The 72089-nt window shown below is 47.5% G+C and overlaps 1 protein-coding gene across 1 annotated transcript; it reads right to left on the bottom strand.

The window, feature by feature from the left end:
• Positions 1-9219: 9219 nt before the first annotated feature.
• Positions 9220-51818, bottom strand: AZIN2 (antizyme inhibitor 2). Its single transcript, XM_063954125.1, has 11 exons — positions 51549-51818; positions 51309-51407; positions 50980-51142; positions 49938-50111; positions 49653-49825; positions 49407-49541; positions 34810-34975; positions 34538-34700; positions 27872-27993; positions 21279-21493; positions 9220-9535 (listed from the first exon to the last, which is right to left on the bottom strand). The coding sequence occupies exons 3-11, from the start codon at positions 51076-51078 to the stop codon at positions 9397-9399; spliced, it is 1386 nt and encodes a 461-aa protein (XP_063810195.1). The 5' UTR covers positions 51079-51142; positions 51309-51407; positions 51549-51818; the 3' UTR covers positions 9220-9396.
• Positions 51819-72089: the final 20271 nt, after the last annotated feature.

Raw genomic sequence — 72089 nt, forward strand, 5'->3', positions numbered from 1 at the left:
GCCACCTTTTTTGATAAGCGTGTGAGCGCCTTGTCCACCCTAGGGGATGTTTCCCAACGTAACCTGTCCGTTGGCGGGAAAGGGTACGCCATCAGTAACCTCTTAGAAATCACTAGTTTCTTATCGGGGGAACTCCACGCTTCCTCACACAATTCATTTAATTCATCAGATGGGGGAAAAGTCACTGGCTGCTTTTTCTCCCCAAACATAATACCCTTCTTGGTAGTAACCGGGTTAATATCAGAAATGTGCAATACATTTTTCATTGCAGTAATCATGCATCGGATGGCTTTTGTAGACTGTGCATTTGTCTCATCCTCATCTACACTGGAGTCAGACTCCGTGTCGACATCTGTGTCTACCATCTGAGCTAGCGGTCGTTTATGAGCCCCTGATGGCCTCTGAGACGCCTGGGCAGGCGCGGGCTGAGATCCCGGCTGTCCCAAGGCTGCTGCGTCATCGAACCTTTTATGTAAGGAGTTGACACTGTCTGTTAAGACCTTCCACATATCCATCCAATCCGGTGTCGGCCCCGTCGGGGGCGACACCACACTTATCTGCCCTTGCTCCGCCTCCACGTAACCCTCATCAAACATGTCGACACAGCTGTACCGACACACCGCACACACACAGGGAATGCTCAGACTGAGGACAGGACCCCACAAAGTCCTTTGGGGAGACAGAGAGAGAGTATGCCAGCACACACCACAGCGCTATATAACACAGGGAATTACACTATAATGAGTGATTTTTCCCAATAGCTGCTTATTATCTTATTTGCGCCTAAATTTATGTGCCCCCCCTCTCTTTTTTACCCTTCTTGTACAGGATACTGCAGGGGAGAGCCTGGGGAGCATCCTACCAGCGGAGCTGTGAAGAGAAAATGGCGCTGGTGTGCTGAGGAAGAAGGCTACGCCCCCTCAGCGGCGGGCTTCTCCCGCGTTTTGTATATCTTAATGGCGGGGTTTTTTGCACATATACAGTTTTCCAGACTGTATTATGTGCATAATGTGCCAAAAGGTAATATAATTGCTGCCCAGGGCGTCCCCCCCAGCGCCCTGCACCCTACAGTGACCGGAGTGTGTGGTGTGCTGTGGGAGCAATGGCGCACAGCTGCAGTGCTGTATGCTACCTTAATGAAGACAGGAGTCTTCTGCCGCCGATTTCATCGTTCTTCTGTCTTCTGGCTCTGCAAGGGGGACAGCGGCGCGGCTCCGGGAACGGACGATCGAGGTCAGGCCCTGTGTTCGAACCCTCTGGAGCTAATGGTGTCCAGTAGCCTAAGAAGCACAAGCTAGCTGCACGCAGGTAGGTTTGCTTCTCTCCCCTCAGTCCCACGTAGCAGTGAGTCTGTTGCCAGCAGAAGCTCTCTGAAAATAAAAAACCTAACAAATACTTTCTTTCTAGCAAGCTCAGGAGAGCCCCTAGGGTGCATCCAGCTCTGGCCGGGCACAGATTCTAACTGAGGTCTGGAGGAGGGGCATAGAGGGAGGAGCCAGTGCACACCAGATAGTACTAAATCTTTCTTATAGAGTGCCCAGTCTCCTGCGGAGCCCGTCTATTCCCCATGGTCCTTACGGAGTTCCCAGCATCCACTAGGACGTCAGAGAAAAGTCTTAGTGTTCCTGGTTTGTGCATTTGATGTTGAAAATGCACCCCCACAGAATACATTGAAATGCATTTCATCTTTATAACAGTCAACGGAATACCGTAGCGGATGACAGGAACAAATGTACACTGGATTCACCTGGCTGGTTGACAGAGAAAAAATAAAATAAAAAATTATTATTTTAAACAACAGCCTCGTTGCAACCCTCGCACACCCAACTGTAGTTCATTTCTGAGGTCGGGGTTGATAACCAGTCGTTCCCTTTAATTTCACAGGATCTTTGTATTAGAAATCCCTTGAAAATCCCCTGCATCAGAGTTCTAATCTACAAGCAACCAGCAGAGGGAGTAAATACTGTATAATAAAACCCCTCCCCCTGATCTGACCGACCAGGAGACCTGACCACACTGATGGGGCGTATAGCCCTTCTATTCAGCATTATGGCGCCTTTTACTCATTGAAAAATGGCTGCCACTGCAAATTTCAAAACACCTCGTCATAAACCCCCAGCGTTCACAGAAGTACACAATAGGTGGTCTCCAACACAGGGTTCCGGCCATTTTCCCCTACATTGTGGACACTTCTCGTCTGTATCTGTGTCGGCGGCCTGAACTCCGGTCCCACTGCATGCCGCCGTCAATGCTCCTCTCCTCCCGACGCTCCGGGTCTCCTGCTGTCCCGGGCACTGCATCGCCAGCACGGACAAACCGATCCCCAGCCGCGTATATCACCAACCCCCCGCCGAACATCCGCTTGATATGTGGAGGAGGCGCGTGGGACAGGGGTACTGTACCGCTGCATGTATAGTCTAAGTGCAGCATAGGGAGAGCTGGGGAGACACTTGATAGAGCCGTGGAGATAGAGGAGGATGGGAGCGGGGGATGCTGCACAGATGGTGCATAACAGGACATTTTAAACCCTGGACATTTGTAGTTTTGTGTGTTTTCTGCAAGTATTGACACATTCCAATAGCTTAAGGAGTGTCAGCACCAAATTAAGCAATTTGCATGTCAGACTCGTTATATGTTGTGTATTGCATACTATTTATGAACACGCATAACATTGTTTTATTACTGTGTTTTGAAAAAGTAATGCATTTACCGAAAATTTATCCAAGCTGCAACATTAATTAGTACAGGTTGAGTATCCCATATCCAAATATTCCGAAATACGGAATATTCCGAAATACAGACTTTTTTGAGTGAGATAGTGAAACCTTTGTTTTCCGATGGCTCAATGTACACAAACTTTGTTTAATACACAAAGTTATTAAACATATTGTATTAAATGACCTTCAGGCTGTGTGTATAAGGTGTACACGAAACATAAATGAATTGTGAGTGTACACACACTTTGTTTAATACACAAAGTTATTAAAAATCTTGTCTAAAATTACCTTCAGGCTGTGGGTATAAGGTGTATATGAAACATAAATGCATTCTGTGCTTAGACTTGGGTCCCATTGCCATGATAACTCATTATGTATGCGATTATTCCAAAATACGGAAAAATTGGATTTTAATACGTACCGGTAAATCCTTTTCTCTTAGTCCGTAGAGGATGCTGGGGACTCCGTAAGGACCATGGGGTATAGACGGGATCCACAGGAGCTTGGGCACACTAAAAGACTTTGACTGGGTGTGAACTGGCTCCTCCCTCTATGCCCCTCCCCCAGACCTCGGTTATAGAAACTGTGCCCAGGAGAGACGGACATTTCGAGGAATTTATTGTTTAAACACGGTTAGTGTCATACCAGCTCACACCACGAATATACCGCAAAACGTGCCATTCAATAGACTACCAGCCAACGGTATGAAAAAATACACAGCCACATGCTGAGAGAATATGTAACACAACCTGTGTGTCAACACAACCAATAAGAAGACACCGCATGCCATGTCATGAATAACGTCAGCAACAGCCTGTAACCATAACCACTTACTGCAGACACAGTACGCACTGGGACGAGCGCCCAGCATCCTCTACGGACTAAGAGATAAGGATTTACCGGTAGGTATTAAAATCCTATTTTCTCATACGTCCTAGAGGATGCTGGGGACTCCGTAAGGACCATGGGGTTTATACCAAAGCTCCAGACCGGGCGGGAGAGTGCGGACGACTCTGCAGCACCGATTGAGCAAACAAAAGGTCCCCATCAGCCAGGGTAACAAACTTGTAGAGCATAACAAAAGTGTTTGAACCCGACCAAGCAGTCGCTCGGCAAAGTTGAACCGCCGAACCTCCTCGGGCATCCGCCCAAGAAGAACCCATCTTCCTAGTAAAATGGGTCTCCACCGACTTCGGTAACGACAATCCAGCCGTAGAACGAGCACGCCGAATCGTATCACAGATCCAGCGTGTAACAGACTGCATAGACGCAGGCGCCCCAATCATGCTGGAAACACACCAGACAAACGGAGCCTCTGTTTACCCAATCTGAGCCAAATTGGCGACCTAAATATTCAAAGCCCTGACTACATCGAGAGACTTTGACTCAGCTAATGCCTAAGTAACCAACGGCATCAATATAGGCTGATTTCTGCGAAACCCAGAAAACACATTTGGCCGAACTATTATCCGAGTTCTCAATTCCTCTCTATCCACACGGAAGATCAAACAGGGCTCTTGTGAGACAAGGCCGCTACTTCGAACACCCGCCTTGCGGATGCCAAAGCCAATATCATGACCACTTGCCAAAGAGAAATTTTAACACAACCTATCACAAAGGTTCCAAACAGTGTGACACAAGAAATGCAACACCACGTCAAGGTCCCACGGTGCCAACGGGGGCACAAATGGAGGTTAGATGTGCAGTACTCCTTTCACAAAGGTCCGAACTTCCGGAAAGGTTACCAATTCTTTCTTGAAAGAAAATTTATAAGGCCAAAACCACACTTAAATGGAGCCAAACTTTAGGCCTGCACCCACACCTGCTTGCAAAGAATGGAGAAGAACGACCCAGCTGAAAATCTTCCGTAGTAGCCTTCTTAGATTCCCACAAAGACACATATTGTCTCCAAACACGGTGGTAAGGCTTTGCCGTTACTTCTTTTTGGCTATGATATGGCGTTAAACCGCCACGCCGTCAAACGCAACCGCGGTAAATCTTGATACACGCCCGGATCTTGCTGTAACAGTTCCTCACGTAGAGGAAGAGGCCATGGATCTTCTATGAGTAAATCTTGAAGAACTGGATACCGAGCCCTCCTTGTTTAGACCGGAACAATGAGGATCACCTGAACCTTTGTTCTTCTATGCCCCTTCCGAAGAGTAAAACGGAGGGGACACATAGCCCTGACCTGGACCAATATCCCCGAGGTCTCTTGTCGAAGCGAGACGCCAACCTGTCCAATTGAAGCACTCCTCAACGACATGTCACTTCAGGGAAAACTTCTCTATGACTGTATTTTTCCCGGATGGAGACCGCGTCTGCAGAGGAATCTATTTCTCCATCGTTCACATCCGAAACGAAGCACGCCAACATAGCGTTTACAACCCAGCGGAATTTTTTTTCCGGCTTCTGCCATTGCCGCTTTGCTCCTTGTTCCGCCCTAGCGGCTGACTTACACCACTGCTGTCAAGACTTCCGACAGAATTAACACGGGCATATCACTAAGCATATGCTCATTGAAAATAGCTCTTAATTCCAGAAAGCTTATTGCAGACAAGCTTCCCAGCTTGACCTTTTCCTCTGGAAATACTTCCCTAACAAGGACTGCTCCCCAGTCTCGGAGATCTGCATGCATGGACACCAGGATCTCATCCTGGATTCCGAACCTTCATCCCTCTAGGAGGTGAGAACTGAGCAGACACCACAGGAGCGATATCCTGGCAATTAGGAATATAATTCCGGCGCATGTGCAGGTGAGACCCGGACCACATTTCTAAGTGACCCCGTGAAACCCACTCTGGCATTTGACCTGCTCACCGAAAAAGGCCTCTTAGGCCGCACCCATCTTCTTCATCGACGAAACATATTGATGGATTGTCACTGCAAATTTGATCCGACTCCGGATCCTCAGACCTCTTTCCACAGGAACACAGAGAACTTCAGCCGTTTCGTATCTACCCGGATACCCACCTCCGACGTTAGGAGGAACAGTCTTCCCCCTGTGTTGAAGAACAGTCAGAGAGAAAGCAGCGATTTGCACCACTTGTGTCTTGACCTCGCCTAAATCAGGAAAGTGTCCCAGTACAGACTAACAATGGCTCTTACTATTGAAGGAATACCATCCTACTGGCATTACTCTGGTGAAATAGCAAAGACAATCCTGGATATCCACCCAGATAATCTGAATGCGGAGAACAATGCATTCAACCTCTAGTTACAGCGTGTTAATTTTCACCCAGTAAATACAGTTGATGCCGACAGGGCACCCACATACGACTGTGTCTCCCATACCGTGTTTACTTTTACAAGCATACAACTACCAACCCGCAGATACTGAATCTTCAGAATCAAGTACCAACAGGCGTCGGCGATGCCGACAGTGATCCCCACAGCTGCTTGTGACAGAGCCCTCACACATGTCGACATGTCGACTAAAACTATAGTGGGTAATCTGACAGGAAAAACACAGAGATTCATGCACCACAACAATGATTATGCGCCCATTATTGAACATAGTGCTATATTTCTCTCCATATAAAACACTGTGCCCCCCCTCGTTTGTACTGTAAACATAGCCTTGGCGGGGACATGGAAGTAAAAAAAATTCGCTGAATCTGTTGTGAGGGCTAAGCTCCGCCCCTTCACGGGGTGCTTAAGCCCCGTTAAAATATATATATATATGTTGAGCTGGGGGGGGGGTCTATATACAGCAGTTACCCCCTGTGTATATATATATATATATAAATCGCTGCCCAGGGCGCCCCCCCCCTGCGCCCTCGTAAGCCGTTGGTGTGTGGGAGCAATGGCGCGCAGCGCAACCGCTGCGTTACACTGGCGGGGGTATCGTACTCGGTGCCGGGCACCTAGTATGTTCCTCTTGCCAGCGATCTTGACCCTCAGCAACTTGCTGCCCAGGGCGCTCCCCCCCCAGTGCTCTGCACCCTGTGAGTGCCGTTGGTGTGTGGGAGCATGGAGCGCAGCGCTACCGCTGCGGTTACCTCCGTTATTGAAGTCTTCTGCCATCACTGAAGTCTTCTTTTCTTCCAATACTCACCCGGCTTCTGTGAGGGGGTGACGGCACGGCTCCGGGAACAAGCAGCTAGGCGAACCAAGTGATCGAACCCTCTGGAGCTAATGGTGTCCAGTAGCCTAAGAAGCAGAGCCCTTAACTAAGAAGAAGTAGTCTGACTTCTCTCCCCTCACTCCCACGATGCAGGGAGCCTGTAGCCAGCAGGTCTCCCTGTAAATAAAAAACCTAACAAAGTCTTTTAGAGAAACTCAGTAGAGCTTCCCTAGTGTGTATCCAGTCACTCCTGGGCACAGAATCTAACTGAGGTCTGGGGAAGGGGCATAGAGGGAGGAGCCAGTTCACACCCAGTCAAAGTCTTTTAGTGTGCCCAAGCTCCTGCGGATCCCATCTATACCCCATGGTCCACGGAATCCCCAGCATCCTCTAGGACGTATGAGAAAATCCGATATCCAAAATACTTCTGGTCCCAAGCATTTTGGATAAGGGATACTCAACCTGTAGTATTCCTGAGTGACAACGGGGTGGGAAACTGTCCACATTATATGCAACACTATTGTACACACAAAATCCATCCATAAAACCTAGGATTGAGCGCTGTACTCTGGAATATACATTTCACTATATTTAGGTTGGTCACCTATATAGTACAGCTACTTGTTCGAACAAGACAGACGCTCAGTGCGCAGATAACAAAATGAACCTTCCTATCTGATGTTAGCCTCTTGTTGAACACCACTGACACATAGCCGGACTGTGAACTTGGACCTGCTTTGGAACACCCTTGCCTCGGAGCATAGTGACTCGTGTAAAGGGAACACTAGATTAATATAATTATCCACCTCCACTTAGAATGTAGGGGAGCCATCTTTAGTTAGGGATGCATGGCCTTACACATAGATGGGGATTCCCTATTAACCTCCAAGTGCTGCATAGCTCAATGCCTTCAGCTCTACCCAAGGCCTGGAAAAGATGGTTATTCCCGACTGGATTGAACTCACTCTCCACATGAATCCATCTACTGGTCTATTCCACCTCATACTCGGCCCAAAAGACAGCTGGAGACCTAGGGCCTTCTATGTAGCTGCCCATTATTTCCAATTGTTCTTCTTCCTGGCCCGCCATTTCCAGTATACATGGCCGCTTTGCATTCTCGTCATATTTAGCATTCCCACCCTAATTTGTAGTATCTGGACTGTCAGAAATTCATAGGTATTATGTTCCCTGTTGCCCATGCTTTAACTGTGCTTTTGCTTTTCCAATAGAGCTGTTAAGATCACTTCTGCCATGTCAATCTGTCAGTCTTTTTAGATTCATTCAAGTTTATATGTTGAGGATTTATATGCACAACTGTGTGTTACAAGTTTCCCATTACTCCTTGGGTTGACAGAGTGAAGAACCCAGTTTGCCCTCATAGCATTCCTTACTACCAAAGTGTGAGTTGCCCAATGTTCTCAGTGATATCCTGGAGCAGTTTCTTCCACTCTACCCTGCTTTGTTACATTTTTCTGTTATTCATTTATCTTCTCCTTCCTCTTCTACTATGCATCTACTCCCTTACCTGGGCCGAAACTAGGATTTTCATCACTCGGGGCAGGGCAGTAATTTCTCTGTTATCTTGTCATACCATCAGCATTGTTCTCTCTGCTTATTACATTGTACTTATGTGATGGCGATTTCCCCTCCCCCCAGTATGGCTTTTACTTGATTAACAGATAGGGGTGGGGGGGAGAAACACAGATGCTAGGGCCAGGATGCAAAGAGGCCCAAGGTTCAGCAGCCTTGCGGGATGCCAGCTGAACGCTGGCTTTATAAAAAAAAAAAAGAGGGCCAATCATTTACAAGGCTAAACCATGCCTTGTACAAGATTGCCCCTTAAAAGGTCCACGTTCAGCCAGCATCCCGTATGGCCGCCAAACTCGGACTTCATTACATCCTGCCCTAGGACTTTTACCAGCCTAACCACCCTTGGACCTTTCCCTAATTATCTGACACTCTTTAATAGGATAGATGTCAGACTTGAAATGTTGCAGCTTCATCTTTAACATTTACCACTCTACGGATAGATACTTGACTTTCCATAGACCACCCATTCCCCCATACCTTCATCTGCATCATGCTTGCAGATTTACTTTCCCATTTGTTACCATGAGACACTGACCTAATTACTCTCCCCTTTTATAGTGGAATACTCTTTTAGTAGTAGTCAGTTGTTTTCTAATTGCATGAATCCTTATATGCATAATGCTGTCAAACATGGGACTGCCTCAGTTAAAAAAAAAAAAAGTTAATTTATGAACTAAATATCCATTAACCTATTAAACTAAGTGCACTGGGGAATTAATGTAGCAGGACGTCAACCAGTTGCACTGTTTCCTAAAAATATAAACTTACAATGACAAAACAAATAAATGTACACAAAATGAAAAATAAAATGAATGTATTATACATTAAAATATAATAAAATAGAAGTTCAGAAGACATTTGTTCTTTAATCAATAGATAAAGTGGGACTGAACTTTTATTTTAAGTTGCATTCTTAAAAACAAGACGGTAAAAGCCAGCATTGGACCCACATGCTGGACAACAAAAACCGACATAGATGTTGACAGCATTAAAGCATTTTCTTTGCAGTTGGAATGCAGTAGATCAGATGACACCAGTCTGTGCAAATGCAGGTTTGAAGCAGAGTGACTCAGAGATCTCCCAAGCACAGGATACAGGTGCACAAACAATTTCCTTCTCTTCAACTGGCTGTAGTCCAGTCTGCAGCAACTTGACAGCCTCCCTGAAATACATACGTCACACTTAAATCTCATGTGGGTTGGTGAAATCTCGTCCATTATTAGGCTGAACAGACTATTTCTGCAGCTATACTGATGTGATGCAGCTTATGACTACGGGGTCTATGTACTAAGCCTTGGAGAAAGTTAAAGTGAACGGAGATAAAGTACCAGCCAATCAGCTCCTAGCTACCCTATTACAGGCAGTGTACTTATACTATATGGTTTTGAACGATTTTCTTGTTTTGCATATTTGTTAATGTACTTTGTAATTGGGGGCTGCAGATCCCTTGTGGCACCATATAAATAAAGGATGATAATAAATAAGAATTTACTTACCGATAATTCTATTTCTCATAGTCCGTAGTGGATGCTGGGAACTCCGAAAGGACCATGGGGAATAGCGGCTCCGCAGGAGACTGGGCACAAAAGTAAAAGCTTTAGGACTAGCTGGTGTGCACTGGCTCCTCCCCCTATGACCCTCCTCCAAGCCTCAGTTAGGATACTGTGCCCGGACGAGCGTACACAATAAGGAAGGATATTGAATACCGGGTAAGACTCATACCAGCCACACCAATCACACCGTACAACCTGTGATCTGAACCCAGTTAACAGCATGATAACAGAGGAGCCTCTGAAAAGATGGCTCACAACAATAATAACCCGATTTTTGTAACTATGTACAAGTATTGCAGACAATCCGCACTTGGGATGGGCGCCCAGCATCCACTACGGACTTTGAGAAATAGAATTATCGGTAAGTAAATTCTTATTTTCTCTGACGTCCTAGTGGATGCTGGGAACTCCGAAAGGACCATGGGGATTATACCAAAGCTCCCAAACGGGCGGGAGAGTGCGGATGACTCTGCAGCACCAAATGAGAGAACTCCAGGTCCTCCTCAGCCAGGGTATCAATTTTGTAGAATTTTACAAACGTATTTGCTCCTGACCAAGTAGCTGCTCGGCAAAGTTGTAAAGCCAAGACCCCTCGGGTAGCCGCCTAAGATGAGCCCATCTTCCTTGTGGAGTGGGCATTTACAGATTTTTGGCTGTGGCAGGCCTGCCACAGAATGTGCAAGCTGAATTGTACTACAATTCCAACGAGCAATAGTCTGCTTAGAAGCAGGAGCACCCAGCTGGTTGGGTGCATACAGGATAAACAGCGAGTCAGATTTTCTGACTCCAGCCGTCCTGGAAACATATATTTTCAGGGCCCTGACAACGTCTAGCAACTTGGAGTCCTCCAAGTCCCTAGTAGCCGCAGGCACCACAATAGGTTGGTTCAGGTGAAACGCTGAAACCACCTTAGGGAGAAACTGAGGACGAGTCCTCAATTCTGCCCTGTCCGAATGGAAAATCAGATAAGGGCTTTTACAGGATAAAGCCGCCAATTCTGACACGCGCCTGGCCCAGGCCAGGGCCAACAGCATGACCACTTTCCATGTGAGATATTTTAACTCCACAGATTTAAGTGGTTCAAACCAATGTGACTTTTTGGAACCCAAAAACTACATTGAGATCCCAAGGTGCCACTGGAGGCACAAAAGGAGGCTGTATATGCAGTACCCCTTTTACAACGTCTGAACTTCAGGGACTGAAGCTAGTTCTTTTTGGAAGAAAATTGACAGGGCCGAAATTTGAACCTTAATGGACCCCAATTTCAGGCCCATAGACACTCCTGTTTGCAGGAAATGTAGGAATCGACCCAGTTGAATTTCCTCCGTCGGGCCTTACTGGCCTCGCACCACGCAACATATTTTTGCCAAATGCGGTGATAATGTTTTGCGGTTACATCCTTCCTGGCTTTGATCAGGATAGGGATGACCTCATCCGGAATGCCTTTTTTCCTTCAGGATCCGGCGTTCAACCGCCATGCCGTCAAATGCAGTCGCGGTAAGTCTTGGAACAGACAGGGTCCTTGCTGAAGCAGGTCCCTTCTTAGAGGTAGAGGCCACGGATCCTCCGTGAGCATCTTTTGAAGTTCCGGTTACCAAGTCCTTCTTGGCCAATCCGGAGCCACGAATATAGTGCTTACTCCTCTCCATCTTATCAATCTCAGTACCTTGGGTATGAGAGGCAGATGAGGGAACACATACACTGACTGGTACACCCACGGTGTTACCAGAGCGTCTACAGCTATTGCCTGAGGGTCCCTTGACCTGGCGCAATACCTGTCGAGTTTTTCCCAACGGTTTATAATCATGTGGAAGACTTCTGGGTGAAGTCCCCACTCTCCCGGGTGGAGGTCGTGTCTGCTGAGGAAGTCTGCTTCCCAGTTGTCCACTCCCGGAATTGCTGACAGTGCTATCACATGATTTTCCGCCCAGCGAAGAATCCTTGCAGCTTCTGCCATTGCCCTCCTGCTTCTTGTGCCACCCTGTCTGTTTACGTGGGTGACTGCCGTGATGTTGTCCGACTGGATCAACACCGGCTGACCTTGAAGCAGAGGTCTTGCTAAGCTTAGAGCATTGTAAATGGCCCTTAGCTTCAGGATATTTATGTGAAATGATGTCTCCAGGCTTGACCATAAGCCCTGGAAATTCCTTCCCTGTGTGACTGCTCCCCAGCCTCGCAGGCTGGCATCCGTGGTCACCAGGACCCAGTCCTGAATGCCGAATCTGCGGCCCTCTAGAAGATGAGCACTCTGCAACCACCACAGGAGGGACACCCTTGTTCTTGGTGACAGGGTTATCCGCTGATGCATCTGAAGATGCGACCCGGACCATTTGTCCAGCAGGTCCCACTGGAAAGTTCTTGCGTGGAATCTGCCGAATGGGATTGCTTCGTAGGAAGCCACCATTTTACCCAGAACCCTTGTGCATTGATGCACTGAGACTTGGCTCGGTTTTAGGAGGTTCCTGACTAGCTCGGATAACTCCCTGGCTTTCTCCTCCGGGAGAAACACCTTTTTCTGGACTGTGTCCAGGATCATCCCTAGGAACAGAAGACGAGTCGTCGGAACCAGCTGCGATTTTGGAATATTGAGAATCCAATCGTGCTGCCGCAACACTACCTGAGATAGTGCTACACCGACCTCCAACTGTTCCCTGGATCTTACCCTTATCAGGGAATCGTCCAAGTAAGGGATAACTAAAATTCCCTTCCTTCGAAGGAATATCATCATTTCGGCCATTACCTTGGTAAAGACCCGGGGTGCCGTGGACCATCCATACGGCAGCGTCTGAACTGATAGTGACAGTTCTGTACCATAAACCTGAGGTACCCTTGGTGAGAAGGGTAAATTTGGACATGAAGGTAAGCATCCTTGATGTCCCGAGACATCATGTAGTCCCCTTCTTCCAGGTTCGCAATCACTGCTCTGAGTGACTCAATCTTGAATTTGAACCTCTGTATGTAAGTGTTCAAAGATTTTAGATTTAGAATCGGTCTCACCGAGCCGTCCGGCTTCGGTACCACAACAGTGTGGAATAATACCCCGTTCCCTGTTGCAGGAGGGGTACCTTGATTATCACCTGCTGGGAATACAGCTTGTGAATGGCTTCCAAAACTGTCTCCCTGTCAGAAGGAGACATCGGTAAAGCCGACTTTAGGAAACGGCGAGGGGGAGACGTCTCGAATTCCAATTTGTACCCCTGAGATATCACCTGAAGGATCCAGGGGTCTACTTGCGAGTGAGCCCACTGCGCGCTGAAATTCATTGAGACGGGCCCCCCACCGTGCCTGATCCTGCTTGTAAAGCCCCAGCGTCATACTGAGGGCTTGGCAGAGGCGGGAGAGGGTTTCTGTTCCTGGGAACTGGCTGATTTCTGCAGCCTTTTTCCTCTCCCTCTGTCACGGGGCAGAAATGAGGAACCTTTTGCCCGCTTGTCCACGAAAAGACTGCGCCGGATAATACGGCGTCTTCTCATGTTGAGAGGCGACCTGGGGTACAAACGTGGATTTCCCAGCTGTTGCCGTGGCCACCAGGTCTGAAAGACCGACCCCAAATAACTCCTCCCCTTAATAAGGCAATACTTCCAAATGCCGTTTGAAATCCGCATCACCTGACCACTGTCGTGTCCATAACCCTCTACTGGTAGAAATGGACAACGCACTTAGACTTGATGCCAGTCGGCAAATATTCCGCTGTGCATCACGCATATATAGAAATGCATCTTTTAAATGCTCTATAGGCAAAAATATACTGTCCCTATCTAGGGTATCAATATTTTCAGTCAGGGAATCCGACCATGCCAACCCAGCACTGCACATCCAGGCTGAGGCGATTGCTGGTCGCAGTATAACACCAGTATGTGTGTAAATAAGAATTTACTTACCGATAATTCTATTTCTCGGAGTCCGTAGTGGATGCTGGGGTTCCTGAAAGGACCATGGGGAATATCGGCTCCGCAGGAGACAGGGCACAAAAAGTAAAGCTTTACGATCAGGTGGTGTGTACTGGCTCCTCCCCCTATGACCCTCCTCCAAGCCTCAGTTAGGTACTGTGCCCGGACGAGCGTACACAATAAGGAAGGATTTTGAATCCCGGGTAAGACTCATACCAGCCACACCAATCACACTGTACAACCTGTGATCTGAACCCAGTTAACAGTATGATAACAGCGGAGCCTCTGAAACGATGGCTCACAACAATAATAACCCGATTTTTGTAACTATGTACAAGTATTGCAGACAATCCGCACTTGGGATGGGCGCCCAGCATCCACTACGGACTCCGAGAAATAGAATTATCGGTAAGTAAATTCTTATTTTCTCTATCGTCCTAGTGGATGCTGGGGTTCCTGAAAGGACCATGGGGATAATACCAAAGCTCCCAAACGGGCGGGAGAGTGCGGATGACTCTGCAGCACCGAATGAGAGAACTCCAGGTCCTCCTTAGCCAGGGTATCAAATTTGTAGGATTTTACAAACGTGTTTGCCCCTGACTAAATAACCGCTCGGCAAAGTTGTAAAGCCGAGACCCCTCGGGCAGCCGCCCAAGATGAGCCCACCTTCCTTGTGGAATGGGCATTTACATATTTTGGCTGTGGCAGGCCTGCCACAGAATGTGCAAGCTGAATTGTATTACACATCCAACTAGCAATAGTCTGCTTAGAAGCAAGAGCACCCAGTTTGTTGGGTGCATACAGGATAACAGCAAGTCAGTTTTCCTGACTCCAGCCGTCCTGGAACATATTTTCAGGGCCCTGACAACATCTAGCAACTTGGAGTCCTCCAAGTCCCTAGTAGGTGCAAGGCACCACAATAAGCTGGTTCAGGTGAAACACTGACACCACCTTTGGGAGAGAACTGGGGACGAGTCCGCAGCTCTGCCCTGTCCGAATGGACAAACAGATATGGGCTTTTTTGAGAAAAAACCACCAATTTGACACTCGCCTGGTCCAGGCCAGGGCCAAGAGCATGGTCACTTTTCATGTGAGATGCTTCAAATCCACAGATTTGACTGGTTTTAAACCAATGTGATTTGAGGAATCCCAGAACTACGTTGAGATCCCACAGTGCCACTGGAGGCACAAAAGGGGGTTGTATATGCAATACTCCCTTGACAAACTTCTGGACTTCAGGAACTGAAGCCAATTCTTTCTGGAAGAAAATCGACAGGGCCGAAATTTGAACCTTAATGGACCCCAATTTGAGGCCCATAGACACCCCTGTTTGCAGGAAATGCAGGAAACGACCGAGTTGAAATTTCTTTGTGGGGCCTTCCTGGCCTCACACCACGCAACATATTTTCGCCACATGTGGTGATAATGTTGTGCGGTCACCTCCTTTCTGGCTTTGACCAGGGTAGGAATGACCTCTTCCGGAATGCCTTTTTCCCTTAGGATCCGGCGTTCCACCGCCATGCCGACAAACGCAGCTGCGGTAAGTCTTGGAACAGACATGGTACTTGCTGAAGCAAGTCCCTTCTTAGCGGCAGAGGCCATAAGACCTCTGTAAGCATCTCTTGAAGTTCCGGGTACCAAGTCCTTCTTGGCCAATCCGGAGCCATGAGTATAGTTCTTACTCCTCTACGTCTTATAATTCTCAGCACCTTAGGTATGAGAAGCAGAGGAGGGAACACATACACCGACTGGTACACCCACGGTGTTACCAGAACGTCCACAGCTATTGCCTGAGGGTCTCTTGACCTGGCGCAATACCTGTCCCGTTTTTTGTTCAGACGGGACGCCATCATGTCCACCTTTGGTATTTCCCAACGGTTTACAATCATGTGGAAAAAACTTCCCGATGAAGTTTCCACTCTCCCGGGTGGAGGTCGTGCCTGCTGAGGAAGTCTGCTTCCCAGTTTCCATTCCCGGGATGAAACACTGCTGACAGTGCTATCACATGATTTTCCGCCCAGCGAAAAGTCCTTGCAGTTTTTGCCATTGCCCTCCTGCTTCTTGTGTCGCCCTGTCTGTTTACGTGGGCGACTGCCGTGATGTTTTTCCCACTGGATCAATACCGGCTGACCTTGAAGCAGAGGTCTTGCTAAGCTTAGAGCATTATAAATTTACCCTTAGCTCCAGTATATTTATGTGGAGAAAAGTCTCCAGACTTGATCACACTCCCTGGAAATTTTTTCCTTGTGTGACTGCTCCCCAGCCTCTCGGGCTGGGCTCCGTGGTCACCAGCATCCAATCCTGAATGCCGAATCTGCGGCCCTCTAGAAGATGAGCACTCTATAACCACCACAGGAGAGACACCCTTGTCCTTGGATATAGGGTTATCCGCTGATGCATCTGAAGATGCGATCCGGACCATTTGTCCAGCAGATCCCACTGAAAAGTTCTTGCGTGAAATCTGCCGAATGGAATTGCTTCGTAGGAAGCCACCATTTTTTACCAGGACCCTTGTGCAATGATGCACTGTTTTTAGGAGGTTCCTGACTAGCTCGGATAACTCCCTGGCTTTCTCTTCCGGGAGAAACACCTTTTTCTGGACTGTGTCCAGAATCATTCCTAGGCACAGCAGACGTGTCGTCGGGATCAGCTGCGATTTTGGAATATTTAGAATCCACCCGTGCTGTTGTAGCAGTATCCGAGATAGTGCTACTCCGACCTCCAACTGTTCCCTGGACTATGCCCTTATCAGGAGATCGTCCAAGTAAGGGATAATTAAGACGCCTTTTCTTCGAAGAAGAATCATCATTTCGGCCATTACCTTGGTAAAGACCCGGGGTGCCGTGGACAATCCAAACGGCAGCGTCTGAAACTGATAGTGACAGTTCTGCACCACGAACCTGAGGTACCCTTAGTGAGAAGGGCAAATTTGGGACATAGAGGTAAGCATCCCTGATGTCCCGGGACACTATATAGTCCCCTTCTTCCTGGTTCGTTATCACTGCTCTGAGTGACTCCATCTTGATTTGAACCTTTGTAAGTGTTCAAAAAAATTTTTTTAGAATAAGTCTCACCTAGCCTTCTGGCTTCAGTACCACAATATAGTGTGGAATAATACCCCTTTTCTTGTAGTAGGAGGGGTAATTTAATTATCACCTGCTGGGAATACAGCTTGTGAATTTTTTCCCATACTGCCTCCTTGTCGGAGGGAGACCTTGGTAAAGCAGACTTCAGGAGCCTGCGAAGGGGAAACGTCTCGACATTCCAATCTGTACCCCTGGGATACTACTTGTAGGATCCAGGGGTCCTGTACAGTCTCAGCGCCATGCTGAGAACTTGTCAGAAGCGGTGGAACGCTTCTGTTCCTGGGAATGGGCTGCCTGCTGCAGTCTTCTTCCCTTTCCTCTATCCCTGGGCAGATATGATCTTATAGGGACGAAAGGACTGAGGCTGAAAAGACGGTGTCTTTTTCTGCAGAGATGTGACTTAGGGTAAAAACGGTGGATTTTCCAGCAGTTGCCGTGGCCACCAGGTCCGATGGACCGACCCCAAATAACTCCTCTTCCTTTATACGGCAATACACCTTTGTGCCGTTTGGAATCTGCATCACCTGACCACTGTCGTGTCCATAACATCTTCTGGCAGATATGGACATCGCATTTACTCTTGATGCCAGAGTGCAAATATCCCTCTGTGCATCTCGCATATATAGAAATGCATCCTTTAAATGCTCTATAGTCAATAAAATACTGTCCCTGTCAAGGGTATCAATATTTTTAGTCAGGGAATCCGACCAAGCCACCCCAGCTCTGCACATCCAGGCTGAGGCGATCGCTGGTCGCAGTATAACACCAGTATGTGTGTATATACTTTTTATGATATTTTCCAGCCTCCTGTCAGCTGGTCCTTGAGGACGGCCCTATCTATAGACGGTACCGCCACTTGTTTTGATAAGCGTGTGAGCGCCTTATCCACCCTAAGGGGTGTTTCCCAACGCGCCCTAACTTCTGGCGGGAAAGGGTATACCGCCCATAATTTTCTATCGGGGGGAACCCACGCATCATCACACACTTCATTTAATTTATCTGATTCAGGAAAAACTACGGTAGTTTTTTTTTTTACATCCCACATAATACCCTCTTTTGTGGTACTTGTAGTATCAGAAATATGTAACACCTCCTTCATTGCCTTTAACGTGTGGCCCTAATAAGGAATACGTTTGTTTATTCACCGTCGACACTGGATTCAGTGTCCCTGTCTGTGTCTGTGTCGACCGACTAAAGTAAACGGGCGTTTTAAAACCCCTGACGGTGTTTTTGAGACGTCTGGACCGGTACTAATTGTTTGTCGGCCGTCTCATGTCGTCAACCGACCTTGCAGCGTGTTGACATTATCACGTAATTCCCTAAATAAGCCATCCATTCCGGTGTCGACTCCCTAGAGAGTGACATCACCATTACAGGCAATTGCTCCGCCTCCTCACCAACATCGTCCTCATACATGTCGACACACACGTACCGACACACAGCACACACACAGGGAATGCTCTGATAGAGGACAGGACCCACTAGCCCTTTGGAGAGACAGAGGGAGAGTTTGCCAGCACACACCAAAAACGCTATAATTATATAGGGACAACCTTATATAAGTGTTTTCCCTTATAGCATCTTTTTTATATATTTCTAACGCCAAATTAGTGCCCCCCCTCTCTGTTTTAACCCTGTTTCTGTAGTGCAGTGCAGGGGAGAGCCTGGGAGCCTTCCCTCCAGCCTTTCTGTGAGGGAAAATGGCGCTATGTGCTGAGGAGATAGGCCCCGCCCCTTTTTCGGCGGCCTCGTCTCCCGCTCTTAACGGATTCTGGCAGGGGTTAAATATCTCCATATAGCCTCCGGAGGCTATATGTGAGGTATTTTTAGCCAAAATAGGTTTTCATTTGCCTCCCAGGGCGCCCCCCTCCCAGCGCCCTGCACCCTCAGTGACTGCCGTGTGAAGTGTGCTGAGAGGAAAATGGCGCACAGCTGCAGTGCTGTGCGCTACCTTTAGAAGACTGAGGAGTCTTCTGCCGCCGATTCTGGACCTCTTCTTACTTCAGCATCTGCAAGGGGGCCGGCGGCAAGGCTCCGGTGACCATCCAGGCTGTACCTGTGATCGTCCCTCTGGAGCTGATGTCCAGTAGCCAAGAAGCCAATCCATCCTGCACGCAGGTGAGTTCACTTCTTCTCCCCTAAGTCCCTCGTTGCAGTGATCCTGTTGCCAGCAGGACTCACTGTAAAATAAAAAACCTAAGCTAAACTTTTCTAAGCAGCTCTTTAGGAGAGCCACCTAGATTGCACCCTTCTCGGCCGGGCACAAAAATCTAACTGAGGCTTGGAGGAGGGTCATAGGGGGAGGAGCCAGTACACACCACCTGATCGTAAAGCTTTACTTTTTGTGCCCTGTCTCCTGCGGAGCCGCTATTCCCCATGGTCCTTTCAGGAACCCCAGCATCCACTAGGACGATAGAGAAAATACATTTTAGGATACCCTCCTGCTTTCTATCAGCAGGATCCTTAAGGGCGGCCATCTCAGGAGAGGGTAGAGCCCTTACAAGCGTGTGAGCGCTTTATCAACCCTAGGGGGTGTTTCCCAACGCACCCTAACCTCTGGCGGGAAAGGATATAATGCCAATAACATTTTAGAAATTATCAGTTGTTATCGGGGGAAACCCACGCATCATCACACACCTCATTTAATTTCTCAGATTCAGGAAAACTACAGGTAGTTTTTCCTCACCGAACATAATACCCCTTTTTGGTGGTACTCGTATTATCAGAAATGTGTAAAACATTTTTCATTGCCTCAATCATGTAACGTGTGGCCCTACTGGAAGTCACATTTGTCTCTTCACCGTCGACACTGGAGTCAGTATCCGTGTCGGCGTCTATATCTGCCATCTGAGGTAACGGGCGCTTTAGAGCCCCTGACGGCCTATGAGACGTCTGGACAGGCACAAGCTGAGTAGCCGGCTGTCTCATGTCAACCACTGTCTTTTATACAGAGCTGACACTGTCACGTAATTCCTTCCAACATTTCATCCACTCAGGTGTCGACCCCCTAGGGGGTGACATCACTATTACAGGCAATCTGCTCCGTCTCCACATCATTTTTCTCCTCATACATGTCGACACAAACGTACCGACACACAGCACACACACAGGGAATGCTCTGATAGAGGACAGGACCCCACTAGCCCTTTGGGGAGACAGAGGGAGAGTTTGCCAGCACACACCAGAGCGCGCTATATATATATATATAGGGATAACCTTATATAAGTGTTTTTCCCCTTATAGCTGCTGTAATTTCAATACTGCGCGTAATTAGTGCCCCCCTCTCTTTTTTAACCCTTTCTGTAGTGTAGTGACTGCAGGGGAGAGCCAGGGAGCTTCCCTCCAACGGAGCTGTGAGGGAAAATGGCGCCAGTGTGCTGAGGAGATAAGGCCGCCGATAAGGGGGCGGAGCCTATCTCCCGTTTTCCTATGTATTCTGGCAGGGGTTAAATGCATCCATATAGCCCAGGAGCTATATGTGATGTATTTTTTGCCATCTAAGGTATTTTTATTGCGTCTCAGGGCGCCCCTCCCCCAGCGCCCTGCACCCTCAGTGACCGGAGTGTGAAGTGTGCTGAGAGCAATGGCGCACAGCTGCGGTGCTGTGCGCTACCTTATTGAAGACAGGACGTCTTCTGCCGACGATTTTCCGGACCTCTTCTGCTCTTCTGGCTCTGTAAGGGGGACGGCAGCGCGGCTCTGGGACCCATCCATGGCTGGGCCTGTGATCGTCCCTCTGGAGCTAATGTCCAGTAGCCTAAGAAGCCCAATCCACTCTGCACACAGGTGAGTTCGCTTCTTCTCCCCTTAGTCCCTCGATGCAGTGAGCCTGTTGCCAGCAGGACTCACTGAAAATAAAAAACCTAATTTAAACTTTTACTCTAAGCAGCTCAGGAGAGCCACCTAGATTGCACCCTTCTCGTTCGGGCACAAAAATCTAACTGAGGCTTGGAGGAGGGTCATAGGGGGAGGAGCCAGTGCACACCAGCTAGTCCTAAAGCTTTTACTTTTGTGCCCAGTCTCCTGCGGAGCCGCTATTCCCCATGGTCCTTTCGGAGTTCCCAGCATCCACTAGGACGTCAGAGAAATAATAAAACTCTATATTTCACGTTACACTCCAAATAATTCTATGCTGAAAGCAAAATGCTTCTTTTGGTCTTTATATGTTTAACTATATACCAGGAGCACCTACTGAGGAACATATTATTTTATGATATAAGAAATGGGAAAGGACATATGCATGATATTAATAAAATCACATTAAGATTATAGGCGTCTGTGCGACTATTTCCCCTGAAAGCAAAATGCAGCAGAACAACAGACATGTCGCCATCACCAATAGCGCAGTAGAAGGAAATAAAAAAACATGTCCTTACCAGGTTGCCCGTGGCATTGCATAGTGGATACGGGATTGTTGAAAGCCATTGAATGTTGAAGATGCTGCCACTGTGTAGGCCCCCATGTTGTCAAACAGGAGCCAGTCGCCAACATTTAGCTCGGGCAGTTGAACATGCTCATTAATTAGATCTAATCCGTCACATGTTGGTCCCCATAAACTGCTGCTGTACAAAGGCTGGTCAGGAGAAGGCTTCTGAGTAAGAGATAGGGGAAATCAGTGATTAAGCGTACATAACAGGTTGCGGTCTTATCATTTAGAAAGTGTTGGTAGATACTTGCGGACAGTGTAACATTTGCCTGTTGTGTGTAATTTATGCATGTCAGAATAGGGATTTTTTTTTGTCTCAGCAATTTTAACAAGCATTCAATGCATTTAGGGGTCTATTCATGTACAAAACGAAACATGAATTGTTAATTATCACTACACATCATCAGTTTGATGCGATAGACGGCTTTGGTAAGTAGCAATTCATGTATACTTATCTTTCCGGCAATGCGATCCAGTATCCAGAGCTCCAGCGGTGCCTTCTTATCCTGTGGTCTCCTCTGCATGGGGTCAGCCGGCCGGTCCAGTCTGTGCATGTACCGCCAGCTGAGCTCCCAGAAGCCTGCAGGGGCTGCTAGAAGGTCAGAGCTAGTGCCATGTAGAGAGCAGGGAAGCATTGAGCTTCCTTGCCATTTCGGCAGTGATGTTCAGATTGCACTATCCTGAGATGGCGCATCTGAACTCCATGGAGAAGCAGAGCTTTCAGTTCCTTCATGAAATCGCATGGAGCAGTTGTGTCACTGGAGAAATCAGGAACTTCTCCACCGTAACCCATTCTGTGAATAGCCCACAGCAAAGGAAAACCCTGTCTTCCACAAAACAGGGCTTTCCTCTGCGTTATGAATATACCCCTTAATAAGCAGGTGTTAATTTGCCCACAAGCACACGCCCTTTAACTGTGTTGGGTTTGAAAAAGTAAGTTTTAATGACTAGTCTATAACTGAAAATAAGATTTTACTTACCGGTAAATCTATTTCTCGTAGTCCGTAGTGGATGCTGGGAACTCCGTAAGGACCATGGGGAATAGCGGCTCCGCAGGAGACTGGGCACAACTAAAGAAAGCTTTTAGGTCACCTGGTGTGCACTGGCTCCTCCCACTATGACCCTCCTCCAAGCCTCAGTTAGGACACTGTGCCCGGACGAGCTGACATAATAAGGAAGGATTTTGAATCCCGGGTAAGACTCCCACCAGCCACACCAATCACACCGTATAACTCGTGATACTATACCCAGTTTAACAGTATGAAAACAACTGAGCCTCTCAACAGATGGCTCAACAATAACCCGTTAGTTAACAATAACTATGTACAAGTATTGCAGACAATCCGCACTTGGGATGGGCGCCCAGCATCCACTACGGACTACGAGAAATAGATTTACCGGTAAGTAAAATCTTATTTTCTCTGACGTCCTAGTGGATGCTGGGAACTCCGTAAGGACCATGGGGATTATACCAAAGCTCCCAAACGGGCGGGAGAGTGCGGATGACTCTGCAGCACCGAATGAGAGAACTCAAGGTCCTCCTCAGCCAGGGTATCAAATTTGTAGAATTTTGCAAACGTGTTTGCCCCTGACCAAGTAGCAGCTCGGCAAAGTTGTAAAGCCGAGACCCCTCGGGCAGCCGCCCAAGATGAGCCCACCTTCCTTGTGGAATGGGCTTTTACTGATTTAGGATGCGGCAGTCCAGCCGCAGAATGCGCCAGCTGAATTGTGCTACAAATCCAGCGAGCAATAGTCTGCTTAGAAGCAGGAGCACCCAGTTTGTTGGGTGCATACAGGATAAATAGCGAGTCAGTTTTCCTGACTCTAGCCGTCCTGGAAACATAAATTTTCAAGGCCCTGACTACGTCCAGTAACTTGGAATCCTCCAAGTCCCTAGTAGCCGCAGGCACCACAATAGGTTGGTTCAAGTGAAAAGCTGATACCACCTTAGGGAGAAACTGGGGACGAGTCCTCAATTCCGCCCTATCCATATGGAAAATCAGATAAGGGCTTTTACATGACAAAGCCGCCAATTCTGACACACGCCTGGCTGAAGCCAAGGCCAATAAAATGACCACTTTCCACGTGAGATATTTTAGATCCACGGTTTTAAGTGGCTCAAACCAATGTGATTTTAAGAAACTCAACACCACGTTGAGATCCTAAGGTGCCACTGGAGGCACAAACGGGGGCTGAATATGCAGCACTCCTTTCACAAACGTCTGAACTTCAGGTAGTGAAGCTAGTTCTTTCTGGAAGAAAATCGACAGAGCCGAGATCTGTACCTTAATGGAGCCTAATTTCAGGCCCATAGTCACTCCTGCTTGTAGGAAATGCAGAAATCGACCCAGTTGAAATTCCTCTGTTGGGGCCTTTTTGGCCTCACACCAAGCAACATATTTCCGCCATATGCGGTGATAATGCTTTGCAGTTACATCTTTCCTGGCTTTAATCAGCGTAGGAATGACTTCCTCCGGAATGCCCTTTTCCTTCAGGATCCGGTGTTCAACCGCCATGCCGTCAAACGCAGCCGCGGTAAGTCTTGGAACAGACAGGGCCCCTGCTGCAGCAGGTCCTGTCTGAGCGGCAGAGGCCATGGGTCCTCTGAGATCATCTCTTGAAGTTCCGGGTACCACGCTCGTCTTGGCCAATCCGGAACCACGAGTATTGTTCTTACTCCTCTCCTTCTTATTATTCTCAGTACCATTGGTATGAGAGGCAGAGGAGGGAACACATAAACTGACTGGTACACCCACGGTGTCACTAGAGCGTCCACAGCTATCGCCTGAGGGTCCCTTGACCTGGCGCAATATCTCTCTAGTTTTTTGTTTAGGCGGGACGCCATCATGTCCACCTGTGGCCGTTCCCATCGATTTACAATCAGCGTGAAGACTTCTGGATGAAGTCCCCACTCTCCCGGGTGGAGGTCGTACCTGCTGAGAAAGTCTGCTTCCCAGTTGTCCACTCCCGGAATGAACACTGCTGACAGTGCTAGTACGTGATTTTCTGCCCATCGGAGAATCCTTGTGGCTTCTGCCATTGCTATCCTGCTTCTTGTGCCGCCCTGTCGATTTACATGGGCGACTGCCGTGATGTTGTCTGACTGGATCAGTACCGGCTGGTGTAGAAGCAGGGATTTTGCCTGACTTAGGGCATTGTAAATGGCCCTTAGTTCCAGAATATTTATGTGTAGGGAAGTCTCCTGACTCGACCACAGCCCTTGGAAGTTTCTTCCCTGTGTGACTGCCCCCCAGCCTCGAAGGCTGGCATCCGTGGTCACCAGGACCCAGTCCTGTATGCCGAATCTGCGGCCCTCTAGAAGATGAGCACTCTGCAACCACCACAGCAGAGACACCCTGGTTCTTGGAGACAGGGTTATTAGGCGATGCATCTGAAGATGCGATCCGGACCATTTGTCCAACAGGTCCCACTGAAAGATTCTGGCATGGAACCTGCCGAAAGGAATTGCTTCGTAAGAAGCCACCATCTTTCCCAGGACCCGCGTGCAGTGATGCACCGATACCCGTTTTGGTTTCAGGAGGTCTCTGACTAGAGATGACAGCTCCTTGGCTTTCTCCTCCGGGAGAAACACTTTTTTCTGGACTGTATCCAGAATCATACCCAGGAACAGTAGACGTGTCGTCGGAATCAGATGTGATTTTGGAATATTCAGAATCCAACCGTGCTGGTGTAGCACCTCCTGAGATAGTGCTACTCCCACCAACAACTGCTCCTTGGACCTCTCCTGGTGAGGATGGTAAATGGGGACATGCAGGTAAGCATCCTTGATGTCCAGGGATACCATGTAATCCCCCTCGTCCAGGCTTGCAATAACCGCCCTGAGCGATTCCATCTTGAACTTGGATTTTTTTATGTACGTGTTCAAGGATTTCAAATTTAAAATGGGTCTCACCGAACCGTCCGGTTTCGGTACCACAAACAGTGTGGAATAGTAACCCCGTCCTTGTTGAAGTAGGGGCACCTTGATTATCACCTGCTGGGAATACAGCTTGTGAATTGCCGCTAGCACGGCCTCCCTGTCTGAAGGAGTAATCGGCAAGGCAGATTTTAGGAACCGGTGGGGTGGAGACGCCTCGAATTCCAGTTTGTACCCTTGAGATACTATTTGCAGGATCCAGGGATCCACCTGTGAGCGAGCCCACTGATCGCTGAAATTTTTGAGGCGGCCCCCCACCGTACCTGGCTCCGCCTGTGGAGCCCCACCGTCATGCGGCGGACTTGGAAGAAGCGGGGGAGGACTTTTGCTCCTGGGAACCTGCTGTTTGTTGCAGCCTTTTTCCCCTACCTCTGCCTCTGGACAGAAAGGACCCGCCTTTTCCACGCCTGTTTTTCTGAGTCCGAAAGGACTGTACCTGATAAAACGGCGCCTTTTTAGGCTGTGAGGGAACATGGGGTAAAAATGCTGACTTCCCAGCAGTTGCTGTGGAAACTAGGTCCGAGAGACCATCCCCTTTTGAATCTGCTTCTCCTGTCCACTGGCGAGTCCATAGGCCTCTCCTAGCAGAGATGGACAATGCACTTATTTTAGATGCCAGCCGGCAGATCTCCCTCTGTGCATCTCTCATGTATAAGACTGAGTCTTTTATATGCTCTATGGTTAGCAGAATAGTGTCCCTGTCTAGGGTGTCAATATTTTCTGACAGGGAATCTGACCACGCAGCGGCAGCACTGCACATCCATGCTGACGCAATAGCTGGTCTAAGTATAATGCCTGAGTGTGTATATACAGACTTTAGGATCGCCTCCTGCTCTCTATCAGCAGGTTCCTTGAGGGCGGCCGTATCCGGAGACGGTAGTGCCACCTTTTTAGACAAACGTGTGAGCGCTTTATCCACCCTAGGGGGTATCTTCCAACGTGACCTATCCTCTGGCGGGAAAGGGAACGCCATTAGTAACTTCTTAGAGATTACCAATCTTTTATCAGGGAAAGCCCACGCTTCTTCACACACTTCATTTAATTCTTCTGATGGGGGAAAAACTACGGGTAGTTTTTTCTCCCCAAACATAATACCCTTTTTAGTGGTACCTGGGTTTATATCTGAAATGTGTAACACCTCTTTCATTGCTTCAATCATGCAACGAATGGCCTTAGTGGACATTAGACTAGATTCATCGTCGTCGACACTGGTGTCAGTATCCGTTTCGACATCCGCGTCTGCCATCTGAGGTAGCGGGCGTTTTAGAGCCCCCGATGGCATTTGAGACGCCTGGACAGGCACGAGCTGAGAAGCCGGCTGTCCAGCATTTGGCATGTCGTCAAATTTTTTGTGTAAGGAGTCGACACGTGCACGCAATTCCTTCCATAAGTCCATCCACTCAGGTGTCTGCCCCGCAGGGGGTGACATCCCTTCTATAGGCATCTGCTCCGCCTCCACATCATTATCCTCATCAAACATGTCGACACAGCCGTACCGACACACCGCACACACACAGGGAATGCTCTAACAGAAAACAGGACCCACAAAAGCCCTTTGGGGAGACAGAGTGAGAGTATGCCAGCACACACCAGAGCGCTATATAATGCAGGGACTAACTGAATTATGTCCCCTATAGCTGCTGTTATATATACTGCGCCTAAATTTAGTGCCCCCCTCTCTTTTTTACCCTTTTCTGTAGTGTAGACTGCAGGGGAGAGCCAGGGAGCTTCCTTCCAGCGGAGCTGTGAGGGAGAAATGGCGCCAGTGTGCTGAAGGAGATAGCTCCGCCCCTTTTTCGCAGACTATTCTCCCGCTTTTTTATGGATTCTGGCAGGGGTAATTATCACATATATAGCCTCTGGGGCTATATATTGTGGTATTTTTGCCAGCCAAGGTGTTTTTATTGCTGCTCAGGGCGCCCCCCCCTAGCGCCCTGCACCCTCAGTGACCGGAGTGTGAAGTGTGTATGAGGAGCAATGGCGCACAGCTGCAGTGCTGTGCGCTACCTTGGTGAAGACTGATGTCTTCTGCCGCCGATTTTCCGGACCTCTTCTTGCTTCTGGCTCTGAAAGGGGGACGGCGGCGCGGCTCCGGGACCGAACACCAAGGCCAGTTCCATGCGGTCGATCCCTCTGGAGCTAATGGTGTCCAGTAGCCTAAGAAGCCCAAGCTAGCTGCAAGCAGTTAGGTTCGCTTCTTCTCCCCTTAGTCCCTCGCTGCAGTGAGCCTGTTGCCAGCAGGTCTCACTGTAAAATAAAAAACCTAATTATATACTTTCTTTTTAGAAGCTCAGGAGAGCCCCTAGTGTGCATCCAACCTCGGCCGGGCACAAAATCTAACTGAGGCTTGGAGGAGGGTCATAGTGGGAGGAGCCAGTGCACACCAGGTGACCTAAAAGCTTTCTTTAGTTGTGCCCAGTCTCCTGCGGAGCCGCTATTCCCAATGGTCCTTACGGAGTTCCCAGCATCCACTAGGACGTCAGAGAAACCTAATTTAACAACAGGTAACTCAGAGTAGCTTTATACAATCACACAAGTTTCTTTTATTTGGTACAGGTTAAATATGCAATCAGTAATCATATAAACAGCAATGAGGAAACCTGTACCTTGAGAAGGATGGGTTGAGGATGAGCATGGTGAGCATGATCAAAGAAGATACAGTTGAATGATCCATAAACACCATCATTAACATAATACATGATGTTCTTCTTAGGACAGATCTCTTCATCTTAAATAGAGAAAATTCTAATTTAGTATTTACGTTTTTATCCCAAAAAAGAAAGAAAACACTTAAAAAGCAAAGTATAGCGCTCATTCCTTCGGTTTCCACAGTTACTGATGTTTGCTATAGCATTGATTAGTAGGTGTTCACTATTATATACTGTACATTTACCCATAGATGTATCTAGCTACACTTATATAGAGTACACAGTACTGGCAGCAGCAGTGCTTCTTCTGTACCTGCCCATTACAGAATAGACACATTTACAAGATCTCTAGCATTACAGTCATTCTAATAATAAGAATTTACTTACCGATAATTCTATTTCTCGGAGTCCGTAGTGGATGCTGGGGTTCCTGAAAGGACCATGGGAATAGCGGCTCCGCAGGAGACAGGGCACAAAAAGTAAAGCTTTAGGATCAGGTGGTGTGCACTGGCTCCTCCCCCTATGACCCTCCTCCAAGCCTCAGTTAGGATACTGTGCCCGGACGAGCGTACACAATAAGGAAGAATTTATGAATCCCGGGTAAGACTCATACCAGCCACACCAATTACACTGTACAACCTGTGATCTGAACCCAGTTAACAGTATGATAACAGCGGAGCCTCTGAAAGATGGCTCACAACAATAATAACCCGATTTTTGTAACTATGTACAAGTATTGCAGATAATCCGCACTTGGGATGGGCGCCCAGCATCCACTACGGACTCCGAGAAATAGAATTATCGGTAAGTAAATTCTTATTTTCTCTAACGTCCTAGTGGATGCTGGGGTTCCTGAAAGGACCATGGGGATTATACCAAAGCTCCCAAACGGGCGGGAGAGTGCGGATGACTCTGCAGCACCGAATGAGAGAACTCCAGGTCCTCCTTAGCCAGGTTATCAAATTTGTAGGATTTTACAAACGTGTTTGCCCCTGACTAAATAGCCGCTCGGCAAAGTTGTAAAGCCGAGACCCCTCGGGCAGCCGCCCAAGATGAGCCCACCTTCCTTGTGGAATGGGCATTTACATATTTTGGCTGTGGCAGGCCTGCCACAGAATGTGCAAGCTGAATTGTATTACACATCCAACTAGCAAAAGTCTGCTTAGAAGCAAGAGCACCCAGTTTGTTGGGTGCATACAGGATAACAGCAAGTCAGTTTTCCTGACTCCAGCCGTCCTGGAACCTATATTTTCAGGGCCCTGACCACATCTAGCAACTTGGAGTCCTCCAAGTCCCTAGTAGGCGCAAGACACCACAATAAGCTGGTTCAGGTGAAACACTGACACCACCTTAGGGAGAGAACTGGGGACGAGTCCGCAGCTCTGCCCTGTCCGAATGGACAAACAGATATGGGCTTTTTTGAGAAAAAAACCACCAATTTGACACTCGCCTGGTCCAGGCCAGGTCCAAGAGCATGTTCACTTTTCATGTGAGATGCTTCAAATCCACAGATTTGACTGGTTTTAAACCAATGTGTTTTGAGGAATCCCAGAACTACGTTGAGATCCCACAGTGCCACTGGAGGCACAAAAGGGGGTTGTATATGCAATACTCCCTTGACAAACTTCTGGACTTCAGGAACTGAAGCCAATTCTTTCTGGAAGAAAAATCGACAGGGCCGAAATTTGAACCTTAATGGACCCCAATTTGAGGCCCATAGACACTCCTGTTTGCAGGAAATGCAGGAATCGACCGAGTTGAAATTTCTTCGTGGGGCCTTCCTGGCCTCACACCACGCAACATATTTTCGCCACATGTGGTGATAATGTTGTGCGGTCACCTCCTTTCTGGCTTTGACCAGGGTAGGAATGACCTCTTCCTGAATGCCTTTTCCCTTAGGATCCGGCGTTCCACCGCCATGCCGTCAAACGCAGCTGCGGTAAGTCTTGGAACAGACATGGTACTTGCTGAAACAAGTCCCTTCTTAGCGGCAGAGGCCATAAGTCCTCTGTGAGCATCTCTTGAAGTTCCGGGTACCAAGTCCTTCTTGGCCAATCCGGAGCCATGAGTATAGTTCTTACTCCTCTACGTCTTATAATTCTCAGTACCTTAGGTATGAAAAGCAGAGGATGGAACACATACACCGACTGGTACACCCACGGTGTTACCAGAACGTCCACAGCTATTGCCTGAGGGTCTCTTAACCTGGCGCAATACCTGTCCCGTTTTTTGTTCAGACGGGACGCCATCATGTCCACCTTTGGTAATTCCCAACGGTTTACAATCATGTGGAAAACTTCCCCATGAAGTTCCCACTCTGCCGGGTGGAGGTCGTGCCTACTGAGGAAGTCTGCTTCCCAGTTTCCATTCCCGGAATGAAACACTGCTGACAGTGCTATCACATGATTTTCCGCCCAGCGAAAAGTCCTTGCAGTTTTTGCCACTGCCCTCCTGCTTCTTGTGCCGCCCTGTCTATTTACGTGGGCGACTGCCGTGATGTTTTATCCCACTGGATCAATACCGGCTGACCTTGAAGCAGAGGTCTTGCTAAGCTTAGAGCATTATAAATTTACCCTTAGCTATATTTATGTGGAGAAAAGTCTCCAGACTTGATCACACTCCCTGGAAATTTTTTCCTTGTGTGACTGCTCCCCAGCCTCTCGGGCTGGCCTCCGTGGTCACCAACATCCAAAACTGAATGCCGAATCTGCGGCCCTCTAGAAGATGAGCACTCTGTAACCACCACAGGAGAGACACCCTTGTCCTTGGATATAGGGTTATCCGCTGATGCATCTGAAGATGCGATCCGGACCATTTGTCCAGCAGATCCCACTGAAAAGTTCTTGCATGAAATCTGCCGACTGGAATTGCTTCGAAGGAAGTCACCATTTTTTTACCATGGCCCTTGTGCAATGATGCACTGATTTTAGGAGGTTCCTGACTAGCTCGGATAACTCCCTGGCTTTCTCTTCCGGGAGAAACACCTTTTTCTGGACTGTGTCCAGAATCATCCCTAAGCACAGGAGACTTGTTGTCGGGATCAGCTGCGATTTTGGAATATTTAGAATCCACCCCTGCTGTTGTAACAGTATCCGAGATAGTGCTACTCCGACCTCCAACTGTTCCCTGGACTTTGCCCTTATCAGGAGATCGTCCAAGTAAGGGATAATTAAGACGCCTTTTCTTCGAAGAAGAACCATCCTTTCGGCCATTACCTTGGTAAAGACCCGGGGTGCCGTGGACAATCCAAACGGCAGCGTCTGAAACTGATAGTGACAGTTCTGTACCACGAACCTGAGGTACCCTTAGTGATAAGGGCAAATTTGGGACATGGAGGTAAGCATCCCTGATGTCTCGGGACACCATATAGTCCCCTTCTTCCCGGTTCGTTATCACTGCTCTGAGTGACTCCATCTTGATTTGAACCTTTGTAAGTGTTCAAATTTTTTTAGATTTAGAATAGGTCTCACCTAGCCTTCTGGCTTCAGTACCACAATATAGTGTGGAATAATACCCCTTTTCTTGTTGTAGGAGGGGTAATTTAATTATCACCTGCTGGGAATACAGCTCGTGAATTGTTTCCCATACTGCCTCCTTGTCGGAGGGAGACCTTGGTAAAGCAGACTTCAGGAGCCTGCGCAGGGGAAACGTCTCGACATTCCAATCTGTACCCCTGGGATACTACTTGTAGGATCCAGGGGTCCTGTACGGTCTCAGCGTCATGCTGAGAGCTTGTCAGAAGCGGTGGAACGCTTCTGTTCCTGGGAATGGGCTGCCTGCTGCAGTCTTCTTCCCTTTCCTCTATCCCTGGGCAGATATGACTCTTATAGGGACGAAAGGACTGAAGCTGAAAAGACGGTGTCTTTTTCTGCAGAGATGTGACTTAGGGTAAAAAACGGTGGATTTTCCAGCAGTTGCCGTGGCCACCAGGTCCGATGGACCGACCCCAAATAACTCCTCTTCCTTTATACGGCAATACACCTTTGTGCCGTTTGGAATCTGCATCACCTGACCACTGTCGTGTCCATAAACATCTTCTGGCAGATATGGACATCGCACTTACTCTTGATGCCAGAGTGCAAATATCCCTCTGTGCATCTCGCATATATAGAAATGCATCCTTTAAATGCTCTATAGTCAATAAAATACTGTCCCTGTCAAGGGTATCAATATTTTTAGTCAGGGAATCCGACCAAGCCACCCCAGCTCTGCACATCCAGGCTGAGGCGATCGCTGGTCGCAGTATAACACCAGTATGTGTGTATATACTTTTTATGATATTTTCCAGCCTCCTGTCAGCTGGCTCCTTGAGGACGGCCCTATCTATAGACGGTACCGCCACTTGTTCTGATAAGCGTGTGAGCGCCTTATCCACCCTAAGGGGTGTTTCCCAACGCGCCCTAACTTCTGGCGGGAAAGGGTATACCGCCCATATTTTCTATCGGGGGGAACCCACGCATCATCACACACTTCATTTAATTTATCTGATTCAGGAAAAACTACGGTAGTTTTTTCACATCCCACATAATACCCTCTTTTGTGGTACTTGTAGTATCAGAAATATGTAACACCTCCTTCATTGCCCTTAACGTGTGGCCCTAATAAGGAATACGTTTGTTTATTCACCGTCGACACTGGATTCAGTGTCCCTGTCTGTGTCTGTGTCGACCGACTAAAGTAAACGGGCGTTTTAAAACCCCTGACGGTGTTTTTGAGACGTCTGGACCGGTACTAATTGTTTGTCGGCCGTCTCATGTCGTCAACCGACCTTGCCGCGTGTTGACATTATCACGTAATTCCCTAAATAAGCCATCCATTCCGGTGTCGACTCCCTAGAGAGTGACATCACCATTACAGGCAATTGCTCCGCCTCCTCACCAACATCGTCCTCATACATGTCGACACACACGTACCGACACACAGCACACACACAGGGAATGCTCTGATAGAGGACAGGACCTACTAGCCCTTTGGAGAGACAGAGGGAGAGTTTGCCAGCACACACCAAAAACGCTATAATTATATAGGGACAACCTTATATAAGTGTTTTCCCTTATAGCATCTTTTTTATATATTTCTAACGCCAAATTAGTGCCCCCCCTCTCTGTTTTAACCCTGTTTCTGTAGTGCAGTGCAGGGGAGAGCCTGGGAGCCTTCCCTCCAGCCTTTCTGTGAGGGAAAATGGCGCTGTGTGCTGAGGAGATAGGCCCCGCCCCTTTTTCGGCGGCCTCGTCTCCCGCTCTTAACGGATTCTGGCAGGGGTTAAATATCTCCATATAGCCCCCGGAGGCTATATGTGAGGTATTTTTAGCCAAAAATAGGTTTTCATTGCCTCCCAGGGCGCCCCCCTTCCAGCGCCCTGCACCCTCAGTGACTGCCGTGTGAAGTGTGCTGAGAGGAAATGGCGCACAGCTGCAGTGCTGTGCGCTACCTTAAGAAGACTGAGGAGTCTTCATGCCGCCGATTCTGGACCTTCTTCTTGTTTCAGCATCTGCAAGGGGGCCGGCGGCGAGGCTCCGGTGACCATCCAGGCTGTACCTGTGATCGTCCCTCTGGAGCTAATGTCCAGTAGCCAAAGAAGCCAATCCATCCTGCACGCAGGTGAGTTCACTTCTTCTCCCCTAAGTCCCTCGTTGCAGTGATCCTGTTGCCAGCAGGACTCACTGTAAAATAAAAAACCTAAGCTAAACTTTTCTAAGCAGCTCTTTAGGAGAGCCACCTAGATTGCACCCTTCTCGGCCGGGCACAAAAATCTAACTGAGGCTTGGAGGAGGGTCATAGGGGGAGGAGCCAGTGCACACCACCTGATCCTAAAGCTTTACTTTTTGTGCCCTGTCTCCTGCGGAGCCGCTATTCCCATGGTCCTTTCAGGAACCCCAGCATCCACTAGGACGATAGAGAAATATGGTTTTAAACAACGTGAAGACAATAACTGCTGCCACTTTTGCAGCGCTGACGTTCTGGTCAATGCTGTTATCCAACAATGAATATGGACCTGAGCAAAATACAAGGCGGCAACCATGTAAAACCATAAAGTACATAGAGGCAGATGTATTAAGCCTGAAGAGTGGTAAGTGTAAGGTGATACAGCCAATCATTACGGGTTTGACAGTTAGAACGTGATTGGCTTGTGCGTTATCACCTTCCACTTATCATTGCTTTATCACTCTCAAGGCTTAAGGCCAGTACTCACCAGCCGATGCGGGAGAGATGTTCGCTCAGCACACATCTTTCCTGCCGCTCAGAACAGCGCGATGTGTGCTGAGTGTATGTGGGGAGACGGGGGGCGCTCATTTCACCCAGCGGGTGAAGTGAGCGACCCGCTAGGCCAATCTAGCAGCAGCGATAGCGATGCGTGGGGCTGCGCATCGGTATCGCTGTGGGGGCTACACACGGAGCGATCTTGCTTAAAATCTAAGCAATCTAGTCAGATTGCTTAGATTTTAAGCAGCGATCGCTCCGTGAGTACCCCCCTTTAATAAACCTGCCCCACAGTTATCTAAATATTCTAATCTCAGAACGTGGCAAATAATATTTTACAATTATTAAAAAGTGTATGTATTAACAGCTGATGTATAATACTGGGATGTCCATGAAAACAAAAACAAATCAAATATAACATACCCTCTGGTCCACATTGGTCTAACTGCACCTCCTTCTTAGCAATTATGTTTACAGCCAAAGAGAAAGCAGAAGCCACATAATATCTCCCAGGTTCAGCAATGATCTTCACACCAGAGCCTTCTGGGAAATACAGGTCCAGTGCTGGATTTATCACAGCTGAAATCTGTTAAGAAATAGATAAGCCATACAGTTTGTGAGCTTCCGAGTCTTTGATTTTATGAATTGCCTGATTCAGATTTGTGTTCAAGATAAAAAAAGATAAAAATTCTCACCTCATTAAACAGATTTTTTTCTTCATCTGTCCCAGGGAAACCTCCTCCAATATCCAGCAGCCACATCTTGTATCCAAACTCAGATGCCATTTCAAACACAAGTCTGGCATCTGAAATGGACTGATCATATGCCTTGGGATTGCTGCAGCCACTGCCCACGTGAAAACTGAAATACAAAAAAAAAAAACCACACACACTGAAATCAAAAGGGAACACTTCTTCACATATACAGGTAGATTGCACATACTAGACATCTCTTTCATCCCCGTTTGTGCCCACATTTCCAGACCTTCCCAATCTGCTACCATTATAATGAGATGTCATATCTTCAACATGGCTTAGATTTAATGTAAAGTTTGTAGGAACGATATAATGAATGGCATACTAAATAGTTATGGATGAACTCTCCAAACCAACTACGTTATACATTTGTTTAACATACATTCTTGATTCTATACTTAAAACCACTTGCCTGGCATGGTCGCATCAGATGCGACCATGCCTGCAAGTGCTCTATCTGACCTGGTCGCACAGGATGTGACCAGTCAGATAGAGAGTGTTAGCAGTGGCATGGAAGATAAACTTAATTTGCGATAAGGTTAAAGTCATGTTCTTCACTTAATTCACTCATAAAAAAACCCTGACAATCTCAGAACGGTTTTCGGCAAAATAAATAGTCAGTTAAGTGGTTAAAGGGGGAAATTAAAATGTTTGAAAAGTTGGTTGGGTGTCGTTTTTTCCTGTCTATTAGACAGGAAAAAACAGACACCCAACTGACTTTTCAAACATTTGAATTCCCCCAAAAAATATCTTCTTAGGTGATCATAAATAAACAAGGTGCCACCCATGTCTGGAAGGCACCAGCTGTACTTATTTCAAATTAATGGAGACGATCGGGGGAATGTAATAGCCTCTGATTTTGAAAAACTGGTGATTGCTCCGTTTCAAGTCACAGTATGTAACAGAATGCGACTAGAGGCAAACGCTCCAGAAATTCACCAGACTCGCTCTACACTGGAAACAAGTTGCCATCCTGATTTTTGCAATGTCAAACATACAAGTCGTCAGGTGTAATAGCCTAAAACTTCTAAGCTTGCCGGAAAATTGCCAGAAAAACTTGCAAAATAAAAGAGGTGCCTCTGCCCGGCAAGATTGCTTTAACTGTGTTTAGGTTATCTGTCTGGGCAGAAAACAATGTAGAGTCGCATTAAACATATGTATTACTCAATTAAAGGGCCCCAGAAAATACATATTATGATGGGCCATTATTATTTAACATTTTAAATCATGAAAACAGTGTTTTATGTTAACTGAGACCAGCTTAATTAATGATAAAAGTACATGCTGGCACTTGTAGTGCCACAAGTTTGTAATCTAATTGGTGCTTTTATCATTAATAATTAATATGGCTCCAATTAATATAAAAATAAGAATTTACTTACCAATAATTCTATTTCTCGGAGTCCGTAGTGGATGCTGGGGTTCCTGAAAGGACCATGGGGAATAGCGGCTCCGCAGGAGACAGGGCACAAAAAGTAAAGCTTTACGATCAGGTGGTGTGTACTGGCTCCTCCCCCTATGACCCTCCTCCAAGCCTCAGTTAGGTACTGTGCCCGGACGAGCGTACACAATAAGGAAGGATTTATGAATCCCGGGTAAGACTCATACCAGCCACACCAATCACACCGTACAACCTGTGATCTAAACCCAGTTAACAGTATGATAACAGCGGAGCCTCTGAAAAGATGGCTCACAACAATAATAACCCGATTTTTGTAACTATGTACAAGTAATGCAGATAATCCGCACTTGGGATGGGCGCCCAGCATCCACTACGGACTCCGAGAAATAGAATTATCGGTAAGTAAATTCTTATTTTCTCTATCGTCCTAGTGGATGCTGGGGTTCCTGAAAGGACCATGGGGATTATACCAAAGCTCCCAAACGGGCGGGAGAGTGCGGATGACTCTGCAGCACCGAATGAGAGAACTCCAGGTCCTCCTTAGCCAGGGTATCAAATTTGTAGAATTTTACAAACGTGTTCTCCCCCGACCACGTAGCCGCTCGGCAGAGTTGTAATGCCGAGACCCCTCGGGCAGCCGCCCAAGAAGAACCCACCTTCCTTGTGGAGTGGGCTTTTACCGATTTTGGCTGTGGCAGGCCTGCCACAGAATGTGCAAGCTGAATCGTACTACAAATCCAGCGAGCAATAGTCTGCTTAGACGCAGGAGCGCCCAACTTGTTGGGAGCATATAGTATAAACAGCGAGTCAGATTTCCTGACTCCAGCTGTCCTTGAAATGTATATTTTTAAAGCTCTGACAACGTCCAACAACTTGGAGTCCTCCAAGTCGCTTGTAGCCGCAGGCACTACAATAGGTTGGTTCAGATGAAATGCTGACACCACCTTAGGGAGAAAATGCGGACGAGTCCGCAGTTCTGCCCTGTCCGAATGGAAAATCAGATATGGGCTTTTGTAAGATAAAGCTGCCAGTTCTGGCACTCTCCTGGCCGAAGCCAGGGCTAGTAGCATGGTCACTTTCCATGTGAGATATTTCAAATCCACAGTTTTTAGTGGTTCAAACCAATGAGATTTGAGAAAGTCCAAAACAACATTGAGATCCCACGGTGCCACTGGAGGCACCACAGGGGGCTGTATATGCAGCACTCCCTTAACAAAAGTCTGGACTTCAGGAACTGAAGCCAATTCTTTTTGGAAGAAAATCGACAGGGCCGAAATTTGAACCTTAATAGATCCCAATTTGAGACCCATAGACAATCCTGATTGCAGGAAATGTAGGAATCGACCCAGTTGAAATTCCTCCGTCGGAGCACTCCGATCCTCGCACCACGCAACATATTTTCGCCAAATGCGGTGATAATGTTGCGCGGTTACTTCCTTCCTTGCTTTAATCAAAGTAGGAATGACTTCTTCCGGCATGCCTTTTTCCTTTAGGATCCGGCGTTCAACCGCCATGCCGTCAAACGCAGCCGCGGTAAGTCTTGAAACAGACAGGGACCCTGCTGAAGCAAGTCCCTTCTCAGAGGTAGAGGCCACGGATCTTCCGTGATCATCTCTTGAAGTTCCGGGTACCAAGTCCTTCTTGGCCAATCCGGAACCACTAGTATCGTTCTTACGCCTCTTTGCCGTATAATTCTCAATACTTTTGGTATGAGAGGCAGAGGAGGAAACACATACACCGACTGGTACACCCAAGGCGTTACCAGCGCGTCCACAGCTATTGCCTGCGGATTGTCAGGTCCGGGTGTTTTTGTGAATCCGTTAACCTGGAACCAACCACAGGGGTAGGTGCTGGGGTATGAAGAAAACAGGGAGGACGAAGGAAGTTCCGTTTCATATATTTATTAAAGTAACAATTCAGTAAGGAGTTAAATGACTAGTTGTTAATCATCATTATACTGAAGTATTGCAGGAATGACAGAAATAATATGCAAGAGAAAACTCAGAAATAAATAAAAGAAATGTTCATGGAAACATATGCAAAAACAAGCTGAAGAATAAATGTTGAATTGTCCAAATATAAACAGGCTTTGATGCTGAACTGCAGATTGTGTTTAACTGGTTAATGCAGACATGGAGAATTAACTGTAAGAATTTGCAATGGAGTTTTAAGAGTTAACTGAGAGACTGTGAAGAATTATCCTTGTAATGACAACATAGAAAAAGTACTGAATTGGGTTACTTGCGGGTTCCGGAGATCACTGTGAAACTGTAGTAGATGGCGAGGTGATGAATGGGTTAAATGCAGAGTTGAACAAACGAACAGCTGAGGGAATTGGAATCCTCCAGACTTTGTATGATAGGCAGACAGACAAGGTAACCTCATGCAGGACACTGGGAATCCAAGTATTTCCAATAGGTGTGCAATTGACTGATAGCACAATGGAGAGCCGGTAGATCTTTGGCAGTGAAGGCTGCAAAACGGACCTCTGGGAACGGAGGCGATATCTGGACCACGGGAATCACACAGGAATGCACGGAGAGAGTTCAGAGCTAGAGCACAGCTTTGATACAACAAAGCACTGGCCCAGAGTGACATAATCCCAGCCTACTTAAAGGCAGCACAAGCACGGGATTGGCTTACACCTGCCCACAGGTGTTTTCACAAGTGCTCAGTATTAGCTATTTGGTCTCCAACATGGCCACCTCCTATACAGCAGACACACCGCAGTGCCTTAGGCCATTTGGTCCCCGCACTCACAGTTCCCAGACTCTGCATTACCTGTGCCATTGATCACGCCGTGTCCCCACACGGGCGCACAGCACCGCGAGCAACCGCACTGGCAACGGATGAACCCCAGAACCCGCAAAGGTGAGAGACCGGTTCGTGACAGTACCCCCTCTTCTACGGGTGGTCTCCGAACACCTTTGAACCTTGTCAGGATTTTTGGAGAAGTATTTCTGTACCAGTCTTGGAGCATGAACATCTTCAGAGAAAACCCAGGATCTCTCCTCCGGGCCGTAACCCTTCCAGTCGACCAGAAACTGTAAACGTCCATATCGGGAACGTGAGTCCACAATCTCTTTAACTTCAAATTCCTCATTCTGCAAAGAGTGAACTTTAGGAGATTTGGACTGGGTAGTACGGAACTTATTGAGAATCAAAGGCTTCAGTAAAGATGTATGAAAGGCGTTAGGAATTCTCAAAGACGGTGGCAGCTTGACTTTGTATGACACAGGGTTGAGTACCTTTACAATGGGAAATGGACCAATAAACCTGGGAGCAAATTTCTTAGAAGGAACTTTGAACTTGAGATTGCGCGTAGAAATCCAAACTTGGTCTCCCACTTTGTAATTCGGTACAGCTTTACGTTTTTTATCTGCAAAAGATTTATAACGAGCGGAAGTTTTGACCAAGGACTTACGTACACAACTCCAGATGCTAGATAGACGTTGAAGCTCTTGATCTGCCGCTGGGACCTCTAGGGCTGGCAATGGATGAAACTCTGGCACACGAGGATGAAAGCCGAAGTTAATATAAAAGGGCGTAGATTCTGAAGATGAATGGAAGAGATTATTATGAGCAAATTCTGCCAATGGAAGGTAGTCAACCCAGTCATCCTGTGAGGACGATATATATAGCCGGAGAAATGTTTCAAGGTCTTGGTTGACTCTCTCAGTTTGTCCATCTGTCTGAGGATGATATGCAGAAGAAAAGTTCAACTTGACATTTAAAGATGAACAAAGCGACCTCCAAAACTTGGCCACAAACTGTGTTCCCCGATCAGAAACAATTTCTCGAGGAAGGCCATGCAACTTGAAGATTTCAGAGATGAACAATCTGGCTAGTAAAGGGGCTGATGGTAACCCAGTTAATGGAATGAAATGTGCCATTTTCGAAAATCGATCCACTATCACCCAAATGGTATTTCGCCCTTTTGATGGAGGTAGATCGGTCACGAAATCCATTGAGATATGAGTCCATGGTTGTTTGGGTATGGATAGTGGATGTAACAAACCTGGTGGAGAACTTCTTGGACTCTTATGTTGGGCACATTTAGGACATGCTGCTATAAACTCTTGGACATCGGCTTTGAGACGTGGCCACCAATAAGACTGTTGAATAAACTTGAGAGTCTTTAGAACCCCAGGATGACCCATGAAGGAAGAGGAGTGAGCCCAGGTAAGCAGCCGTTTTCGAAGACTTGTGGCGACAAAGGTCTTGCCAGGCGGAGGAACTGGAGAGGTTCGAGTCATTAAAAAGGACCTAGGATTCACAATGGCTTGATTCGTGGTAGCATCATTTAATTCAGAAGAAGCAAAGGACCGGGAAAGGGCATCTGCCTTTTTGTTCTGAGACCCTGGACGATAGGTGAGTTTGAAATCAAATCGTGAGAAGAAAAGCGCCCATCGGGCTTGTCGTGGATTCAAACACTGAGCTGACTGCAGATACAGAAGATTCTTATGATCAGTATAAACTGTAATGCGATGTTGAGCTCCTTCTAGAAGGTATCTCCACTCCTCAAATGCCAACTTGATGGCAAGTAACTCTTGCTCACCGATTGCATAATTACGTTCTGCCGGGAGGAACTTACGGGAGAAATATCCGCAGGGATGGACCTTTTTATCTTCAAAGACTTGTGACAACACAGCTCCTACTGCTTCTGTAGATGCATCCACCTCTAGTAGAAAGGGACGATTCAGATCAGGCTGTCGAAGAATGGGGGCTGACACAAAGGCTTGCTTTAAATCAGAGAAGGCTTTGATTGCTTCTGAAGACCAGTTCGTAGGATTTGCTCCCTTACGAGTTAGGGCTGTGATGGGAGCAGCTAACGTAGAATAATTCTTAATGAATCTCCTATAGAAATTAGCAAAGCCGAGAAATCGCTGAATCCCCTTGAGAGTTGTAGGAGTGGACCAATCTCGGATAGCTTGTACCTTACCGGGATCCATACATAGCTCTGATCCAGAAATGATGTAACCAAGGAACGGTATGGAAGATACTTCAAAAGTGCACTTCTCTAACTTACAATAAAGTTGATTTTTCCTTAGACGTGTCAGTACCTCTTTAACTTGGTGACGGTGAGACTTTATATCCCTAGAGAATATTAGGATATCATCCAGGTACACTACTAGACACTTGTAGAGAAGATCACGAAAAAGTTCATTCACATAGCTTTGAAAAACTGCAGGTGCATTACAAAGACCGAAAGGCATTACAAGGTATTCGTAATGCCCATCCCGGGTATTAAAAGCAGTCTTCCACTCGTCCCCTTCTCGGATGCGGATTAAATTGTAGGCCCCTCGGAGATCCAGTTTTGTAAACACAGTAGCTCCTTTTACCCGGTCAAATAATTCTGGAATTAAGGGTAATGGATACTTGTTTTTCACAGTGATCTCATTGAGTCCACGGTAATCTATGCATGGTCGTAACCCACCGTCCTTCTTCTTAACGAAAAAGAATCCGGCTCCTGCAGGTGAAGAAGATGGTCTGATAAATCCTTTGGTGAGATTTTCTTGTATATAATCAGACATAGCTTGCGTCTCTGGGATGGATAGCGGATAAATTCGTCCCCTAGGAGGTGTTTTACCTGGAACCAGGACAATTGGGCAGTCCCATTCGCGATGAGGAGGTAGAGAGTCTGCTGCTTGTTTACTGAAAACATCCGCAAAGGATTGATACACCGGAGGTAGGTCGGGAAGGCTGATTGACCGGAGAGGTACAATTGAGGCTAAACAGTTCTTGGTACAAGATTTACCCCATGAAAGGACTTCCATGGTTTGCCAATTAAGTTGAGGGTTATGTTTCTGCAGCCAAGGTAAACCAAGTATCACATCTTGAGAGGCTTTGGGAATCACGTAGAAGGAGAGGTATTCGGAATGGAGCACACCAACTTTCATCTTGAGACATACGGTTCGATGAGTAATTATACCATCTGGAATTCGACTTCCATCCACTGCTGTAACGGCAACTGCTGCTTCCAGAGGCATGGTTTGAACTTTAGACCGCATGACAAAGGCTGAGGAGATGAAGTTCTCGGCTGCCCCAGAATCTAGGAGAGCTGAAACTTTCACTGTAGAACTTGGCACTTCTAATTGAATAGACAAGGTCGGCTCTTTCCCAGAACGTGATTCTAGAGTAACTCCTAGCTTAACCTCTCTTGTATAAGCTAGGAGCGAGAGTTTCCCGGTCGGAGTTTGCAGAATTTAACTAAGTGTTCAGAGGACCCACAGTACATGCAGAGGTTACCCTGTCGACGACGAAGTCGTTCCTCTTCTGTGAGGCGAGAGCGCCCAATCTGCATAGGTTCGTCTGTCGTTACCGGAGACTGTGATGAAGAATCTTGTCGAGGCCTAGGATGATAACGTGGACTGGATCGCTCTGCCCTGAATTTCTCTAAACATCGCTCCCTGTAGCGTAGGTCAAGTTTGTTACAGAGAGAAATCAATTCATCCAGTTTAGTTGGCACATCCCGGATAGTTAAATCGTCCTTGATTCTCTCAGAAAGTCCATTCCAAAACGCGGCGATCAGGGCCTCCTCATTCCAGTTTAACTCTGAAGACAACGTGCGAAACTGAACAATATATTGATTGACAGGACGTAAACCTTGACGTAGACGGAGAATCTCCAAAGATGCTGAGGTGGTCCTGCCGGGTTCGTCAAAGATTCTCCGGAAAGAAGATACAAACTCTTTGTAATTAGAGAGGATAGGATCACCTCTCTCCCATAATGGTGATGCCCACTCCAGAGCCTGACCGGAGAGGAGGGCAATAATATATGCGACCTTAGAACGAGCTGATGGGAAACTGGCGGACATCAGTTCGAACTGGATCTCGCATTGATTCAGGAATCCCCTGCAAAGTTTTGGAGTTCCGTCAAACTTACTCGGAGAGGGTAACTGCAAGCGGGACATAGGCAGCATCACAGGAGAAGCTGTAGTGGTAACTGGGACAACCGGAGTTGGAATCTGGACTTGAGACGTTTTAATTGCTGTATGAAGAGTCTCTAAACGGTCTGCCATAGTTTGCATAAACTGCACTATTTGTGTCTGTATAGACTCCTGGTTTTCCAGACGGGAAAGGATATTTGACGTAGCACCGCCTCTTGCGAATTGGTCACTTGACGGATCCATGTGGCCAGTGCTTACTGTCAGGTCCGGGTGTTTTTGTGAATCCGTTAACCTGGAACCAACCACAGGGGTAGGTGCTGGGGTATGAAGAAAACAGGGAGGACGAAGGAAGTTCCGTTTCATATATTTATTAAAGTAACAATTCAGTAAGGAGTTAAATGACTAGTTGTTAATCATCATTATACTGAAGTATTGCAGGAATGACAGAAATAATATGCAAGAGAAAACTCAGAAATAAATAAAAGAAATGTTCATGGAAACATATGCAAAAACAAGCTGAAGAATAAATGTTGAATTGTCCAAATATAAACAGGCTTTGATGCTGAACTGCAGATTGTGTTTAACTGGTTAATGCAGACATGGAGAATTAACTGTAAGAATTTGCAATGGAGTTTTAAGAGTTAACTGAGAGACTGTGAAGAATTATCCTTGTAATGACAACATAGAAAAAGTACTGAATTGGGTTACTTGCGGGTTCCGGAGATCACTGTGAAACTGTAGTAGATGGCGAGGTGATGAATGGGTTAAATGCAGAGTTGAACAAACGAACAGCTGAGGGAATTGGAATCCTCCAGACTTTGTATGATAGGCAGACAGACAAGGTAACCTCATGCAGGACACTGGGAATCCAAGTATTTCCAATAGGTGTGCAATTGACTGATAGCACAATGGAGAGCCGGTAGATCTTTGGCAGTGAAGGCTGCAAAACGGACCTCTGGGAACGGAGGCGATATCTGGACCACGGGAATCACACAGGAATGCACGGAGAGAGTTCAGAGCTAGAGCACAGCTTTGATACAACAAAGCACTGGCCCAGAGTGACATAATCCCAGCCTACTTAAAGGCAGCACAAGCACGGGATTGGCTTACACCTGCCCACAGGTGTTTTCACAAGTGCTCAGTATTAGCTATTTGGTCTCCAACATGGCCACCTCCTATACAGCAGACACACCGCAGTGCCTTAGGCCATTTGGTCCCCGCACTCACAGTTCCCAGACTCTGCATTACCTGTGCCATTGATCACGCCGTGTCCCCACACGGGCGCACAGCACCGCGAGCAACCGCACTGGCAACGGATGAACCCCAGAACCCGCAAAGGTGAGAGACCGGTTCGTGACACGGATCTCTTGACCTGGCGCAATACCTGTCCAGTTTTTTGTTGAGGCGAGACGCCATCATGTCCACCATTGGTCTTTCCCAACGGGTTACCAGCATGTGGAAAACTTCTGGATGAAGTCCCCACTCTCCCGGGTGAAGGTCGTGTCTGCTGAGGAAGTCTGCTTCCCAGTTGTCCACTCCCGGGATGAACACTGCTGACAGTGCTATCACATGATTCTCTGCCCAGCGAAGAATCCTTGCAGCTTCTGCCATTGCACTCCTGCTTCTTGTGCCGCCCTGTCTGTTCACATGGGCGACTGCCGTGATGTTGTCCGACTGGATCAACACCGGTTTTCCTTGAAGCAGAGGTTCTGCCTGGCTTAGAGCATTGTAGATTGCTCTTAGTTCCAGAATGTTTATGTGAAGAGACGTTTCCAGGCTCGACCACACGCCCTGGAAGTTTCTTCCTTGTGTGACTGCTCCCCAGCCTCTCAGGCTGGCGTCCGTGGTCACCAGGATCCAATCCTGTATGCCGAATCTGCGGCCCTCCAATAGATGAGCACTCTGCAACCACCACAGAAGAGATACCCTTGTCCTTGGAGACAGGGTTATCCGCTGGTGCATCTGAAGATGCGACCCTGACCATTTGTCCAACAGATCCCTCTGGAAAATTCTTGCGTGGAATCTGCCGAATGGAATTGCTTCGTAAGAAGCCACCATTTTTCCCAGGACTCTTGTGCATTGATGTACAGACACCTTTCCTGGTTTTAGGAGGTTCCTGACAAGCTCGGATAACTCCTTGGCTTTTTCCTCCGGGAGAAAAACCTTTTTCTGAACCGTGTCCAGAATCATCCCTAGGAACAGCAGACGTGTTGTCGGAATTAACTGGGATTTTGGAATATTCAGAATCCACCCGTGCTGTTTTAGCACTTCTTGAGACAGTGCTAATCCCATCTCTAGCTGTTCTCTGGACCTTGCCCTTATTAGGAGATCGTCCAAGTATGGGATAATTAATACGCCTTTTCTTCGAAGAAGAATCATCATCTCGGCCATTACCTTGGTAAAGACCCGAGGTGCCGTGGACAATCCGAACGGCAGCGTCTGAAACTGATAGTGACAGTTCTGTACGACGAACCTGAGGTACCCCTGGTGTGAGGGGTAAATTGGAACGTGGAGATACGCATCCTTGATGTCCAAGGATACCATAAAGTCCCCTTCTTTCAGGTTCGCTATCACTGCTCTGAGTGACTCCATCTTGAACTTGAACTTCTTTATGTACAGGTTCAAGGATTTCAGATTTAGAATAGGTCTTACCGAGCCATCCGGCTTCGGTACCACAAATAGAGTGGAATAATACCCCTTTCCTTGTTGTAAAAGGGGTACCTTGACTATCACCTGCTGAGAGTACAGCTTGTGAATGGCTTCCAAGACCGTCACCCTGTCGGAGGGGGACGTTGGTAAAGCAGACTTCAGGAAACGGCGAGGTGGATCCGTCTCTAGTTCCAACCTGTACCCCTGAGATATTATCTGCAGGATCCAGGGATCTACCTGCGAGTGAGCCCACTGCGCGCTGAAATTCTTGAGACGACCCCCCACCGCCCCCGAGTCCGCTTGAGAAGCCCCAGCGTCATGCTGAGGCTTTTGTAGAAGCGGGGGAGGGCTTCTGTTCCTGGGAAGGAGCTGCCTGTTGCTGTCTCTTCCCCCTTCCTCTGCCTCGTGGCAGATATGAATATCCCTTTGCTCTCTTGTTTTTAAAGGAACGAAAGGGCTGCGGTTGAAAAGTCGGTGTCTTTTTCTGTTGGGGAGTGACTTGAGGTAAAAAGGTGAATTTCCCGGCTGTAGCCGTGGCCACCAAATCCGATAGACCGACACCAAATAACTCCTCCCCTTTATACGGCAAAACTTCCATATGCCGTTTTGAATCCGCATCGCCTGACCACTGTCGCGTCCATAAACTTCTTCTGGCCGAAATGGACATAGCACTTACCCGTGATGCCAGTGTGCAGATATCCCTCTGTGCATCACGCATATAAAGAAATGCATCCTTTATTTGCTCTAAAGACAGTAAAACATTGTCCCTATCCAGGGTATCAATATTTTCAATCAGGGACTCTGACCAAGCTACCCCAGCACTGCACATCCAGGCTGTCGCTATAGCTGGTCGTAGTATAACACCTGTATGTGTGTATATACTTTTTTGGATATTTTCCATCCTCCTATCTGCTGGATCTTTAAGTGCGGCCGTCTCAGGAGAGGGTAACGCCACTTGTTTTGATAAGCGTGTGAGCGCCTTGTCCACCCTAGGAGGTGTTTCCCAGCGCGCCCTAACCTCTGGCGGGAAAGGGTATAAAGCCAATAACTTCTTTGAAATTAGCATTTTTTTATCGGGGGCAACCCACGCTTCATCACACACCTCATTTAATTCATCTGATTCAGGAAAAACTATAGGTAGTTTTTTCACACCCCACATGATACCCTGTTTTGTGGTACCTATAGTATCAGCAATATGTAACGCCTCCTTCATTGCCAAAATCATATAACGTGTGGCCCTACTAGAAAATACGGTTGATTCGTCACCGTCGCCACTGGAATCAGTGCCTGTGTCTGTGTCGACCGACTGAGGCAAAGGGCGTTTTACAGCCCCTGACGGTGTTTGAGGCGCCTGGACAGGCACTAATTGATTGTCCGGCCGTCTCATGTCGTCAAACGACTGCTTTAGCGTGTTGACACTATCCCGTAATTCCATAAATAAAGGCATCCATTCTGGTGTCGACCCCCTAGGAGGTGACATCCCCATATTTGGCAATTGCTCCGCCTCCACACCAATATCGTCCTCATACATGTCGACACACACGTACCGACACACAGCAGACACACAGGGAATGCTCTTAACGAAGACAGGACCCCACTAGCCCTTTGGGGAGACAGAGGGAGAGTTTGCCAGCACACACCAAAAGCGCTATATATGACAGGGATAGCCTTATAATAAGTGATCCCTGTATAGCTGCTTTAATAATATAGTTTTGCCACAATTTTGCCCCCCCTCTCTTGTTTTACCCTGTTTCTGTAGTGCAGTGCAGGGGAGAGCCTGGGAGCCTTCCTGACCAGCGGAGCTGTGTGAGGAAAATGGCGCTGTGTGCTGAGGAGATAGGCCCCGCCCCTTTTTCGGCGGGCTCGTCTCCCGCTCTTTAGTGGATTCTGGCAGGGGTTAAATATCTCCATATAGCCCCCGGAGGCTATATGTGAGGTATTTTTAGCCAAAAAAGGTTTTCATTTGCCTCCCAGGGCGCCCCCCTCCCAGCGCCCTGCACCCTCAGTGACTGCCGTGTGAAGTGTGCTGAGAGGAAAATGGCGCACAGCTGCAGTGCTGTGCGCTACCTTAAGAAGACTGAGGAGTCTTCTGCCGCCGATTCTGGACCTCTTCTCGTTTCAGCATCTGCAAGGGGGCCGGCGGCGAGGCTCCGGTGACCATCCAGGCTGTACCTGTGATCGTCCCTCTGGAGCTAATGTCCAGTAGCCAAGAAGCCAATCCATCCTGCACGCAGGTGAGTTCACTTCTTCTCCCCTAAGTCCCTCGTTGCAGTGATCCTGTTGCCAGCAGGACTCACTGTAAAATAAAAAACCTAAGCTAAACTTTTCTAAGCAGCTCTTTAGGAGAGCCACCTAGATTGCACCCTTCTCGGCCGGGCACAAAAATCTAACTGAGGCTTGGAGGAGGGTCATAGGGGGAGGAGCCAGTACACACCACCTGATCGTAAAGCTTTACTTTTTGTGCCCTGTCTCCTGCGGAGCCGCTATTCCCCATGGTCCTTTCAGGAACCCCAGCATCCACTAGGACGATAGAGAAATATATTTGTATGCAGAATGTTACATGTAATTGTTTTTTTATTATTATTGCCCCCAATAATAAAATAATTATGGCTCATCAATATTTCATTATTTTTCAGACTCTTTAATTGAGTATTAATGAGTGACTAAGTAATATGTATGCTTAATGTGGCTCTTTATTATGTTCCGACCGGACAGATAGTGCACAATGCATGTAATTTGTGAAAACTCCGGCCACAGCCATTTCCTGGCGAGTTTTAGGCAAGTTACCAGCGAGTTACTAGTTTTTACCTGCCAAAATTCGCTGAAATTTGTTGTCAACTTTCATATTAAAGGGGCCCATTTGTTAATAATAGCATCCTCAACATGATAGGTGGCACGCTATTATGACCCAGAATCGCACTGCAGGAGGAAATTATTCCACCAGGATGTAACACTGGACACCAGCAAGGACAGGGGGCCCCTGGAACCCTCTGCTGATTACTTATGCAATCTACAGCCAATAGACTACAACGGGCTAACGCCATCTTCAGGTAGCGTCATCTGCAGGGGCCAAGCTCGGGAACAAGCCACAAATACTTAATGATCAACTGGCGCCTTAAGACACAAAATCAGTTTCTATCACATCTGGTGACTTTGTGGCCAAAGTTCCTAGAATCTCTGTGCAATTTCTACAGAATCCAAATTTGTAAAAAAAATAAAAAATGATCAATTACATTTTGCCTATGGAGCAAATGTATGAACAAAACATTTTTCACTACAATATAGCAGCTACTGCTTTGTTGATTTTTTGTTGAGAAGCAGGAAGATGTATTGTCGGAGTGTAAGACTATCAGTTGACGCAGGTGGAGTGAGAAAACACATGTCCTATCAAACAGTACTTAATAACAGCTGATACTATATTGGCCCCACAGAAGAGTATGGGGGTGCCAATATCATACAATCTTACTGCCACCATTAAAGAAAACAAGGATTTCTCTACGTTAACACCTTTAATATATATTGGGAAACTAAGTATGTCATGTCCCGCTGGATCTAACACATTCCGCACTTATCATTAGTTCATACATTCCAACTCACCTAACGCCAATGACATCAACATGTAGATTCTTAGCCATTTCTAGTAAGTGCCGGCATGATTTCAATGGAGCCCCAAACTTTACGCTAAGACGCGTGGACGAATTGGTGTCATCTGTAGCTATGCGCAAAACCATCCTATAACGAACAATAAAGACAGTTAGGCTCCAAAAACTCTTAATAGTTAAAGTAATCCAGCTTCCAAAATACTGCTCTCCAATTTCTGGTCATGCAACGACAGGTACATACTTGGCATTTGGGTGGTTCCGCGACACTTTGGACAGCTCCACTTCATTGTCAAAAGTCATCATCTGTACTCCATGTTTTGCAGCATATTTCATTTGGGATATCTGTTTACATGGGTTAGCATAAATAATGTTTTCCGGAATCACTCCAATGCTTTGTACTAGTTCAATCTCAGTCTGCAGAGAAAATAATTATACAGTGTGTTACATATCTGTAGAGATTCAATAATACATTATCTTCCCAAGTGATGGCGAATCAAAACCAAGAGACCCATCATCCTTTGATTACCTTGCTGGCACAGTCAAATCCGGCCCCCAGCTCAGCCAGAACCTGAACAACACCCCTGCTGCTATTACATTTGACAGCATAAAAAGGCTTCACGCGGGGTAGAGCTTTCAAAAACCGCAGATGTTTCGTCACAACATCCCCCAGGTCCGCAACGAAGAAGGCATCTTGGTCGTCCTGAGGACAGATACAGGGGATACTTTACACAGGAAAGAGATATATCAAAGCAAGAATAACTATTTAGCTAGTGCATGACCTCTGTACATTCTGTATTCTTTTCATATTTCAGAGAAACCTATTATAGTCTTCAGGATATTTTGATATTTAACTGCAGCCAATAAAAAATATTTTTCTAATAATATTCATATAGTCTGATATATGGAAATTAATACAAGAAACAATAAAACATAATGCATGGATAACCAACTAGATGGAGTTGATCACGGACACTGGAGTTATGTTTTTGTCATACCATTAGCAGCATCGGAAGGCTGTTTTAATGGTGATGCAGTTAAAATACCAACAGTCAGAAGACAGATAATAGGATTCTGACAGTTAGAATCCCAACGCATCCCGGAGGTAAGTACAGTGGTTGGGGTTAGGGTTAGACACATGCTGCTGGGGTGGGGGAGGTTAAGGTTAAACTGCCAGGGTAGGGGAGGTTAGAGTTAGGCCAAGTAAACATTAGAACGATAAGTGGCACGATAAATCATGCAGATCGTCTAATGTGTATGCACTGTTGCATGCTCCCGCAGATGACATACAAGGTCTATCAGTACACTGGGCAGTGTGTACGGGCAATCTAGCATGGTCCAGCCTGTCAGCCTGATGTGTACTTGGCCTTAGGCTGCGGGAAGGGTTAGGGTTTGGTTGTGGGAGGCAAAGATTAGGGTTAGGGTAAAAATACCGTGATGTGTCAGGATTCTGGCAGTCAGATATTTCGTACCCAACCCGTTTATGACTTTCAGTACTTATCTATGGTGTGGGCACCAGGGAAGGGGGGGTTATAATGGCATTGCAGGGGGAGCGGTTATAGGGTACTTACAGTCTTTGAGACATCATTAATGATTTCCTCTATCAGGTCCCTGGCCACAAATCCTTCCTCCACCATGATAAAGTCAGTTTCCTGGATATACCCTGGCATTGTAATCTTCTAGTGGGGTCCTACCGACAATTTGTAAGTATGTTGTTTTTAAGTATGCAACAAGCTGAAATGAAGGACAACAGAATTTCAGAAAGTGAGCACACACACCAAACAACAAAAAAGCACTAATATGTAACAAACACACACACACACACACACACACACACACACACACACACACACACACACACACACACACACCTGTATCGCACAGGGATGCGGACCATTACCTTCTATCACAGCACCCAAGGAGGCTCTGCTGTGAACTCGGAGATTTTGCAGCACCCCGGGCTGGTGGTGGTGTCGCCGCTGCTGGCGTCTTGTGGTCTCTGTAGGAAGAGAACAGCGATGAGACTGGGCACCGTGACAGCACTGCCATTCTGCCAACGTCCTCCACAAATGCACATCCAGCCATCGCTGTCTGGGATGCAGACATGATATATGTACGGAGGGGTCAGCAGCCTGCTTACCTTAGCACGCATTTACACAGCCGCTTCCCATGGATGTTGTTGGTAAGAAGCGCCCGTCCTCCTCCTAGCCCTGTCACACGTCCCGCTGCTGCCTCTGGTCTTCTTCTCGGGCCGGACACCCCATATATAGGTCACTGGCGGCTGAGGCACATGGTAACGCCACGCCTTTCCAGGCATCACAACATATCAGCGTCCCCGCTTAGATCGCAACGTGACGTCACTGTGTGGCCGGGTGGTGGCATCCGATCCTTTCTGTGCCTTCAGCACATAGCACAATGGTTGGGGCGGAGACTGTCAGTGTCATGTAGTAACACATATTATTTACACACGTGATGGTGACTAATACTAGTGGGGAAATTCAGGCTGCAAGTGACAGGATATACTGTGAGGTCATTGATGTGAGTTAGAACAAGATTGGGGCTGTTTTCTAAACTGAAGGTGTCCAGAGGAGAACTTTGTTTTCAGTTTGCTACTATAGTAAATCAGAATTATATTTATAGTCATGAGCGCTAAATGCATGCTGCCCATTACTACTCTTGCTGTTACAGAGACATGCCGCAGGTTAATCTACATGTGTTCTTATTAGAGATGAGCGGGTTCGGTTCCTCTGAATCCGAACCCGCCCGAACTTCAGGTTTTTTACACGGGTCCGAGCAGGCTCGGATCTTCCCGCCTTGACGGCTAACCCGAGCGCGCCCGAACGTCATCATCACGCTGTCGGATTCTCGCGAGGCTCGGATTCTATCGCGAGACTCGGATTCTATATAAGGAGCCGCGCGTCGCCGCCATTTTCACACGTGCATTGAGAGTCATAGGGAGAGGACGTGGCTGGCGTCCTCTCCGTTTAGAGAAGAGAGAGACACAGTATTTTGGGGAGCATTATTAGGAGGAGTACTACTATACTGTATACTACTATACTACTTGCTGAAGTGATATTTATAGATTAGATAGTGTGACTGTAAGTGTATTATCTGACTTGTGGGGGAGACACCAGGGACGTGCAGTCAGGGGAGGCAGGGGAGGCAGTGCCTCCCCTGTCATAATGATTAAAATAATAAAAAGAAGATATTTATAGCACAGTGATAAATATCTTCTTTTATTATTGTAATCATTGTTCCCCTCTTACTATGGCTGCATGTTAAGGTGGGAGGCAGCGGGAGAGGTGCCTCCCGCTGCTAACACTAAAAGACCGGGCAGCAGGGGGCGGCAGGGGGCGCAGCGCAGCAATGGGCTGTGAAAGCCCATTGAAAATGTATGGGGAAGCGGCACCTATACTGGTGCCGCAATGACAGGGGCGTGCATTCAGCCCCGATGAATGCACGCCCCTGTCAGTCCCCCAGATGTGATTAGCCCAGCGGATCCAGCACTGGATCCGCTGTCCAATCACCCACAGGCAGGGACCGGCTCCGTCCCTCCCGCTCCCAGCCAGCAGCAGCACTGTCCCCTCTCCTCAACCGACGGTAAAAAAAATTAGTCACATTGACTTATTAAATGCTACATGCCGCCAGTGCCCCAGGGTCTCTAAAATAACGCTGTCAGGCCCGGAAAGCGCAGTCACTCAGTCAGCATTCACCTTTCGGGCTGGAGTGGTAGGAGGAGCCGCCTCTACTTTCCTCCCCTCTCATCTCTGCTCCTCCTCCAAACTTAGTAATTCTGCCTCCTGCCTGTGCCTGAGATGTTTCCCGGGAGGCCGGCCAGGCTGTGAGGTCCGAATGCTGCATGTGGCCACGCCCCCAGCACCATGACATGGTGCTGGGGGCGTGGCCACATACAGCATTCGGACCTCACAGCCTGGCCGGCCTCCCGGGAAACATCTCAGGCACAGGCAGGAGGCAGAATTACTAAGTTTGGAGGAGGAGCAGAGATAAGAGGGGAGGAAAGTAGAGGCGGCTCCTCCTACCACTCCAGCCCGAAAGGCAGAAGAGCACATGCAGCAGCGGTTGGGAAGCGGCTCCTACTGACAGCGGTAAGTGGCTTGTTTCCTCATCAGCAGTACCCCCTAACAGCTACAGCCCCCTCCGCAAGCACCCCTGACCCCTCCTCCCCCGCACACAGGCTCTCTTCTTCTCACTGCTCCAACCCCCCCCCCCCCCCCTCCTCCTGCACAGACACTCCTCTCCCTTCTCCAAAACAGGCTACCCGTCTCTGTTCCTGCACTGCTCCAAACCCCTTTCGCGGCACCCCCAACCGCCCACCACCTCTCCCGCACGCGCTCCCTATTCTATCTGCCCTCACTGCTCCAAACTCCCCTCACCCCCTTTGCAGCACACCTGACCCCTCTCCTATTCCTTCTCTCACAGCTCCAAATTCCCCACCATCTGTCTCACCACTGACTCTCCCTTCCCTCCACCATGCAGGTTCTGCTCTCCTCCCCTCACAGTTCAAACCCCCCCTCATCCGCGGAACCCACCGTTCACTGTCCTTCCTCACACAGATTTCCCCTCTCCTGCTATCTCTCTCACCTTATAGTTCCAAACTCACCCCTCATCCATGGCACACCTCATCCCTCTCCTCCACACATGTTCACCTCAACTGCTCTCTACCCTCACAGCTCCAACCCACCCTCCCTCTCCTGACCCACACAGGTTCCCCTCTTTAGCTACAACTCCCCTCACAGCTCAAAATCTCCCCAACCAAAATCAAGGCACCCACCAAACCCTGCCTTCTCCCCCACAAACATTCACATCTTCTGCTCTCCTCAAGCAGGGCCGTAACTACGTGTTTGCCAAGTGGGCTTGGCACACAGCGCAGTTGCCCTGAGGGCGCACGGCCAGCGGCATGTAATGAGTCAAATTGACTCATTACATGCCGCCTCTAAGTCTCTGCACCGTGCTCCTGCGCCGTGCTCCTTCTCCGCAGCGCCGGGCAGCGGAGAAGGAGGAGGGAGGGGGAGCAGGGAGCCGCAGCAGCGCTATGTTATTGGTAGTAAGCGCCGCTGCAGCATCCCCCTCTCCTTCCGTATTGGCTGCCGGCAGCCAATACGGAAGGAGAGGGGGATGCTGCAGCGGCGCTTACTACCAATAACATAGCGCTGCTGCGGCTCCCTGCTCCCCCTCCCTCCTCCTTCTCACCTCACTGCCTGCACCGAGGGATCTGCACGAGGAGCCTGTCAGCGGGGAGAAGGTAAGTATCTTTCTCTCTCTCTCTCTCTCTCTCTCTCTCTCTCTCTCTCTCTCTCTCAGACACCACCTGCCGCAATGTGTAAAAAATGGGACTGGCTGCCGCAATGTGTAAAAAATGGGACTGGCTGCCGCAATGTGTAAAGAGGGGGCCTGGCTGCCGCAATGTGTAAAATGGGCCTGGCTGCCGCAATGTGTAAAATGGGCATGGCTGCAGCAATGTGTAAAAAATGGGACTGGCTGCCGCAATGTGTAAAAAATGGGACTGGCTGCCGCAATGTGTAAAATGGGACTGGCTGCCGCAATGTGTAAAAAATGGGACTGGCTGCTGCAATGTGTAAAGAGGGGGCCTGGCTGCCGCAATGTGTAAAAAATGGGACTGGCTGCCGCAATGTGTAAAATGGGACTGGCTGCCGCAATGTGTAAAAAGGGGGACTGGCTGCCGCAATGTGTAAAAAGGGGGACACTGTCTGCTGTAATGTATAAAAGGGGCTCTACCTGGTGTAGTGGCGCTACTGTGCAGCATAATTTGAATAATGTAGACTACTGTGCACCGTAGTATGAATTGCTATTATTTTGTGGCCATGCCCCTTCCCCGTGAAGCCACGCCCCTAGAAATTTTTGGCGCGCCTACGGCGCGCACTGCCCCTGTCTTACATGGGGGGGGGGGGTGCCACTGTCATTTCTTGCACACAGCGCTAAAATGCCTAGTTACGGCACTGTGACCTCGAGTTCCAAACAACCCCTCCAATCACACCTTCTTCCACACAAATTCTTCTTTCCTGCTCTCTCTCCCCTTGCAGCGCCAACTACCCCATCCCCAATCACCCCATACCCCCCCACACCAGTTACGGTTAGGTTGCAGTTAGGGTGGGGTTAGGATTAGGCATGGGTTAAAGTTAGGCTGTAGTTACGGTAGTGCCTCCCCAGCCACTGACCTCACCGCACGCCACTGGGAGACACTGACAGTGGGGAGCAGTTAGAGTCTGAGAGCAGGACTCAGGAGTACATATAACGAACAGTGCACACTTTTGCTGCCAGAGTCAGTGCCACACTGCCATTGTTGTGACCACACTGACCACCAGTATAATAATATATTTTGTGATTGTCTGCTTAGGCCTCGGAGTACTAGTTGCAAGTTGCAACGTGACCTGAAGTGACCACCAGTTTAATAATCAATCACCACCAGTTTAATATATATATATATTTATTTCTCTATCGTCCTAGTGGATGCTGGGGTTCCTGAAAGGACCATGGGGAATAGCGGCTCCGCAGGAGACAGGGCACAAAAAGTAAAGCTTTTCCAGATCAGGTGGTGTGCACTGGCTCCTCCCCCTATGACCCTCCTCCAGACTCCAGTTAGATTTTTGTGCCCGGCCGAGAAGGGTGCAATCTAGGTGGCTCTCCTAAAGAGCTGCTTAGAAAAAGTTTAGCTTAGGTTTTTTATTTTACAGTGAGTCCTGCTGGCAACAGGATCACTGCAACGAGGGACTGAGGGGAGAAGAAGTGAACTCACCTGCGTGCAGGATGGATTGGCTTCTTGGCTACTGGACATCAGCTCCAGAGGGACGATCACAGGTACAGCCTGGATGGTCACCGGAGCCGCGCCGCCGGCCCCCTTGCAGATGCTGAAGTCAGAAGAGGTCCAAAATCGGCGGCTGAAGACTCCTGCAGTCTTCTAAAGGTAGCGCACAGCACTGCAGCTGTGCGCCATTTTCCTCTCAGCACACTTCACACGCAGTCACTGAGGGTGCAGGGCGCTGGGGGGGGGCGCCCTGGGAGGCAAATGTAACCTATATAAAGGCTAAAAATACCTCACATATAGCCCCCAGAGGCTATATGGAGATATTTAACCCCTGCCTGGATTCACTAAATAGCGGGAGACGAGCCCGCCAAAAAAGGGGCGGGGCCTATCTCCTCAGCACACGGCGCCATTTCCTCTCACAGCTCCGCTGGTCAGGACGGCTCCCAGGTCTCTCCCCTGCACTGCACTACAGAAACAGGGTAAAACAGAGAGGGGGGGCAAATTTATGGCGATATTTTTATATATATAAAGCAGCTATAAGGGAGCACTTATTATAAGGCTATCCCTGTTATATATAGCGCTTTTGGTGTGTGCTGGCAAACTCTCCCTCTGTCTCCCCAAAGGGCTAGTGGGTCCTGTCTTCGTTAGGAGCATTCCCTGTGTGTCTGCTGTGTGTCGGTACGTGTGTGTCGACATGTATGAGGACGATATTGGTGTGGAGGCGGAGCAATTGCCAAATATGAGGATGTCACCCCCTAGGGAGTCGACACCAGAATGGATGCCTTTATTTATGGAACTACGGGATAGTGTCAACACGCTAAAGCAGTCGTTTGACGACATGAGACGGCCGGACAATCAATTAGTGCCTGTCCAGGCGTCTCAAACACCGTCAGGGGCTGTAAAACGCCCTTTACCTCAGTCGGTCGACACAGACCCAGACACAGGCACTGACTCCAGTGGTGACGGTGACGAATCAACCGTATTTTCCAGTAGGGCCACACGTTATATGATTTTGGCAATGAAGGAGGCGTTACATTTAGCTGATACTACAGGTACCACTAAACAGGGTATTATGTGGGGTGTGAAAAAACTACCTATAGTTTTTCCTGAATCAGAAGAATTAAATGACGTGTGTAATGAAGCGTGGGTTGCTCCTGATAAAAAGCTGAAAATTTCAAAGAAATTATTGGCATTATACCCTTTCCCGCCAGAGGTTAGGGAGCGCTGGGAAACATCTCCTAGGGTGGACAAGGCGCTAACACGCTTATCTAAACAAGTGGCGTTACCCTCTCCTGAGACGGCCGCACTTAAAGATCCATCAGATAGGAGGATGGAAAATATCCAAAAAAGTATATACACACATGCAGGTGTTATACTACGACCAGCTATAGCGACTGCCTGGATGTGCAGTGCTGGGGTAGTTTGGTCAGAGTCCCTGATTGAAAATATTGATACCCTGGACAGGGACAATATTTTACTGTCGTTAGAACAAATAAAGGATGCATTTCTTTATATGCGTGATGCACAGAGGGATATCTGCACACTGGCATCACGGGTAAGTGCTATGTCCATTTCGGCCAGAAGAGCTTTATGGACGCGACAGTGGACAGGCGATGCGGATTCAAAACGGCATATGGAAGTTTTGCCGTATAAAGGGGAGGAGTTATTTGGAGTCGGTCTATCAGATTTGGTGGCCACGGCTACAGCCGGGAAATCCACCTTTCTACCTCAAGTCACTCCCCAACAGAAAAAGGCACCGACTTTTCAACCGCAGCCCTTTCGTTCCTTTAAAAATAAGAGAGCAAAGGGCTATTCATATCTGCCACGAGGCAGAGGTCGAGGGAAGAGACAGCAACAGGCAGCTCCTTCCCAGGAACAGAAGCCCTCCCCGGCTTCTACAAAAGCCTCAGCATGACGCTGGGGCTTCTCAAGCGGACTCGGGGACGGTGGGCGGTCGTCTCAAAAATTACAGCGCGCAGTGGGCTCACTCGCAAGTAGATCCCTGGATCCTGCAGATAATATCTCAGGGGTACAGGTTGGAATTAGAGACAGATCCACCTCGCCGTTTCCTGAAGTCTGCTTTACCAACGTCCCCCTCCGAAAGGGAGACGGTTTTGGAAGCCATTCACAAGCTGTACTCTCAGCAGGTGATAGTCAAGGTACCTCTTCTACAACAAGGGAAGGGGTATTATTCCACTCTTTTTGTGGTACCGAAGCCGGATGGCTCGGTAAGGCCTATTCTAAATCTGAAGTCCTTGAACCTGTACATAAAGAAGTTCAAGTTCAAAATGGAGTCACTCAGAGCAGTGATAGCGAACCTGGAAGAGGGGGATTTTATGGTATCCTTGGACATCAAGGATGCGTATCTCCACGTTCCAATTTACCCCTCACACCAGGGGTACCTCAGGTTCGTTGTACAAAACTGTCACTATCAGTTTCAGACGCTGCCGTTCGGATTGTCCACGGCACCTCGGGTCTTTACAAAGGTAATGGCCGAGATGATGATTCTTCTTCGAAGAAAAGGCATATTAATTATCCCATACTTGGACGATCTCCTAATAAGAGCAAGGTCCAGAGAACAGCTAGAGATGGGATTAGCACTGTCTCAAGAAGTGCTAAAACAGCACGGGTGGATTCTGAATATTCCAAAATCCCAGTTAATGCCGACAACTCGTCTGCTGTTCCTAGGGATGATTCTGGACACGGTTCAGAAAAAGGTTTTTCTCCCGGAGGAAAAAGCCAAGGAGTTATCCGAGCTTGTCAGGAACCTCCTAAAACCAGGAAAGGTGTCTGTACATCAATGCACAAGAGTCCTGGGAAAAATGGTGGCTTCTTACGAAGCAATTCCATTCGGCAGATTCCACGCAAGAATTTTCCAAAGGGATCTGTTGGACAAATGGTCAGGGTCGCATCTTCAGATGCACCTGCGGATAACCCTGTCTCCAAGGACAAGGGTGTCTCTTCTGTGGTGGTTGCAGAGTGCTCATCTATTGGAGGGCCGCAGATTCGGCATACAGGATTGGATCCTGGTGACCACGGACGCCAGCCTGAGAGGCTGGGGAGCAGTCACACAAGGAAGAAACTTCCAGGGAGTATGGACGAGCCTGGAAACGTCTCTTCACATAAACATTCTGGAACTAAGAGCAATCTACAATGCTCTAAGCCAGGCAGAACCTCTGCTTCAGGGAAAACCGGTGTTGATCCAGTCGGACAACATCACGGCAGTCGCCCATGTGAACAGACAGGGCGGCACAAGAAGCAGGAGTGCAATGGCAGAAGCTGCAAGGATTCTTCGCTGGGCAGAGAATCATGTGATAGCACTGTCAGCAGTGTTCATCCCGGGAGTGGACAACTGGGAAGCAGACTTCCTCAGCAGACACGATCTTCACCCGGGAGAGTGGGGACTTCATCCAGAAGTCTTCCACATGCTGGTAACCCGTTGGGAAAGACCAATGGTGGACATGATGGCGTCTCGCCTCAACAAAAAACTGGACAGGTATTGCGCCAGGTCAAGAGATCCGCAGGCAATAGCTGTGGACGCACTGGTAACGCCTTGGGTGTACCAGTCGGTGTATGTGTTTCCTCCTCTGCCTCTCATACCAAAAGTATTGAGAATTATACGGCAAAGAGGCGTAAGAACGATACTAGTGGTTCCGGATTGGCCAAGAAGGACTTGGTACCCGGAACTTCAAGAGATGATCACGGAAGATCCGTGGCCTCTACCTCTAAGGAGGGACTTGCTTCAGCAGGGTCCCTGTCTGTTTCAAGACTTACCGCGGCTGCGTTTGACGGCATGGCGGTTGAACGCCGGATCCTAAAGGAAAAAGGCATGCCGGAAGAAGTCATTCCTACTTTGATTAAAGCAAGGAAGGAAGTAACCGTGCAACATTATCACCGAATTTGGCGAAAATATGTTGCGTGGTGCGAAGATCGGAGTGCTCCGACGGAGGAATTTCAACTGGGTCGATTCCTACATTTCCTGCAATCAGGATTGTCTATGGGTCTCAAATTGGGATCTATTAAGGTTCAAATTTCGGCCCTGTCGATTTTCTTTCAAAAAGAATTGGCTTCAGTCCCTGAAGTCCAGACCTTTGTTAAGGGAGTGCTGCATATACAGCCTCCTGTGGTGCCTCCAGTGGCACCGTGGGATCTCAATGTGGTTTTGGACTTTCTAAAATCTCATTGGTTTGAACCACTAAAAAAGGTGGATTTGAAATATCTCACATGGAAAGTGACCATGCTTCTAGCCCTGGCTTCGGCCAGGAGAGTGTCAGAACTGGCAGCTTTATCTTACAAAAGCCCATATCTGATTTTCCATTCGGACAGGGCAGAACTGCGGACTCGTCCGCATTTTCTCCCTAAGGTGGTGTCAGCATTTCATCTGAACCAGCCTATTGTAGTGCCTGCGGCTACAAGTGACTTGGAGGACTCCAAGTTACTGGACGTTGTCAGAGCATTAAAAATATATATTGCAAGGACAGCTGGAGTCAGAAAATCTGACTCGTTGTTTATATTGTATGTACCCAACAAGATGGGTGCTCCTGCGTCTAAGCAGACGATTGCTCGTTGGATCTGTAGCACAATCCAACTTACACATTCTGTGGCAGGCCTGCCACAGCCTAAATCTGTAAAGGCCCACTCCACAAGGAAGGTGGGCTCATTTTGGGCGGCTGCCCGAGGGGTCTCGGCATTACAACTTTGCCGAGCAGCTACGTGGTCAGGGGAGAACACGTTTGTAAAATTTTACAAATTTGATACTCTGGCTAAGGAGGACCTGGAGTTCTCTCATTCGGTGCTGCAGAGTCATCCGCACTCTCCCGCCCGTTTGGGAGCTTTGGTATAATCCCCATGGTCCTTTCAGGAACCCCAGCATCCACTAGGACGATAGAGAAAATAAGATTTTACTTACCGATAAATCTATTTCTCGGAGTCCGTAGTGGATGCTGGGCGCCCATCCCAAGTGCGGATTATCTGCAATAATTGTACATAGTTATTGTTAACAAATTCGGGTTATTGTTGAAGGAAGCCATCTTTCAGAGGCTCCGCTGTTATCATACTGTTAACTGGGTTTAGATTACAAGTTGTACGGTGTGATTGGTGTGGCTGGTATGAGTCTTACCCGGGATTCAAAATCCTCCCTTATTGTGTACGCTCGTCCGGGCACAGTACCTAACTGGAGTCTGGAGGAGGGTCATAAGGGGAGGAGCCAGTGCACACCACCTGATCTGGAAAAGCTTTACTTTTTGTGCCCTGTCTCCTGCGGAGCCGCTATTCCCCATGGTCCTTTCAGGAACCCCAGCATCCACTACGGACTCCGAGAAATAGATTTATCGGTAAGTAAAATCTTATTATAATTGTATATAATATATATATATATATATAATATTGTATACCACCTACCCGTGGTTTTTTTTTTTTCATTCTTCTTTATACATACTACTATAGTAGCTTACTGTAGCAGTCTGCGGTGCTGTGCTGACCTGACAGTGTCCAGCAGGTCCGTCATCAGTCATTACATAATAAATATATATAGTACCTGTCCGGCTGCAGTACTAGTGATATTATATTGATTTCATCTCATTATCAATAATTTATCATCCAGTCTAGACTCTATATTAGCAGCAGACACAGTACGTTAGTCCACGGCTGTAGCTACCTCTGTGTCGGCACTCGGCAGTCCATCCATAATTGTATACCACCTACCCGTGTTTTTTTTTTTTCTTTCTTCTTTGTACATACTACTGTAGAGTATAGTAGCTTACTGTAGCAGTCTGCGGTGCTGCTGAGCTGACAGTGTCCAGCAGGTCCGTCATCAGTCATCATTACCTAATAAAAATATTATCTACCTGTCCGGCTGCAGTACTAGTGATATTATATATACATACATATATATATTGATTTCATCTCATTATCAATCATCCAGTCTATATTAGCAGCAGACACAGTATGTTAGTCCACGGCTGTAGCTACCTCTGTGTCGGCACTCGGCAGTCCATCCATAATTGTATACCACCTACCCGTGGTTTTTTTTTTCTTTCTTCTTTGTACATACTACTATAGTATAGTAGCTTACTGTAGCAGTCTGCGGTGCTGCTGAGCTGACAGTGTCCAGCAGGTCCGTCATCAGTCATCATTACCTAATAAATATATTATCTACCTGTCCGGCTGCAGTACTAGTGATATTATATATACATACATATATATATTGATTTCATCTCATTATCAATCATCCAGTCTATATTAGCAGCAGACACAGTACGTTAGTCCACGGCTGTAGCTACCTCTGTGTCGGCACTCGGCAGTCCATCCATAATTGTATACCACCTACCCGTGGTTTTTTTTTTTCTTTCTTCTTTGTACATACTACTATAGAGTATAGTAGCTTACTGTAGCAGTCTGCGGTGCTGCTGAGCTGACAGTGTCCAGCAGGTCCGTCATCAGTCATCATTACCTAATAAATATATTATCTACCTGTCCGGCTGCAGTACTAGTGATATTATATATACATACATATATATATTGATTTCATCTCATTATCAATCATCCAGTCTATATTAGCAGCAGACACAGTACGTTAGTCCACGGCTGTAGCTACCTCTGTGTCGGCACTCGGCAGTCCATCCATAATTGTATACCACCTACCCGTGGTTTTTTTTTTCTTTCTTCTTTGTACATACTACTATAGTATAGTAGCTTACTGTAGCAGTCTGCGGTGCTGCTGAGCTGACAGTGTCCAGCAGGTCCGTCATCAGTCATCATTACCTAATAAATATATTATCTACCTGTCCGGCTGCAGTACTAGTGATATTATATATACATACATATATATATTGATTTCATCTCATTATCAATCATCCAGTCTATATTAGCAGCAGACACAGTACGTTAGTCCACGGCTGTAGCTACCTCTGTGTCGGCACTCGGCAGTCCATCCATAATTGTATACCACCTACCCGTGGTTTTTTTTTTTTTTTTCTTCTTTGTACATACTACTATAGTATAGTAGCTTACTGTAGCAGTCTGCGGTGCTGCTGAGCTGACAGTGTCCAGCAGGTCCGTCATCAGTCATCATTACCTAATAAATATATTATCTACCTGTCCGGCTGCAGTACTAGTGATATTATATATACATACATATATATATATTGATTTCATCTCATTATCATCCAGTCTATATTAGCAGCAGACACAGTACGGTAGTCCATGGCTGTAGCTACCTCTGTGTCGGCACTCGGCAGTCCATCCATAAGTATACTAGTATCCATCCATCTCCATTGTTTACCTGAGGTGCCTTTTAGTTGTGCCTATTAAAATATGGAGAACAAAAATGTTGAGGTTCCAAAATTAGGGAAAGATCAAGATCCACTTCCACCTCGTGCTGAAGCTGCTGCCACTAGTCATGGCCGAGACGATGAAATGCCAGCAACGTCGTCTGCCAAGGCCGATGCCCAATGTCATAGTACAGAGCATGTCAAATCCAAAACACCAAATATCAGTAAAAAAAGGACTCCAAAACCTAAAATAAAATTGTCGGAGGAGAAGCGTAAACTTGCCAATATGCCATTTACCACACGGAGTGGCAAGGAACGGCTGAGGCCCTGGCCTATGTTCATGGCTAGTGGTTCAGCTTCACATGAGGATGGAAGCACTCAGCCTCTCGCTAGAAAACTGAAAAGACTCAAGCTGGCAAAAGCACCGCAAAGAACTGTGCGTTCTTTGAAATCCCAAATCCACAAGGAGAGTCCAATTGTGTCGGTTGCGATGCCTGACCTTCCCAACACTGGACGTGAAGAGCATGCGCCTTCCACCATTTGCACGCCCCCTGCAAGTGCTGGAAGGAGCACCCGCAGTCCAGTTCCTGATAGTCAGATTGAAGATGTCAGTGTTGAAGTACACCAGGATGAGGAGGATATGGGTGTTGCTGGCGCTGGGGAGGAAATTGACCAGGAGGATTCTGATGGTGAGGTGGTTTGTTTAAGTCAGGCACCCGGGGAGACACCTGTTGTCCGTGGGAGGAATATGGCCGTTGACATGCCTGGTGAAAATACCAAAAAAATCAGCTCTTCAGTGTGGAGGTATTTCAACAGAAAAGCGGACAACAGGTGTCAAGCCGTGTGTTGCCTTTGTCAAGCTGTAATAAGTAGGGGTAAGGACGTTAACCACCTCGGAACATCCTCCCTTATACGTCACCTGCAGCGCATTCATAATAAGTCAGTGACAAGTTCAAAAACTTTGGGTGACAGCGGAAGCAGTCCACTGACCAGTAAATCCCTTCCTCTTGTAACCAAGCTCACGCAAACCACCCCACCAACTCCCTCAGTGTCAATTTCCTCCTTCCCCAGGAATGCCAATAGTCCTGCAGGCCATGTCACTGGCAATTCTGACGATTCCTCTCCTGCCTGGGATTCCTCCGATGCATCCTTGCGTGTAACGCCTACTGCTGCTGGCGCTGCTGTTGTTGCTGCTGGGAGTCGATGGTCATCCCAGAGGGGAAGTCGGAAGACCACTTGTACTACTTCCAGTAAGCAATTGACTGTCCAACAGTCCTTTGCGAGGAAGATGAAATATCACAGCAGTCATCCTGCTGCAAAGCGGATAACTGAGGCCTTGACAACTATGTTGGTGTTAGACGTGCGTCCGGTATCCGCCGTTAGTTCACAGGGAACTACACAATTTCTTGAGGTAGTGTGCCCCCGTTACCAAATACCATCTAGGTTCCACTTCTCTAGGCAGGCGATACCGAAAATGTACACAGACCTCAGAAAAAGACTCACCAGTGTCCTAAAAAATGCAGCTGTACCCAATGTCCACTTAACCACGGACATGTGGACAAGTGGAGCAGGGCAGGGTCAGGACTATATGACTGTGACAGCCCACTGGGTAGATGTATGGACTCCCGCCGCAAGAACAGCAGCGGCGGCACCAGTAGCAGCATCTCGCAAACGCCAACTCTTTCCTAGGCAGGCTACGCTTTGTATCACCGCTTTCCAGAATACGCACACAGCTGAAAACCTCTTACGGCAACTGAGGAAGATCATCGCGGAATGGCTTACCCCAATTGGACTCTCCTGTGGATTTGTGGCATCGGACAACGCCAGCAATATTGTGTGTGCATTAAATATGGGCAAATTCCAGCACGTCCCATGTTTTGCACATACCTTGAATTTGGTGGTGCAGAATTTTAAAAAAAACGACAGGGGCGTGCAAGAGATGCTGTCGGTGGCCAGAAGAATTGCGGGACACTTTCGGCGTACAGGCACCACGTACAGAAGACTGGAGCACCACCAAAAACTACTGAACCTGCCCTGCCATCATCTGAAGCAAGAAGTGGTAACGAGGTGGAATTCAACCCTCTATATGCTTCAGAGGTTGGAGGAGCAGCAAAAGGCCATTCAAGCCTATACAATTGAGCACGATATAGGAGGTGGAATGCACCTGTCTCAAGCGCAGTGGAGAATGATTTCAACGTTGTGCAAGGTTCTGATGCCCTTTGAACTTGCCACACGTGAAGTCAGTTCAGACACTGCCAGCCTGAGTCAGGTCATTCCCCTCATCAGGCTTTTGCAGAAGAAGCTGGAGACATTGAAGGAGGAGCTAACACGGAGCGATTCCGCTAGGCATGTGGGACTTGTGGATGGAGCCCTTAATTCGCTTAACAAGGATTCACGGGTGGTCAATCTGTTGAAATCAGAGCACTACATTTTGGCCACCGTGCTCGATCCTAGATTTAAAGCCTACCTTGGATCTCTCTTTCCGGCAGACACAAGTCTGCTGGGGTTGAAAGACCTGCTGGTGAGAAAATTGTCAAGTCAAGCGGAACGCGACCTGTCAACATCTCCTCCTTCACATTCTCCCGCAACTGGGGGTGCGAGGAAAAGGCTCAGAATTCCGAGCCCACCCGCTGGCGGTGATGCAGGGCAGTCTGGAGCGACTGCTGATGCTGACATCTGGTCCGGACTGAAGGACCTGACAACGATTACGGACATGTCGTCTACTGTCACTGCATATGATTCTCTCACCATTGAAAGAATGGTGGAGGATTATATGAGTGACCGCATCCAAGTAGGCACGTCACACAGTCCGTACTTATACTGGCAGGAAAAAGAGGCAATTTGGAGGCCCTTGCACAAACTGGCTTTATTCTACCTAAGTTGCCCTCCCACAAGTGTGTACTCCGAAAGAGTGTTTAGTGCCGCCGCTCACCTTGTCAGCAATCGGCGTACGAGGTTACATCCAGAAAATGTGGAGAAGATGATGTTCATTAAAATGAATTATAATCAATTCCTCCGTGGAGACATTGACCAGCAGCAATTGCCTCCACAAAGTACACAGGGAGCTGAGATGGTGGATTCCAGTGGGGACGAATTGATAATCTGTGAGGAGGGGGATGTACACGGTGATATATCGGAGGATGATGATGAGGTGGACATCTTGCCTCTGTAGAGCCAGTTTGTGCAAGGAGAGATTAATTGCTTCTTTTTTGGTGGGGGTCCAAACCAACCCGTCATTTCAGTCACAGTCGTGTGGCAGACCCTGTCACTGAAATGATGGGTTGGTTAAAGTGTGCATGTCCTGTTTATACAACATAAGGGTGGGTGGGAGGGCCCAAGAGGGCCCAAGGACAATTCCATCTTGCACCTCTTTTTTCTTTAATTTTTCTTTGCGTCATGTGCTGTTTGGGGAGGGTTTTTTGGAAGGGACATCCTGCGTGACACTGCAGTGCCACTCCTAGATGGGCCCGGTGTTTGTGTCGGCCACTAGGGTCGCTTATCTTACTCACACAGCTACCTCATTGCGCCTCTTTTTTTCTTTGCGTCATGTGCTGTTTGGGGAGGGTTTTTTGGAAGGGACATCCTGCGTGACACTGCAGTGACACTCCTAGATGGGCCCGGTGTTTGTGTCGGCCACTAGGGTCGCTTATCTTACTCACACAGCTACCTCATTGCGCCTCTTTTTTTCTTTGCGTCATGTGCTGTTTGGGGAGGGTTTTTTGGAAGGGACATCCTGCGTGACACTGCAGTGACACTCCTAGATGGGCCCGGTGTTTGTGTCGGCCACTAGGGTCGCTTATCTTACTCACACAGCTACCTCATTGCGCCTCTTTTTTTCTTTGCGTCATGTGCTGTTTGGGGAGGGTTTTTTGGAAGGGACATCCTGCGTGACACTGCAGTGACACTCCTAGATGGGCCCGGTGTTTGTGTCGGCCACTAGGGTCGCTTATCTTACTCACACAGCTACCTCATTGCGCCTCTTTTTTTCTTTGCGTCATGTGCTGTTTGGGGAGGGTTTTTTGGAAGGGACATCCTGCGTGACACTGCAGTGACACTCCTAGATGGGCCCGGTGTTTGTGTCGGCCACTAGGGTCGCTTATCTTACTCACACAGCTACCTCATTGCGCCTCTTTTTTTCTTTGCGTCATGTGCTGTTTGGGGAGGGTTTTTTGGAAGGGACATCCTGCGTGACACTGCAGTGACACTCCTAGATGGGCCCGGTGTTTGTGTCGGCCACTAGGGTCGCTTATCTTACTCACACAGCTACCTCATTGCGCCTCTTTTTTTCTTTGCGTCATGTGCTGTTTGGGGAGGGTTTTTTGGAAGGGACATCCTGCGTGACACTGCAGTGACACTCCTAGATGGGCCCGGTGTTTGTGTCGGCCACTAGGGTCGCTTAGCTTAGTCACCCAGCGACCTAGGTGCAAATTTTAGGACTAAAAATAATATTGTGAGGTGTGAGGTATTCAGAATAGACTGAAAATGAGTGTAAATTATGGTTTTTGAGGTTAATAATACTTTGGGATCAAAATGACCCCCAAATTCTATGATTTAAGCTGTTTTTTAGTGTTTTTTGAAAAAAACACCCGAATCCAAAACACACCCGAATCCGACAAAAAAAATTCGGTGAGGTTTTGCCAAAACGCGGTCGAACCCAAAACACGGCCGCGGAACCGAACCCAAAACCAAAACACAAAACCCGAAAAATTTCCGGCGCTCATCTCTAGTTCTTATTAAAAAGGACATGGATCTCTAAATATGATCGTAATACAATTCCACCGTGATTTAATTCTTAAAACTTAAGCTCTTATCTCTATGAGACATAACCTCTTTAGCACTCACTAAAGGGGTTATGTCCTCCTTTCAGTATTTAACAAACAGCAGTAAGCTTAGCTTACTGCTTTTTGTCACTGTACCGCTTACGCCATCTGTAGATGGAGATATCGATACGGTCACCATTGCTGACAACGGGAACCCAGCAACAGCCTTTCCGGTTACAGTGCAGCCTTCCAGGGTGAAAGTGTAATGCACATGCACAGACCGGCCAACGCACGTGAGCATGACACAACAGCCTGTCGCTGGCAGCAACAGTGAGGAGGATGCACCAAGTAGTGGGACGTCGCTCGACCTCGTCAGAGGGATAAGTTATGTGGAATAACAACAGCATATTCGCTAGTAATGCTAAACAAAATATGCCGCTGGTAATAATCATTGGCAAATGGAGCCCTTCATTTATATAGCAGTGTATAGCAGCTACATAATAGGGTCGATTCAATTCACTGACAGTTGAATAGCGCCGGGAGTTAGCTCTCGGCGCTATTCAATACAGCGACAAGTCACCCTCAATTGTCGGGAATTCTTCTCTCACCCACGGGGGATGAGAGAAGAAATCCGACAAAAGTGCTGCCGCGCAGCCGGCGCGAGGCTGATTCTGTCGGGAATCAGCATTGCGGCAGGGAGTTAAGTCCGAGAATGCCCGTTCTCCCGACAATTCAACCTGTTAAGTCCGGGAGAACGGGCCTTCGCCGACTTAACTTGAGCTGAATTGAGTAGCGAAGGGAGCTAACTCCCAGCGTTATTCATCTGTCAGTGAATTGAATAGACCCCAATGAGGGCAAGGTGCAGTCAGAGAGATTGCCAGACTCCTCAGGGAGATTGCTACTGTTTTAGAAAGTGTCCCTGACATTCAGTGAGAGTTGGCAATGAAAACAAGAGGAGTCAGGTATGTTCTAATAAAAAAAAAAAAAAAAAGCATGACATTCTACACACAAGGAAACAGCCAGTGATATAATAATGTGATGGCTTCTTATGTTTTATTATCGCTTGAGATTAATTTAGACTTTTAAACTAAAAGTCTATTTGGAGTGAACTTCAGTGAGGAATTTAGTTGACCTTCAAGAAATACTTACGGTGTGGATTAATAAATCTACACTAAAAAGGTTTACAGTCAATAGGTCTACCACTAATGGTACACATGCATTAGGTTGACAGGGTCAAAAGGTCGACAGAGTCCACAGGTCGACATAGAATAGGTAGACCGTTGGAATGGTCGACAAGGTCAAAAGGTCGACATGGAAATGGTCGACACAAAAAAAGGTAGACACATTTTTATTTATTTTTATTTTATTTTATTTTTTGGGGGGGAGGGGGGGTTTGTCACTTTTCTGCCACAAACAAGCCCCATTAGTGTACTGTGTCCCCTCGCATGGCGAGCGCTTCGGGCAAAGAGCCTTGCTTTGCTACCGCTACGCTCGGCACAGGTTACTATTCTCAATCGTAGTCCACGTGGATGGAAAACTATGGGAAAGATGAAAAAAATGAAAAATAAATGAAACAAACTGTGTCTACCATATGCGTGTCGACCATTGTCATGTCGACTTTTTGATCATGTCGATATTTTAACCCTGTTGAACTGTCTACATTTTACATGTCGACCTTTTGACCCTGTGGACCTGATGCATGCCTACCATTAGTGGTAGACCTATTGACTGTAGAGCTTTATAGTGTAGATCTATAGTCCGGATGCCACATAGCCATACCACTAACTGTACAAGTTACTTTTGAGTCACCGCAGAAAAAAATGTTTATTGTGATTCTCTAAGCCCCAAGGCCGGTGAGGTTAATGGAACAAGCTACAAAATTCTGTCACAGATGTCACAATTATTTCACAAACAATTTTCTTCTATCTCTAGATTTGTATCTGGTACAAAATTCCCTGCTCCCCAAAAAATCCGATTTTATTACTACAGTTATCTGTGATGTATTAATTAGTGTTAATGAAAACTGCCTTTGCATTGGGTTATTCATTCAACCCTTGTAACTACCATAGTACAGTATATTAATACCCCTTTTCCACTTAAAAACGCGGGTCGCAGCCGGAAGCCTGACACGTGTGCTACCCGGCTGTAACCCCCTTTCCTACTGCAGTCACCATCCCGTCATATTGCCGGGTTGGTGACGCTGGCAGTGATGTGGCGGGGGCAGTGGTGGCGCTGGGAGATCACATGATCTCTCAGTGCCACCCTTCCATACAGTGTAGACGGTATATGGGTCGCATCGACCCGGCTTCCGTTTACACAGCACAGCTTGCCGGGTAGAACCCGTGTTCACGCGACCCAGATTATTCCAAGTCGGCCCTTTTACACCAGCCTGCAACACGGGTTATGCACGTTCATGTGCAATAACCGGTGTTATATGCAGGTTGGTGTAAAAGGGGTATTAGTGAGATTATCTGACCATCTAAAAGATTATTATGTTAGCTCCGTACACCTAACAAACGTTTTCATCAGACCAGTCAGCGTCTCTCCAACTGAACAATTCTCAAGTCATAGAAGTACAGTACTTATTATTAATGGATAGTTATTTATGCAGCACACACATATTATGTAGTGTCCAGTCCCTGTCCCATTAGAGTTTATAATCTATACTTCCTATCACATGGACACACTAGGGTCAATCATCGCCAATCATAGGGGGTAATTCTGAGTTGATCGCAGCAGCAAGTTTGTTAGCAACTGGGCAAAACCATGTGCATTGCAGGGGAGGCAGATATAACATGTACAGAGAGAGTTAGATTTGGGTGGGTTATTTTGTTTCTGTGCAGGGTAAATACTGGCTGCTTTATTTTTACACTGCAATTTAGATTTCAGTTTGAACACACCCCACCCAAATCTAACTCTCTCTGACCAGAGTATGACACTAAAAATGTTCTATCACGTTAGATTTTTAGATACAAGCAAAAATATCTAAAAATAAGTTAAAAAATGCCGCCTAGAACTAAACTATGGGGTACATTTTTTTTAAGACGGGAGTTCTATTTAAGATGGGATAGCAACCAATCAGATTCTACTTCTCATTTATTTAGCACCTTCTAGAAGATATTACCTGGGGGTAAATTTACTAAGATGGGAGTTCTGTTTAAGATGGGATGTTGTCCATAGCAACCAATCAGATTCTACTTCTCATTTATTTGGCACCTTCCAGAAGATAATACCTGGAATCTGATTGGTTGCTACAGGCAACATCCCATCTTAAATAGAACTCCCATCTTAGTAAATTTACCCCCTGCAGTCTGACTGGTTGCTATGGGCAACATCCCATCTTAAATAGAACTCCCATCTTAGTAAATGTACCCCTATGTTTCTATCTATGTTGAAGTCCTTTATAGAAATGGACACTATTTTCCAGTCTGCTTGTGGAGGGATATTGATTGACAACAATATGTATTGTATAATCATTATTATGCAAAAACGCGTCATATTTCCAACGGTGTGGTATTTTGACCACAATGTCAACATTTGTGACTTCGACATTGCTGAAATGTTGACAGGTAACGTGGACATCCTTGGAAACATTAGAGTTAGGCTGCAGGATGGGTGGGTATTAGGCACTAGGGGAAGGTTAGGCTATGGGGGTTAGGCTATGGGGAGGGGTTGGAGGATCAGGTTAAGCACAAAAGGGGTAGGAATTAGGGTTAGGGGATAGGGGAAATTACCCACTGCTCCATTAGAAGTCTGTAAACGTGGCTGCCAGGACCTGGAAGCTGAAGAAGCCAGTGCCGACAGGAGCAAGTTAACTGACTGCTTGGCGACGAGGAACGGTTTCTCAACATTCTATCATGTCATCA

The sequence above is a fragment of the Pseudophryne corroboree genome, chromosome 2 (genome assembly GCF_028390025.1).
Source record: "Pseudophryne corroboree isolate aPseCor3 chromosome 2, aPseCor3.hap2, whole genome shotgun sequence".
Classification (NCBI taxonomy): Eukaryota; Metazoa; Chordata; class Amphibia; order Anura; family Myobatrachidae; genus Pseudophryne; species Pseudophryne corroboree.

What these genes read in the sequence shown, in the direction of transcription:
- AZIN2 (XM_063954125.1), bottom strand. Translation starts at nt 51,078, where the DNA reads ATGCCAGGGTATATCCAGGAAACTGACTTTATCATGGTGGAGGAAGGA. An exon ending in TTAATGATGTCTCAAAGACT is followed by an intron (nt 50,112 to 50,979) that starts GTAAGTACCCTA and finishes ATCTGTCCTCAG; the next exon opens with GACGACCAAGATGCCTTCTT. An exon ending in AGACCAATGTGGACCAGAGG is followed by an intron (nt 27,994 to 34,537) that starts GTATGTTATATT and finishes TCTCTATTTAAG; the next exon opens with ATGAAGAGATCTGTCCTAAG.